The 72089-nt window shown below is 39.4% G+C and overlaps 1 protein-coding gene across 2 annotated transcripts; it reads left to right on the top strand.

Moving 5' to 3' along the window:
* The first annotated feature begins 15554 nt into the window (after positions 1–15554).
* LOC127650762 (teashirt homolog 1) lies at positions 15555–64513 on the top strand. Of its 2 annotated transcripts, XM_052136389.1 has the most exons (3): positions 15555–17192; positions 18944–19512; positions 59863–64513. In XM_052136389.1, exons 2-3 carry the CDS (start codon positions 19473–19475, stop codon positions 63237–63239), a joined length of 3417 nt encoding a protein of 1138 aa, XP_051992349.1. In that variant the 5' UTR covers positions 15555–17192; positions 18944–19472; the 3' UTR covers positions 63240–64513. The 2 variants fall into 2 exon arrangements, with proteins under 2 accessions (XP_051992349.1, XP_051992348.1); XM_052136388.1 differs by lacking the exon at positions 15555–17192 and having other exon boundaries at positions 18553–19512.
* Positions 64514–72089: the final 7576 nt, after the last annotated feature.

Here is a 72089-nt window from a genome sequence, read left to right as displayed (position 1 = left end):
CAACCATTTCTAGGGTTTACAAAGAATGGTGTGAAAAGGGAAAAACATCCAGTATGCGGCAGTCCTGTGGGCGAAAATGCCTTGTTGATGCTAGAGGTCAGAGGAGAATGTGCCGACTGATTCAAGCTGATAGAAGAGCAACTTTGCCTGAAATAACCACTCGTTACAACCAAGGTATGCAGCAAAGCATTTGTGAAGCCACAACACGCACAACCTTGAGGCGGATGGGCTACAACAGCAGAAGACCCCACCGGGTACCACTCATATCCACTACAAATAGGAAAAAGAGGCTACAATTTGCAAGAGCTCACCCAAATTGGACAGTTGAAGACTGGAAAAATGTTGCCTGGTCTGATGAGTCTCGATTTCTGTTGAGACATTCAGATGGTAGAGTCAGGATTTGGCGTAAACAGAATGAGAACATGGATCCATCATGCCTTGTTACCACTGTGCAGGCTGGTGGTGGTGATGTAATGGTGTGGGGGATGTTTTCTTGGCACACTTTAGGACCCTTAGTGCAAATTGGGCATTGTTTAAATGCCACGGCCTACCTGAGCATTGTTTCTGACCATGTCCATCCCTTTATGGCCACCATGTACCCATCCTCTGATGGCTACTTCCAGCAGGATAATGCACCATGTCACAAAGTTCGAATCATTTCAAATTGGTTTCTTGAACATGACAATGAGTTCACTGTACTAAAATGGCCCCCACAGTCACCAGATCTCAACCCAATAGAGCATCTTTGGGATGTGGTGGAACGGGAGCTTCGTGCCCTGGATGTGCATCCCACAAATCTCCATCAACTGCAAGATGCTATCCTATCAATATGGGCCAACATTTCTAAAGAATGCTTTCAGCACCTTGTTGAATCAATGCCACATAGAATTAAGGCAGTTTTGAAGGCGAAAGGGGGTCAAACACAGTATTAGTATGGTGTTCCTAATAATCCTTTAGGTGAGTGTATATGGGGTGAGCATTTTTTTTATTGTGATGGCTCGAGTAAGATCAGGAGAGTCATTACAATGATAAGTAAACATTCAAATGTCTCAAACAGAGTAATGCTAAATTAGGAAGTGTCATTATTGTTTTAGTTGAAATTCAGGGACAATGTCTTATTTTGGCTAATATTTATGCACCTAATGTTGATGATCAGGGTTTTTTTTACAGATCTTGAAGGGATGTTGCAAGTCCCTGGCACCCTCGTGATATAATATTGGGAGGAGACTTTAATGTTTTGATGGACTCAGTCCATCAAAGTGTGCAAACTGCCTGGAGCAACATTGACACTTCACATGATGTATAAAAATCTTTGTATTACAGATATATGGAGATGTATTACAGATATGTACCTCATTTATTCTGTTGTTGTTTGCTCAATTGGAAACATTTTAGTATAAGATCACACCCTGGTGTCCACATACGGAGAATGTAATTGCCGCTATAATGTATCCCTTTTGCAAAACCCTGAATTCCAAGAAATGCTAAAGGCTGAAATCAGTGTCTATATCGAGACCAACTGGTCCTCAGTATCCTCTGTGGATGTGGCTTGGGAGGCACTTAAGGCGGTTCTTAGGAGCCAGATCATACAGTATGCATCCTTCACCAAGAACTTCAAAGCACAAGAACTCGTGAAATTGGAAGGAAATATTAAAAGTGCCGAGGCAGAGCTGAAGCGCCTAATATCATCTAATGGCTTTGTATTGAAATACAGATATAATACCATTTTGTCACAGAAGGTGGAGATTTGACTATTCAAGGCAAGACAAACATACTTTTAGTCGGGGGACAAGGCAGGGAAACCTCTGGCTAGATATATAAAACAGAGAGTGTATTTTCTACTATTCCCTCAGTAAAATCTGCTGGTGATTAAATATTTACCTCAGCCATTGATATTAATAATGCTTTTAAAGAATTCTATTTTTATCTCTATACTTCCATGTCTTCGTCTGCTGATGAAAATATTAGAAACTTTGTGGAACCATTAGAACTTCCTATAATGACGACTGAGCAAAAAAAATATCTTAATTCTGAGATAACCTTGGAGGACATTGGCGAGGTAATTAAGGCCTTGCCTACAAGCAAGGCTCCGGGGCCAGATGGCTTTGAGGCTGACTTTTTCCGATTTTATGCTACAGAACTGGCTCTACTTTTGATAGAAGTTTATATGGAATAATTAAAGAATGGAAAGCTTCTGCCAACCATGACACAAGCCCGGATCACTCCGATTCTTAAAAAGGACAAAGATCCAAGCGAATGTAAGAGTTACCATCCAATTTCTCTGATCCAGCTAGAAGTTAAAATATTGTCTAAAATTTTGGCTAACCGATTAAGTTATGACATCTCTTATACTTCTAGATCAGGTGGGGTTTATTCTGACCGTGGCTCTTCTGATAACATTAGGCGTTTCATTAATATCATGTGATCAGTTGTGAATGATAAGTCTCCAGTCCCTACCATCTCACTTCACGCCGAAAAGGCGTTTGATATGGTAAAATGGGATTATCTTTTTTAAATTTTGGAAATTTAAGGGTTTGGGAGTACCTGTATTGGATGGTTTAAGTTACTTTATATAAACACCCGCTAGCAGCGGTACAACAAATGGATTAATTTCAGTTTATTTTCCTCTGGATAGGGGCACCTGGCAGGGTTGCCCTCTTTCCCCACTATTGTTCAGTCTTGCCCTGGAAAAATAAGCAGCTACAATAAGAAAGGCGGTTGATTTTCCAGCAGTGGTGGCGGGCGGTGTGGCACATAAGCATTTGCTTTACGCAGATAATATTTTATTATTCGTCTCTGACCCTACTAGTTCTATGCCTTACCTACACATAATTATTAATTCCTTTTATAAGTTCTCAGGATACAGTTAATTGGTCTAAATCCAAAGCTTTGGCTCTGACAGCTTACAGCCCGGTAACAGCTTTTCAGCCGGGCGCCTTCCAGTGGCACAAACAGGGCATTAAGTATTTAAGTATTTTATTCCCAGCAAATTTGTGTGATTTATTTAGAGTTCATTTTGACCCTGTAATAAAAAGTTTTTCAAGTGATGTGAGCAGGTGGGCTTCATTACATTTATCTATGATTGGGAAGGTAAATGATATTAAAATTAATTGTATTCCAAAATTCAACTACCTGCTACAATATCTCCTTATAGATGTCCCCCTCTCTTATTTCAAGCAATTTGATTGCATAGAGAAGTCCTTCATTTGGAATGGTAAACGTCCCAGAATATATTTCAGTAAATTGCATAATTGACAATGGTGGGCTAGGACTACGCAAGAATTTGTTTTATTATTATGCATTTGGTCTCAAACATTTGTCTCATTGGTCATTTCTACCTGAGAGTGTCCCTCTATGGTTTTGTATTGAACAGGAAAGCCTTTCTGTCAAGCTAACCCAAGAAGTTAAGTTGCAACCCGTTATCTCACATTTGCATGCGGTATGGACAAAAGTGTTCAGAGTGATTATTTAATGGACAATTATTTAAAAGTTGCTTCAAGCATATAGCTGAACCCAAAGTTATGTATTAATAAGTCCCCTATCTGTTGGATAGAGTGGATTGTGAGGGAGGTTAATACGCTTGGTGACCTAAATGAGAGTGGAGTGTTGAGATCCTTTGAAAATATGGTTCAACATTTTGGGATTCCCAGGTCTCAATTCTTTAGGTATTTACAGCTGGGCCACCTGCTTTGTACTATTTTTGGGAGTAGCATACACCCCCCTAAAGTGGCAGATACTCTGGTAGTGGTGATAACTACTTTTGGAAAAGGTCATGAGGCATCAGTATATTAGTCCTTGCTAATTCGGAGTCTGGGGGATGGAGCTTCAACTTCTCTCAAGAGATTATGGGAGAAAGATTTAAACTTGGTTTTGGAGGAGGGAGTGTGGGCTAGGATTCTAAAAAGTATCAGGCCTACGTCTAGAGATGCAAGGGTGCGCTATATGCGATTTAAGGTTCTACATTGATTCTATTGGACCCCCTCTAGATTGTTGTTTTTTTAATGTTTTTTGGTGGTGTGTTAAGTTCCAATAATTTTGGTTGAGGGTTCAGAGTTTTATGTGTGGTGTATTGGGAACTCAAATTTCATTTTGCCCCAGACTCTGTATTTTAGGTGATGGGGTGTTCATTAATATAGGAGTGAAGCACATATAAAATTGGGTCGTAGCCAGTGTTATGATCGGCAGTCAGGTCATCCTTAGGGGATGGAAGTCGGCTGGAGTGCCCTCATTTCTGAAGTGGTGCGCAGAGATGGACAGGGTGGCGTCATTTGAGGAGGAGTCTAATAGATGACTAGACAACTGAGAGTTGTTCGATAAAAAGTGGGGCATCTATCTGGTGTTTTTAGAGGGCTCTCGGTGAGGGGCAGTGAAGAGGGACTTATAGTTTTAAATGTGTGTTTATTAATCTTTTCTTTTTTTTATTATATACTGTATATATTTATTTATTTTTATTGTATTTTTTATTTTGTTTTATCTGCGTGTGTACTCAGGCTTTGGCCACAGGGATGTTTGTTGGGGGTCGGGATGGGGTTGGGGATTGGGAGGGGGGGAAGGGATATAAAGGGTTTAAGGGGGATAATGTTGACTCTTTACATGAATCTTTTGCATTGTTATGTGTCATGCTTGAGGAGAAACCAATAAAAATCTTAATCTGAAAAAACTTACCCCGAGAGGCATTCACTCCAGCAAAAAAGTGTGACAACCAGACCAAGTCTCCCCTATGAAAAGTATAATCACTGAAAATTGGAGGAAAAGGGGTATAAATGTATAGTTAGGATTAGGTCACCTTAAAAATGGATTGTGAGCCATACTTGGAGTCGTTTCTAGTGTATTTGTCTGTTTCATATCTGATAAGAGTCATATTAATGATATTCGGTGTGGAAACAATGATAGCAGTGATTTGCCTCAGCATTGTCATTTACTGATTGATTATCCTGTGATTTATGTTTTAATATAAAGGGGCTGCACTAGAGCACATAATACAATATCCACAGTTAAAACAACGTAATGAGCTAGAGAGAGAGAGAGAGAGAATTAAATTTATAACGGATAGAACAGCTTATCAGTTATGACCACTCTATATGCTGTACGTGTGTGCATGTGTATGAGCATAAGAGACAGAGAGAGTGTGTTTCTCCTCTATAGACAGTAAGATGATGATGAATTTTTAAACAGATCACACTGATAATTGTATTTCATATCTATCAGTGAGGAAGAGACTGGCCACAGAGATGCTATTTTATGTCAGCACACCTCGCTCGCTACAGCCCTCAATAAAACTCAAATCACGAAGGAGGTTGTTAAGTCTTCCACAAGAATTATTAAATCGAAGGAAAATTTATGGGTGACAATTTATAACAATTAATCAGGCGATGTTGATTAATAAAGTTATCCTCCACCTCCTCCGTTAGCAGCTGAGTCAGGCAGCTGAGCCGTCACTGTCATCACGGGTATGGTTTTGTCAATCTCTCTGATTAATGCAGCCAGAAGAGACGCCTCATTCTTTGCCCACCACACCCCATTGGAGCATTCTCGATTTAAAAAAGCCAGAAAAACTCGTCATGGCAAAAACATTTTCTACCTGTTAACCTTGAGAAATTATTGAAATGAGTGGGGCAAGAGAGATCATGTGGGACATTCTCCAAAATCTAAATGGATACTTGGAGAATGTCACCCAGCCAACCTTGCCAGTATGATTAGGCTACTGTGATTAATTAGTTTAGTAAGATTGAGTAATTAGGTCAGAAATGTAAGTGTGTGTGAGATTGTATTAAAAATACCATAAAATCGCTTGACGAGTGCAGTTTTCTTTCCTATGTTGAGATATTTTTATACTGAAACTAGAAGTTGGGCAGGACATATCAAAGGGCTTGTCCCTTTTGATTTTATTTATTTTTTATTTTATTTAGCAAAGGCACGAGAAGGGGGGATGCTGAAGCACCCCCTAGTGAGCAAGACTGGAAAACGGTCTCAACAAATTTGACATATTTCATTGTATTTATGCAGTATACATAATGCAATTTTCACTTTCAGTATATGACTTATCTTAATAAAAATGGCATCCCATTTCCAAGATAATGCTTGTGGGCAGGGCTCTGCCGAACTGAAGAGAGCCCTTGTGATGGATACTAGTGAACTTTTTATTCTCCCTTTTTTCTTTTATTTGCAAAAAAACTATAAAACGTTAACAATCAAACAGTAATTTTACAATAAATTACAATTAAACGGTGTTATTGTGTCATTATAGTTGTTTAAAAATAAATATTGTAGTGTAATATTACAGTTTATGAATAAAAACAATATTAAGTGTTTTTCTTCAGAAGAATATTGTACTTTACTCTTGTGTAAGCTCATCCTTTGAAATGATAATAATTTAGTCAAAAAAGGGGGTACAGGTTAGAACTTTTGTGTTCTTGTGTCACCCTGCAGAAAGCGCTAAAACCTCAGCTGAGCAAAAACTTCATCTTTTGGAGTTTGTTTGTGTTTAACATAAAATCGTTTGCATATTGAAAATCTCATGAAGATATTAGCAACAACCCTGATTGCAAGGACACATTTGAGGTCTTCAAGAACAGGTAGGACATTTCTTAATAGCTTAATATTGTAGCATATGGGTTCAATTTAATAGCTGTTTTGTCTTAACAATTATATTGTGTTTTATGGTTATTTTTCATTCACACTGATAAGACAACAGTTTTGAATGTGGTAGAATGTAACTAGCATTGGTTGTCTTATTGAATTACTTAATTGTAGGTGAAAGCATTTTGCGTGTGTGTATGTTTACAGAGATTGTGACGGGAGAAAGGTGCCTCTGGTTGTTACTTGCAGGGTTCTCAGCCTTACAGGCTCCATACAGTTAGGATTTCGGTGGGGTTGGGGTTAGGGAAGCTGCTGCCTCCCAGGAATAAAATGAGGCCCCTTTGTACAATGGGCGTACAGTGATATAGAGACATGTGGTTCTCTGATGCCCTCGTTGTGAGTGCATGATGTGTAAATCGTCCACCAAAACCTCAGCACCCCTTGCCAAAAACATTTTCCAACGCCTTTGTGCTTTAGTGACATCACAACCATGAACATTGATTCACTACATGCTAGTCGGTGGTAGGCAGTATAGATCGCCAACGTGATCGTGAACATGAAGTTTGTTTCTAGCAAACATTCTCTTACATTTGCATAGACACAGAAGCGTACAATGCATTTTTAAAAAATGAAGTTGAAATAATGCAGACTAATGGCTTCAGCGGAAGCATATATCATCGTTTAACAACCTCGGAGATCATGGTAGGTCTTTTTTAAAAGTTATTGGTTAAAACTTTATATTAAAGTTCCATTTGTTACCATTAGCTAACAACATTAGTTAATATGAACATAGAATAAACAATACTTTTACATACATTTTAACATGTACTAATACATTTTTTAAATACAAAATAGTCTTTATTAACAGTCATTAATGCACCATGAACTAACAATAAACAATTGTGCTTTTATTCTAGCATTACAAAAGATTAATAAATGCTGTAAAAAATATATATTGTTCATTGTTTGTTTATGATGCCTAATGCATTAACATCTAGGTTACGGATGTAAACTCCGTTCCCTGATGGAGGGAACGAGACGTTGTGTCGAAGAAGCGACACTAGGGGTCTCTCTTGAGAGCCTTTTGCATCTCTGATCTATGAGAAAAGGCCAATGAGAAATTGGCAGACAGAATTCGCATGTCCCGCCCCCAGACATATGGGTATAGAGGGAGGGAAATTCATCTGTTTCATTCAGGATTTTTCTGAGGAGCCGACAATGAGGTTCGGCCGCAACACTGGCTCGGTTCAGCGACGTGGCCGGGAGGACACAACGTCTCTTTCCCTCCATCAGGGAACGGAGGTTACATCCGTAACCTAGACGTTCCCCATCTGTTGCTCACTTCGATGGTGTCAAAGAAGCGACACTAAGGGTCCAATTTATCTTAACGCTATCATACGCAATGGGAAAGGCGATCTTTCCCAGTCTTCCTATTTTTTCAGGGGGGGAAAGACCCTGTGGAGACCACACCTGCCCAGACTGGGGGAGGTAAAGAGTGGTAAAATACATCACAAGGGATCCTACCTCATTGGGAGGGAGGAGTTGCTACAAACACAGTGACCAGGGGTCCGTGAGGACTGCCAAAGGGAGATGCGGCTCTGCTCACAAGGGGACTGTATCGCGGAAAATACACACATGGGGAAAGTCAATGTGGGAGCCCGTCCTGTGGAGCACCTATTCCAGTATAGAGTAAATGGAGTACCCGCATTGGACTTCGTCGGCGAATTCCTCCGCTGAATTCGCGGACCAGAGGGCTATGGAGGAGTCATCCAGGGAACAGAGTTCGTGGGATCTCCTGGGGTAAAAGCACACGGTATTACCTCAGCAGAGGGAAAGGGTGCTAGGTGCAATCGGTCCACCCGGTCAGTTTGTCAGCGTGTTCTACCGGCTCGGACCTAAAAAAACGGGACGAAACCAACTGCTAGGGAGGTGCGTGTGGCCAGTGCCAATGAGGACGCAACACTTCTTGTTGGGTGTGCTCAGACCCGCAGGCTTGGGTGCGATTGGCCAATGTAATAGAGTCCACTACCCAGTGGGAAAGCCTCTGTTTGGAGACAGCGTTCCCTTTCTGCTGTCCACCAAAGCAGACAAAAAGCTGCTCAGAACGTCTAAAGCTCTGCGTGCGGTCCAAGTAGATATGCAAAGCATGTACCGGACACAGCAACGAAGGGGCTGGGCCTGCCTCCTCCTGGGGCAGTGCTTGCAGGTTCACTACCTGGTCCCTGAAGGGAGTGGTAGGAACCTTGGGCACATAGCCCAGTCGCGGTCTTAGGATCACGTGAGTGTCTGCCAGACTGAACTCCAGGCAGGTGTCGCTGACAGAGAACGCTTGAAGGTCCCCGACCTTTTTGATGGAGGCAAGCTCGATCAGGAGGGTCGTCTTCAGGGAGAGGTCCCTGAGTCCGACTGATTCTAGCGGCTCGAAGGGGGGGTCTCTGAAGGCTTGAGAGAACCACTGAGAGATCCCAGGAGGGGAACAGGCTCAGCCGGGAGGGATTTAACCTCCGGGCGCCTCTTAGGAACCTGATAATTAAGTCGTGCTTAACCAAAGACCTGCCGTCTACTGTGTTGTGGTGGGACGCAATAGCAGCTACATATACCTTCAAGGTGTATTTGGAAACAAGTGCACTTCAGGGCATAAAGTTGCCTGGTAGAGGGGGCTCTGGCTTGGTTGATGGTATCTACGACAGCAGGTGGTAGATCAGCTAGATATTCTGCATCCCGTCCAGGGGTCAGGCGTGGAGGTTCCAGAGGTCTGGGTGCGGATGCCAGAGCATTCCCCATCTCTGAGAAAGAAGGTCCTTCCGCAGGGGGATTTGCCAGGGAGGGGCTGTCGCGAGGAGTACGAGATCCAAGAACCAAGTCCGAGTGGGCCAATAGGGAGCCACTAGAATGACTTGCGAGTTGTGACATGTGACAGGAGCATACGCCGCCTTGGTGATATATGTACGCTACCGTGGTGGTGCCGTCTGATCGAATAAAGACGTGTTTGCCCTGGATTAGTTGGAGAAACCTCCGCGGGACAAAAAAATACAGCCAACAACTCTAGGCAGTTGATGTGCCAGCGCAGCGGGTCCCTTTCCAATGGTCCGCGGCTGCGTGCCCATTGCACACGGCAAACCAACCCAATTTGGAGGCGTCTTTGGTGACCAGGACGCGTCGGGACACCTGCTACAAGGGGACTCCTGTCCGTAGAAAGCAGCGGTCTGTCCAGGGTTTGAAAATTTGGTGGCAGGTGGGGGTGATGAACAATAGGTGCGTGCCGACGCGCCATGCTCGTCTTGGGACTTGAGTCTGGAGCCAGTGCTGAAGCGGTCTCATATGCATTAACCCCAGCGGCGAGACCACCGCGGAGGATGCCATATGCCCCAGAAGCCTCTGGAAATGTTTTAAGGGGACTGCCATGCCCGGCCCGAATGTGGTGAGGCATTTCAGCACTGACTGCGCACGCTCGTTGGTGAGGCGCACTAACATTGAGATTGTGTCTAACTTCATGCCGAGAAAAGAGATGCTCTGAACCGGGGTGAGCTTGCTCTTTTCCCAGTTGACTTGAAGCCCTAAATAGCTGAGGTGCCTGAGCACCTTGTCCCTGTGGGCGCATAGTAACCCTCGGGAGCGGGCCAGGATGAGCCAGTCATCGAGGTAGTTGAAAATGCGGACGCCACCTTCCCGAAACAGGGCAAGGCCCTGATCAACATGAACTCGCAAGCCCAAGATCGGCCGTAAGCCGCCACCTTTCTTGGGTACGATGAAGTAAGGGCTGTAGAAACCCTTCTTCATCTCAGTTGGAGGGACAGGCTCTATCGCGTCTTTGAGTAAGAGAGTTGCGATTTCCACGCACAGGGATTTGGCATCTTTGCCGTGTACTGCGGTAAAGCGGACGCCCTTACCTTGCTCCACACACCCGGTGGGGGCGGGTTAGTGACTGAGGAGGAGGTCCTGTGGAGGCGTCCTCTAGACTCGTTTGAACCGGCCGGCCAGGGAACAACAGTCGTGGGGCTGGAAGCGAGAGGTCTGCGTCCAATGTGTCGAGACTAATGAGGTGTGCCGGCGGAGTGCCGTGAGAATGGCATTTGCGGGCCAGATGACCCAGAGACTAAGGGAATTGCTCTTTTATTGAGAATGTGGGTACCGCAGCCAAAAGGGGGTGCGGAAAAGTAAATAAACGTAACTGAATATTCTCCTCCTGGCCCTCCAACGGGGGACGGAGTGGTCTGCTTACCATCTCCGGAGCAAACGTCTTGGTCCCTGGGTCTTCCGTCTCAGGAACGCTTGGGAGCCTTCCAGGTCCTTGAAGGGGTTCGTGAGACGGAGGGCGTGCACCTCCTGCGAAAACACTGGGGCTGAGAACTGGGCCCGGGTTGAGGTGGAGCTGTATGTTTCTCAGGTGCCGCAGGAGGACACAGGCACTGCCAGTGTTGGAGGAGCGGTGGGGCATGATGTGGGATATGGCCTCCATCTGCTTTTTCACCGCTGAGAATTGCTGGGCGAAGTCCTCGACGGTGTAACCGAAAAGGCCGAACTGGGAGACAGGTGCGTCAAGGAAGCGTTTTTTGTCCACTTTGCGCATCTAAACCATGTTCAGCCACAGATGATGTTCCTGAACCATGAGAGTGACCGTGCTGTGACCTTCGTGGCCCTGAGGGCGAGGTCGGTCGGTGAGCGCAGTTCCTGCAGCAAGTCGGGATCAGGACTACCCAAGTGCAGATTTTTAAGAGCCTTGGCATGGTGGAATTGCAGGAGGGCCATGGCATGCAGGGTGGAAGCGGCCTGTCCGGTGGCGCTGTAGGATTTGGAGGTCAGTGAATACGTCATCCTACAGGCCTTGGAGGGGAGCACAGGGCGACCCCGCCAGGTGGCGGCATTCTCGGGGCACAGGTGCATCGCAACCCCTCTGTCCACCTGGGGGACGGCCGTGTAACCGAGGGTTGTCATTCAAGATAGAATTTGATTGGACAAAATCTGTGTGGTGAAAGATGAGTCATCACTATTTTGGATTCATTTTGGAAGAGAAAGACTGTAAATTATTTCTAAAAGGTTATTTTTTACAATGTTTAGGGATATGCTTGCATATATACCTCAAAGCTAACATTGATTAAAAGCACAAACCTCTCATTTTTATTTAATAGTGTAGTGAATGAAAGGAAAATCAATTAAAGAGAGCTCAAAGACAAAATATATATAATAAAATAATTGAAAAAGGAGTGATACGTGTAACGCTGGAGCCGGGCCATATGCGTCTTTGCTGATATAGCCTTGAGGCTGGTGTCATTGGTTGTCCCAGTACCTCGCCTAGCCAGTGCAGCATTGGGGGGGACAGGGGTAGCGTGTAGGCTCCGGTCAGGGTGTGTAAGGACACAGAGGGGCCAGGAAGACTAGCCTGGTTCAACACCCGTATCAAAGGCAATGAGAGTATATAGAAGCCGTTTGTTTGAATCAACCCATTTCTTCCTAAGAGAGTAAAGAGACGTTCAGTATGGACCGAAATGGTGTGTTCGGAGCCTCCTCAGTCTTACATAAACCAAGACCCCTATATAAACACCTCCTGACTTCTGAATTATGTTTTGATAGGTGGTCAAACGTGCTAAAATAAACAGAATGGCAGGTTTGGCTGCGTGATGTGTTTTAGCCAGGCAAGATATTTTAGTTTAACCTTCATGTTCTGTTTGGGGTCTCAGAGACCCTATGCCATTTAAATAGCTTGAAATAAGTACTAATAATTATCACCAGGTTGATACTTCTGGTTGATATAATATCATGTTGATGCTTCATGACACTTTCCCAGTCTTATTTAAATTAAAATTTTAATCTTAAAAATTGGTTAATTTACTTCTTTTATTGTATATTTCTACTATGCGTTTTGCTTGGGTCAGACTAACCCCAAACTGAAATGACATTACCAGAATGGATACCGCTTTTCAGTCATTTCTGAAATGTCCATAGTTTGTGTTAAAACAGAAGGTCATGGGTACAGTAATATCTGCCTATTGGGGTTTGATTAGGTTAGAGGAACTTAATAAAATAATAATAAAAAAGAGAATTTGATTCAGAAATGAATACTATTATTTTTACAAGTACAACATTGCAGTCTCTTAGACCCCAAACATAAAACAGTAAAGTCAATCCCAACTGAGCTTGAGGGTTACATATCAATTACAAAATTGTAAGAATTTTTTTTATGAGTCTACCAAGTCCCAGATCAGTCTTTGCATTAAAACTGCATTCATTAGAATCAACTCAAATGCACAGCGTTATCATATTTTAGCTGGTCAAGGGAGAAAAGAGGAGAATTTTTTTTGTTGTTCTTATTAATGCTTTTAGATCTTTTAAAAAACAAACAATTTTCCACTGAGCATCAGAAGTAGAGCGCTTGGAGTAGCTTTAAGAGGCTGTTTTTCTCTTTGTTGCATCAGTATTGAGAAGATCTCTCTCTCTCTAACTGAAACCCTCAGGCTATGAGTTTGACTGAAGCGGAAAAAAACATCCTATTTTTGTTTCTCTTAAAAACCATACATTATCAAAGGCACTTCATGCATATCTTTGATCTAAAATGGTTACATCTTAATAATTATGGGTTGGAAGTATGAAAGAACCAAGTGCTTTTTTTTTTTTTTTACATTTGTATCGCTTCACCATCTTTCCCTTGCTTTTTACAGTGTGAAAAAGGACCTGGGGAGCAAACAAACAAATAAATAAATAAAAACTGACAGAGCTGTGCTGCTTTATTATTTAATGACAAGATGTGTAAAGAGGGGAAATATCCATTTTAAAAACCGAATATAAATCACGGTATGTAGCTCTCGTGTCTAATCTCGGTCTTTGCGCTCTTTCTTTCACTTTTTATAACAATTCATCCAGTCAATAAAGCGCTGAGAGAGACGTTCCAATAATCCTTTATGCTTAAATATGACTCAAGGAGTTTATGTGCACTGTCTGGCCACACTCTTCAGAGATTCCATGGAAAATGATGTTTTTACAGAACATTTCCCTCTGCAACCAATCAAAGAGGTGCAGTCAGTGGTAATGAAATAAGAAAACATTTCAGCACTCCTCTCTCCTCTTTAATGGCTGAAAAATGCTAATTGGAAGGAGACCGCATGTGTCAAAGAAAACAAAAGTGGTGTGATGGCAGGCAGCGGAGTTCATGTTGGAGGATGGTATTTTCAAATGTGAACTGTGTCACTTAACTCCTGCTCAAATGCGTGGGTTTGGCGGGGAGGATTGAGGAACGGAACCCCCTCCTGAATGTTGGAGGTGCAGCAGAGCAGGAAGAGACGTTTATGAGGTAATAACCAGATTCAAACATGATGAAGTAACCTGAAAAGGTCCTGATAGACATCTAAATACTGATCCAGTCAGTCCCAAAATGCCCTAGTCAAACAACGATACCATGACTTGTTGCATAAATAAAGATACCTAAATAAAAATTTGAGTATTTATGATTAATGTATATTATGCACCTAATCACATATCAATATATTGCCTCAGTAGCATTTAAACTATATTTAAAAAAGCAAATATGCATTTTAAAATACAATCAACTGCACAACAGTATGACTTTAAATCTGTTGTGGCTTACAGTCCATAATAAATCTGCTCCCTAATCATCTAATGTGTACAGCTGATTAAATCACAAATATTTATTTATTCATCATAAATGGTCAAACCATAAGCTTTCTATTATTTGAAGGGATGAAAAATATCACAAAAAATATAGACTGAAAAAGGTTGATTCTATCCCGTGTCAGAGTCTCAATTCATCAAATATGTTTTGCAATCAGCATTTAGCGGAAGTACAGAAGTAATGAGTTATGTAAAGATGTGATGGGCCTCTTTCCTCCAGAAGAATGTGACATTTTAATTATCCTGCCTTATCTGATGGATTTCAAGATTCGTCACAGAAAATGCATTCTCTTTATTATTTCTGTGTTATATATTCTTACTTTTCGTCTGGCAATGACTGCACAAAATACATTTGACCCAGTCACTGATTCAAGATGATATATATATATATATATATATATATATATATATATATATATAAATCAAGAGCTTCACATATATGCACTGTGAGAAGTGTCTCCTGCTTTCATGATAAAGAAAATCCATAATATAAAAGGAATAGTTATGATAAAATAGATATCTGACTTAAGAGACTTGAGTAATATCAAACTTACTTGCACTCTTTTGAGTTGCTGAGATTGTTTTTTTTTTTTTTTCCCTGTATTTTTTTTTAGCACAGTCATATTTAGCAATTAAAATGACAATGTAAAATTTAAAATGCTTGCCACAAATAACTTTGTGAACTCTCCTTTATTTACATGGTTATAAATAACAACAAAATAATTATCAGCCATTTTTTATAAAGCATTAATACGAACATTTAAAGTTAATAAACAGTGAAAAACACAAACTTGTATTAGATTAATACAGTAAAATGTAAAAAAGTTCCATAATTAGCAAAGCCACAAAGGCTTAAGCGTCAGTGGTAAAAACAACAGTTTTTCCAGCGACTGAGGATTGCAATTATGGTTTCAGTATAAAAGTGCTACTAGAGATTATGATAATAATTCTACTAATTTAAGTGGCGCCAAGTAAAATGGATATGACTGTGATTACAAATGTAAGGTTTACACCACAGAGCCGATCTGGAGTATTAACGCTAACTGGGTGGCCGTGCTTAAGTGTACAGTATGATTACAATTTTTGCAGTACTGACATTAATGCCCAAGTGATTATCAGTGGGAACATCTGATGATTTCATGTTCAACTGTGAGAATTGCAAAAAAATCTGCAATTATTTTAAAGTTAGAGAGAAAAATATCCAATTATTATAAATTTTATTTTTGGGGGGTATATTCTCCCCTTTTCTCCACAATTTGGAATGCCCAATTCCCCAAAATCCAATCATTTGAAACAACTAAGTATTGCTGACCTCTGACCTGTTGGTTGCAATATTGTCCTTTTTAGAGAATGGCATCATCACCTAAAAGAGAGGAAAAAACATTTTGGAAACATACAAGGTTAGAGTACTTTTTCACATGATGTACAAAGGAAACCTATTTTGCTTAGAAAAGCTGCTGCATAATTGCAATTTATCTTGCCTAAAAAGATGCTTTACACATTTATGCACTTCACATAAGAGGAGTCTGTAAATTAAATTTTTACGATAAAAGGTATGATTGCTCGTAAATGTTTACTCCATAAAACAAGTACATCCAAACACAGTTCACGATAAGCAAGTGTGTATTTCCAACACACAAGACAACTGTGTGATCATGCCACGTAGCTTGTGAAAATACACAGATTTTAAATTTTATTTATGGCTAAGAAAATATTGTCATTGTGACAGTCTAAAGAGTAACCCCACTCAAAAATACAGTAATGACAGCATGCCATGTTATTGTTTATAAACATTTAGATCTTGCCATACATGTCCGAGGACACATGACAGCATCCCGCCTCGTGTGGCATACAAGCAATTTGAATCATAATTTGTTGATGCAATGTGACATGCTACACCTAAAAAAAATACTTCAAAGCCTATCACCTCAAATCTCCCTCTGTTTACATCTGCAATTCCTTAAGTAGACAGTGTAAAACTGAGACATAAAAAAACTACAACATTTAATGTGCATTTTAACATGCCATGGTATGCTCATTCTGATTCATCTTTTTAATATCTACATTTTGTGGAAATAATGGTGCATACTCATTATTATAGCTGCATGTAAAGTAATTATTTTCATTAATATATGTGTAGCAACATTTAATGTAAAGCTTCATATTTAAAGAGAAAGAGCAACTTCATGACGAAGATACATATCAAACATTATTTCTGTAAGGAACTGGAAGAGCGTTCAGACCAGACCACTAATTTTACTGACATAAACTCAATAAAGAGGCACAATACAGCCTCATTTTCTAACAAACTTACATAAAACAAGTGCAAGAGATTTTCAGTGGGACTGTAATACAATACATACTATTATTATAGTATAGAATATTGTATAGTAATACTGTTACACTCTATTAAAGGATGCACCAGCACTCTCAGTCAGAAACCGTTAAAGTAAGCAACATATATTTGCTCTCAAAATAATAGTAATTATACAATAAAAATACAATTTGGTTGCATAAAGGTTGCAAAGCTGTGGAATGTTAGTGTGTGTATGTATAATTATATATTTGTATGTGTGTGTGTGAACTTTACCGATAGTGCAGCGTCTCTCTCTAAAGCAAGTTTATTTAAATATGACAAGCTAACTATCATTGTACCGTTGCCTCGCACTCAAACAGAGGGAGATCTGAGGTAAACACACACTAATAGCGTAAAGTCGCATCATTTTAAACCCAGCAATACTCCTGCCCTGTAGCGGGAGAAATCTTGGCTTCTTTGAGCCCGATGAGTTTCTGATGGGAGATTGGTGACGTAAGAGCCATCAACAGCGACAGGCTGATCGGGGTAGTCGCGAGGATGGATAGATGGACAGATGTTGGGGCGGAACTTGGACATATTTCCACATTATTAGCCCCTACCGACAGGCGTACGGCATAAATGACCAGTTAGACTGCAACTGGCAATAGCTCAAGGATGCGCAGCGACGTCAAAGGTAAGAAACCCATTTCAACCTAGCGTCCGATTACCATTTGGTGCAGAATTATCAACACTTTGCTGGTTAGGTGTAATATTCTAGCCCGAATTATACGTGCATTTACGCGTTTAGTGTGTCGCGATGTACCAAATGTGTACACTCACCGAGATGCGATACTCAAAGAGTAAAAACCTCTCACGTCGGTCCAAAGGCTATATTATCCGCTCAAATCACAGCAGCATTCCCGTGTTCGCGTGCATGGAGCAGGACGCGTGCGCCGAACCGCCGCGCGAGGAAGAACCTTAAAATCCGTTAGAAACAAGGAACATCGCGCGCTGTTGTCAGGCGACCAGAGCGCGTCAAGGCCACCCTTAAAAAATTCACTCGGGTTTCTCGTGATCCCCTTTCGTGCGCTTTAAAAAGCACACCCACTCACCAACTTACAGAAAGAGTGGACATTGCATCAACGCTGCTATAAAGACAAAAACAAAGTTGATATTCAAGTGTGAATTTAGCGTTTGCCAGGTACACTGGTGTCAACAAAGTGCCGAGGAGAAGAAGTGCGTTGGATTTATCTCGGTTTGTTACCTAATCGGATCTCAAATGTCTAACACCGTAGTCTCGTTATTTAATTTGTGGCTGTTTTGCAATTGATGAATAAGTAATGTGTATGCGTTGTTGAGAGGCTTGTTACGGTCATACTCAACTAGTTCCAGGAGTCCCTCCCCTTCCCGTGCAAAGTGTTCACTTCCTAGTAAGGTGGAACGAATCAATCTGTAACTTCCAACTGTCTTTTTTTTCGGCGATGGAAAAAAGGTTGCAAAGAAATTCCCCATAGCACACGCTCGTCTGGAACATCTGATATATTTCTCGTCATCTTCGTAAAACATCTTTGAAACAAGCAAACAAACTAAAATAATGAAATGACAGTGATATCAAGAATGTACGTTTTTAGTAGCCTAACCCAAGTAGTTGAAGCGGACGCCCCCTATTTATGTTTATTATGCGTGACGTCCCCACAGAGAGGGCAACTTTTTTTATTATAATGATACGACGCTGATCAAGTAATTTCCAATAGCTATACACAAACAGTTAATTATTGGCTAAACTGTAATTTAATAATGCTTTCGCTTTTTTTTTCTTATAAAACTGTAGGCCTATTGATATGTTTTGAATGGACAGTACCGAAACAAGCGATGTCTTCTCTAAAAAGGCAGTTCCTAGTCTCTCAAACGATACTGTTTTGCGGGGAGGGGAAAAACAGAACACTTAAAAAGATTGACAGGTGGGTTTTCACTGTCAGAGTGACGCTCCGGAGGGGTGGAGTAAAGAGAGAGAGGCAGGAAAGGCAACTCGATGTGTCTGTCTATCAGTTGAGACTGTCTGAATTGCTCACGCATCCTGAACGCGCGATACATATTTCAGCGAAGACCCCCGTTTTACTCCCTGGAGTTTTTCATTTTCTATAGACTAATTCGCTCACGTTCATTTTCGCGAGAGAGTGCGTTTTGTTGATATATCGCTTTGTAGTAAACGCGTCACGCTTGGCCAAATCAACTGTCCACATGTTTTCCCTGAGCATGGACGGACAGTGTTGGTGAATATCCGGAGGAGCGCGAGCACAGAGACTCTCCGCTGGCGCGCGCGTTGGGGATTTAATCCGGTGAAAATGCCCACTGAGCGCGAGCCCCGTTTGAGCTTTTTGTGACTGACATTAACTGTCTCCTGTCTGCCTCATTCTCTTCCCTTCGTTTCGTCCCGTTCTTTAGGGTTTCCTGCGAACAGGGGAGCGAGAGGACGGAAATACAGCTGGACGGGCTCTACATAACTGTGGAAGTTTCTTCCGTTTTGTACTGTTTGTTTGTTGATGAACATCTGCTACAAAGTGTTGCCATAATCCGGATGGCAGTAAGGAACAGCTAAGGACGCGTTCTCTTTCTCTCTCTATCTGTGCCGTTAGACTGGACTGGGAGATATATCTTAGCTCTTGGCAATCATGTTATGACTTCTTAGACGTGTCGGCCAGCTACACCTTCACGTGACATTTTATTTTACAGACATTTCTGGTCTGGAAAAAGCAACACCATCTCAAGACCTATTGACCCCTCTTAGACTTTGCATCTTGACTTTTTAAAGAGGTGGAATAAATAAATAAAAATCAGACTCTGGTTGCTTTTGAAGAAAAGAGGAACGCAGTATTACATGTTTTGTAGTACAGTTTTTAAATTGATTCTTTCCCCCCGTAACTGGCATTTTGGTTCTGTATGAGAAGTCAAGTGGAGGGAGTGGGACGACAGCATGCCGCGGAGAAAGCAGCAAGCGCCGAGGCGATCCTCAGGTAAGCGGTGCATGCATGGATCTTTCTAGTGTATGAATAATTTTTAATATAGAACATGCATTTTGAATACAGAGAATACGTCTAACACATCGTTATATGCTTTAAATATACCAAATTAGGTAATTGTATTCAGTATTTTTCTAACTTTATTATTATTACGTGTGTGTGTGCGTACGTGTGTGTATATATATATATATATATATATATATATATATATATTTTTTAAATAAATAGGATCAAAGTATTCTTAAAATGCACCCTATTCAGTTTTCCAAAGAATGCCGCAATAACTTTTTTTGAAGTTGTCGAACTAAAACTTAGCATTCTACCGTGGCCTATATATTCGAGTGAAATTTGAGTTTCAAAGTGCTCCAGTTCTTCTATTTAGATGCGGATTGCCATCCTTGATTTGATGCTTGATTGATCGCCTGTCATGTGGGCGCCTTTGATCTATTCATTCCTGATAAACATCAGTAAATCATTCACCATGGAAACACGCATGCGCCGTGCGGCCACAGCCACTCAAAGGATAACTTTTGCCCCCGTCGTGCTGGAAAATAGAGAAAGGAAGAGGAAACTCTTCGGCGGGGTTATACAGTACTATTTTTTAGTCATTCAAAAAGAGAGGGAGAGAAACAGGGAAAGAGGGATAAGGGATTGCTGGGGCGTGTCGAGAGCACAAAATGTATTGGAAAGAACATCTCTTCCCTGATAGATGTCATTGAGTATGGCCTCAGTACTAAGATATGTTTTCCTCTCTGCTCAATTTATTAATGTGAAATGTACCTGTGCTCTTTGATGTTCAAAAGAGGTCTGATATTTATGTTATTTTATTTTTAAATCTACTATCTAGATGAAAATACTTCATCTCTGATTTGTGACGAACACTGATTGGGTTTCTCATGGATTGATTAAACAAAAACAAAACAAAAAACAGCCATAATATATTTAACCATGGTGTTGTGGTATATTGCACTAAGGGAGTTCCAGTTTTTCCTTTTCAGTTTCTTTTTTTTTCTTGTGTTGCTTTTGTTCCTTTTTTTTTTTTTTTTTTAAATCTCTGTGACTAACAGGCCCATTCTCTCTTTCAAAGTTCAAGCATCAGCAGAGTTTGACAAAATACAGATCTTCAGAATTAGGCCCAGATATTTGAAACATGAGGGAAAAACAGTCATGCCAAACACAAGGCTGATTTATTTTTTTTTTTTTCTAGTTTTCACACCTAACAAGTGCAATTCATACTTCATGTTCCATCTCTGTTTTCCAAAACTTGTTATTCATTCAAATTCACTACCTCTCTGCTAAATTAAGAGAAATAGTATTTTGAAGGAATTATTTTGTCTTTGTCTTTCTCTAAAACTTCCTGGCTCTTTGGGCTGCCGTAGAGAGACTGACATGGGGAGTTCGAAAGCTCAAAGAGGTGAGATGGTGCCTGGTAATCTGACCTGGCAGCTCTTCCACAAAAACAAGCCATCAGCTCCCTCCACCTCAGCTGAATATTGATTTAATTTTCTCTATTCTGACAGGCATGTTCATCATTTGTTTTAATGGTCATTCCAAAGTTGGCAGGCACGTTGTTTCCATAATTCCCAGCGCAAACACATTCCCATCTCCATCAAAACAACAATGTTAGGAACAGAGTGCTTCAAACACATACCAATTATTGATTCAGAAAAACAAAACAAATCCTACTTCTGACAATGAGAATGGGTCAGTATCATCGCTCCAATAATAATACAAATATATATATGTGTTCGAGCGTGAAGGCTAAACACGCATTCTACCTTCCGTTATGCTCCACCTCTTTTAACGGATGGCTTTGCCTCGATTAGGTTGCTATCATTGCCATTGTTTGCTCTTGAGTGATTTACGTGCATCGGCTGTGAGCTTGGCCCCTCGGTTCAGGTCGTTTTGGTGCAGTGGGATCAGAGTGTCCATCTCTGTGTTGGGCTGCTGCAGTCATTTGTATTTATTTGTTGGCTTTTCTCTGAAACTGACATGGGCCTCCCATGTAGAGCACAGACTGTGTCTGTGAGTTTGAGCTCTAGGAGAGAAGAGCCAGGGGAGGACTCAAGCAATGAATGTGGTATATCTCCACTGCTCTAGGTTTCATTTGGTTTTGTGTTTTCACAACCTCCCACACAGATAGACATGCTCGGTTTGCGTCCATTCCATGCACCTCCGGATAGCTGAGGCACAAACGAACAACCAGCCGTAAAGGGGTTTATGATGTTATTGCGGTTTTATTTGAAATATTAGCTTTTTTGTGCTAAATTTAAGGAAAGCAATTAAAATCATATGTTTTTATGAAGTTCACATGCGAGAATAGATTCAGATTCGAAAAAACACAGACAGTCACATTAGAAAGAAGAAAAATAAAATTTGTAAAGGGACGAACCAGCATGAGCAGTCATTAAAACACGCTCAGTCTTCAGCACTAGAGGCTTCTTAATTATCAGACATAAAGGTAAAGGTTCCTTTGCTGGCTTCATTAGGGAGGAACCCTAATTATCTGAGCTCCTGATGGATTTGTGACAGGCTCTAACGATTAAAGCTGACAAATTCAGCGAAGTGTCAGGTCTGCAGCTGCCTTGATGTAATCAAGTTGATATTATACAGTCTCTTTAGCCTGTAGTGCTGAATTAACTCAATTTTCTTGTGCAGGTGACAAATGGACTTTGCTACCTGACTAATCACGTCACCGTGGCAATGCTGCCTAATGACCTCAGTAATCCAGGCTCTTAACCGCACCGCTGGGCCTAGAAAGCATTTGAGGCAGCCAATCAGAATGCCCCTGCATTAGCCAATCAGACCTGGCGTGCGGCAAACACACCATCATACCATCTCCGTGTTGATGGACATACCACTGTTCTGTGTCACTGGTCACACTAGCATTCAAGCTCTGAGTGTACAGACTCACCGCGCTCCTGCTGACAATAATCGCACTAGCACGCTTGTGAAATCTGAAAAAACTGTCAGAAATTGAGGGGTGATGGAATCATGCTTGCCTTATATCTCTATTTTTGGGAGCTGCATTTTCAGATGCTTTAGTATGTGCTTTTATTTATATGCAGTGCTGTTACAGTTAATTCAAGATTTTGTGTGTTTTTGTAACATGAGTAGGAGGTTAACAGCTTTCACGGACTTAGTTTTTCAAAATGCAGATTTATTGAACTGTTAAAAACGTTGAGGTTTGGTTGTAGTCTATTAAATATGCGTAGTGCCTCTAAGCTATACTCTTATGCATTCATTGTCATACCTGGTGAGCTATATAACATATTCAGAATAATCATTTCTCAACTTGGGATGTATTCATTTTCATAGAGATAGGGATTGACAGACACCATTTGTTTTATATGTACAGTACAAATAATGGAAATAAGACTACTGGATACATTTAGATGTTACATACCATGTCTATATGTTTCCTTTTCTTCAACAACCATTATCATGATGGCAAAGAAATTAAAACCTTGCACTATTTCTGAATGATGTTAACAGAAATATGCAGCATGACATTAGGGCTCACCTTGTGTTGCCTTCACTGGAGGGTAGACTCATCCACTTTCATGTCATTAACAGGTGACATTGACCCATTTAGTCAATATTCATGTTGGGACCCACCACTTACTACTAATAGATTAATTTTCACATGGGGATCAAGTCAGTGGCCTATAGGAAATCAAAGAGTATCCAGTTATTCTGAACTCTCGAGCTCGCCGCTCCCCTTTTCCGAGAACGTGGAGGTTGAGTTTGAGTAATGAAAATCGATGACAGGTTTTATGGGAAGAGTGGATCAAAATGAAAATATGTTGCGACTTCGCACGAGCCAAGTGTGTGACGGTACATAGCCCAGAGCCGCCTGCGGTAAACACAGCTCTGTTTAATGAGCTTGTACACATTTGGGAGTTATCTGGTTTCTACCAGTTTTGCAGAGTCTTAAATTAAGAATACTTCCAGGTTTGTTCATTATGTGTGTGTTGTGTGTGTATGCATGAATGTTGTGTGTGAGAAAGCAAGTATGTCCACTGCTATTTACTGAACGCCCAGTTTAAAAAAAAGAGTACACACGGGACCACAAAAAGCTAATGTGTCACCCGAGGAGGTTTGGATTAGAGGTACTGTAGCATTATGGAGACTCAAAACTATCAAAAGGGCCAGCTGTGGTTTTCTTTCTTTCTCTCTCTCTCTCTCTCTCTCTCTCTCTCTCTCTCTCTCTCTCTCTCTCTCTCTCTCCCTGTTTGTTTTGATCCCCAATGTTTCATTTCTCAGCTAATTTAGTCCACAGTGAGTCAGAAAGGGGGGGGGAGACAAAAGAGAGAAAAGCTGCAGTCATGACCCAGCAACAGGAATCTCAAAGCTTGAGGAGTACACAGAGGTCAACATGTACCCAGGGGAGTCCACGTCTGCCTCCTCTGTCCTGCTTCACATTCATCTGTTGCTGCTTTACCTAGTTTTTTTTTTTGTTTTTTTTCCCAGAGGAAGGATGGGGTGTTTTTAGAGGCTGGCCAGAGTTTTCTCATCCCAGTGTGGCATTTTCCTCATGGTGTGCTGTATACATCCTCATCAGATAAAACATAAACGCATGGCTAACAGATCTGCACCGATGTTTATAATGGGCCAGCAGGAGTTTGAGCTTTGATGTTTGTGTTGTACGATCTGAGGAGCGTGCTGCGTCCCGAACAGGATGGTGCTTTTGTGAGAGTTTGTGACATTCTTTGGTGTGCTGATTAGTTTGGTGTTTTTATAGAAACGGGGTTTCTACTTGTTAAACTCGGAAACATCAGTAAAAAAAAATTTAATTGTTATTTCCAGACATCTAAAAGTAAAGGAAAGTTAAGGAAATGTCTATGTGAAAATGGAAATAATTTTCAATAGTTTTACATAGGGATGTCCCGATCAGCATTTTTGGCCCCCGATCCCAATCCGATATTTAAATATTAAATATCTGCCTATACCGAGTCCTGATCCAATAATATTTGCCTAGATAATAGAGCTGCTGACTGTTTTTTTTGTTTGTTTTAAAAAAATAACCAAGTAAACAAAGTAACTAAAAGATGTCTTCATCTTTATGCATTTAACTTAGTGCAGCTAGCATTTTTATAAAACTCACATATAAAATTAACTTCTACTTAGAATGGTGTAATAGCTTATTATAACTTTAATCTTCAGGTACAAAAATAAATCACAATCCACTCCAGTTCTGTATGAATGAATAGATATCTTACATACACTTGGTGTAAACAGCTTGACTTGAATAGTCACAACAAAAAAATAATTCTATAAAAACTAATAAATAATTTCGCAATTCAACTTAAAATTGGCGTAAACAGTTACACTTGAACAGGCCCAAGTTCAACAATAATGAAACGGTTATGAATAGTTCTGTTGTCGATATCAAAATTCCATTGTGACATACTGACAACCAGTAAAAACATGAAAGCTTCACACACCACAGAGATGCATTCAAAAATAACAAGCTCTAAAACTGATCCAGTGAGAAATCATTAATATCTATGGTCTGTGTACTTTTTTTTTAGATTTGCTGTAACACAAATCACTAATTATTAAGGAAACGCATGAAGATGCGGTGTCGTTATTGACGGTTAAACAGTTATATTGATTATTAGTGGTATTGTGACCAACATTAATCTGATTTAAATTGGGATGAGTGACTGATGAGATATTGAGAGCACCTGAAGAGTGCACGTCTTTGACACAGAGCGCTCATTTTAAAGAGAGTAAAGTTATAAGCACTAATGTTTGCTCAAACAGTCTCTATCACTCAACACAATGTGTACTTGTCACAACTCACGTCATGTATCATGTATTTGCATGTTCAGTTGTTGTTTAATTTGTTTTTAAACCTGTTAGCAGCCTCTATATCTTTTTACTGTTCACTGTGCAACGAGTCCGAATAACTACCTTAGCGACTTTAGAAAATGGGCAAATTAATATTCATACACATGTAATTCTTACACATTTTTAAAAACAAACTGGCATATTCATCTCAATTACATCATGTCTGGAAGTTTAAATTTGTGAATGCTTAGAATTGCCAACAACTCACCCTCCATAGTCCATTCTGTCATGCTTCAAGGGCTGAGAAAGCACTCATTCATTAGAGGAGCAGTGTATGTGTGATTGCCTGCAATGTGTGATTGCCGATCACAGATTTAATACGAATATCGACCGGAAAGTTTGACTTTCCATCGCGATGAGTTTTGCGTTCTCTCGCAAATTTTTGGGGGGTTTCTCGCAACAACTTTATCCATTCCAGTTTACCTTGGCTTTACTACAGTTACCATATTTTAACCATAATTATTATTGTACAACCATAGAAATTGTGAAAATAGATCTTTGTTCTAGTTATGCTCAAAAATATTTAAATGGCTAGAAATTGTGTAAAAATCATTTATTAATCACAAGCAACTGAAAAGATTATGGAAACTCATAGACAAAAGGTGTTGGAACACTGTAGATACCCTTGCAAGCATGATATTTTAACGATTGACATTGTTTATCAAAAAAGGCAAGGTGTATTATGGATGATGCAGCCAGGCCGTGCGGTCATGCGTACATCTTGTATTAGCAACATTAATTTTGACAGATTAACATGAAACGAATGGAAGCTCTTTGATGATGTTAAGTAAACACCATAAAGCCCCCTCAAACTCAGAGTAGACACGTCCTGGGACTTTCTTTTCCTCCTCCCTTCAAACCACTGTATTCTCTGGACTCAAAATATCCTGCCTGCCTCAACACAAAAGACCAGCAAAATACAGATGAAAGAAGAAACAACAGTTTTTTTTTCATCCTTTGGTTACTTCGCTTTATTGTCTTAAAGATGCATTCTGTAGTTTGGAGCCAATTTAAAAAGTTTTACACATTAACAAATGAATTTGTGTTTTTGTGAAATTTGATCCAAATAGTGTACACTCACATGAGATAAAGACTGGACTCATAATAGTTTTCTATAAAAAGGGTTTTATTCTACATGGTGCAGGTGTTTTGCTATGTTAAAATCACATGACCCGTGGTCTTTCACTAAACATTGAAGAAGAGAATCCTCCCGCCTGTGTAGATACACTTGGTTTTGCTTAGAACATGTTGTTTGGTGACACAAAGAGAGAAAAATCCGAATGAGCTTTATTGCCAAGTATGCTTACACACAAGAAATTTGTCATGGAGACTGAACACAAGGGAACATACTTATTTATCATGCTTTAACAGTGGATAAAACAGGAGATCCAGTAGCTGTACTGCTGAAGAAGCAAAAAAGGTCTGAAGCAACTTGCTTCAAGCAAGAAGACAGAAAGACTGGCAAAGACAAAAAAAAAAAAACTAGAGTAAACACCAGTAACAGTAAGGCATCTACATCTTCATTCATTTAGTGCAAAGTAGCTTGGTACAGCGATTGTTGTGGATTTTGTGTAAACCATGATGTTGTTTGCTTGGAAATAAAACAAGTTTTTCAAATTTTGTATTTATGGACATGTTAAATTTGAACATCAAAAACAATTATAATCTTTTACCATAGCATTCTGTATCGCTGATAATTTAGGTTTATTTTACGCTAAACAGTTTTCTAATTAATGTAATAACTGTCTTTAGAAATAACGTGAAATGTAGATCGTCTCCAAAGATGGAGTAGTGGCTAAAGCACAGGGCTGTTAATCAGAAGGTCGCTGGTTCGAACCCCACGGCCACCACCATTGTGTCCTTGAGCAAGGCACTTAACTCCAGGTTGTTCCGGGGGGATTGTCCCTGTAATAATTGCACTGTAAATCGCTTTGGATAAAAGCATCTACCAAATGCATAAATGTAAATGTAAAGATTATTGATATGAGGGACAATAATAATCTATCCTTAACAGTAGAAGCATGTTCACTTGATTTCTGATGCTTGTTTTTAGGCAAAGCAATTATATTATAGGGGTAATAAATAACTTTAGAAATGACCTCAATCTCTGACATTTTCCAGATGCAAATGATATTCCAGACCTGATGGGTGCAGCAGAGATGATCATACTGATCCACGTTGAAAGATGGCAGTATAGCATCTAACACCACTGTAACATCGGTACTTAAAGTACACGAAGAAGAGGAATGCTAACACTATCTAGAGAACTACTGAAAGCCCCTTTAAATTGTTTTAATTGTTTTTAAGTATGTTTTCAAACAGGTTTCCTGAGCACTTCCCCCTATCTTCCATTGGTCGGACAAAGAGACGGTCCCAACCTAAACTCTCGACATTGGTTGAGCCAATGAGTGTATTTACATGCACAATAACATGCTTATAACTACCAAAAATCATCTTAATCAAACATTTGTCAACACAAGAAAAACGCCATTTATATGAGACTTGAAATCATCAGATTATTTTCTTTTGATGTCAAAATGTTGTTTTTTTTTCCTATTCAATGAAAGTGAATGCTGACTGAGATTAAATTACTTCTGAATATCATTTAGCAGAGGAAGGGCCTTGGAATCGAGACTAAGAATGGGAGAATGAGGAATTAGTTGAGGAACGGCGATGGACAGAGATGCAGAACATGAGATAAAAAGAGGAAGTGAAAAAATAAAAGGAGAATGAGAGAAGAAAGGAGTGGTGCTCAGAAAGGTATTAGAGCTGACAGATGAACAGAAGTGGGGAGAAATTCTCCCGCAGCAGCTGGGACTGCAGTCATTATCCTGACAGGTGTCAATTAAGAATTACTGCCTGCCTCAGTCCTCTGTGCAGCCCAGCTGTCTACGCAGTAGAGAAATAACACTTTACCCTTGTCACTTTGTTAGTTCCTAGCCATAGCCTCCGAAAATGAGTCGCCCCAACGCTAATCGATAACCAGTGTATTAGCAATTATTTTGCACATTGATTTACGAGGGCCAACGACGACTTCTGTGCTGTTATTAGCGCTTGATTAGATCTGCCCGCACACATGAACACACACACATTCATAGCATGCTGCCCTGTTGCCAGGTGGATATATGTTTCCTCTGGGGCCCCGAGGTCTAGAACAATCTTAGTGCACAGTCTTAGTGGCCCTGTTGGGCCCTCCATCACTTGTGGCCGTTACAGAGACAGGCCCCTCTTAGGTCCTCTCACACAGACCCACACACACAAACATGCACAACACCTTTGTGGGGGTTGAAATACAGCCTAATTTCAGGCAGGTCCTGGATGAATGCTGATAGGGTATGAGTATGTGTAAGAGAGAGAGGGGCTTGTAAAAGGCAAGATTATTAGTGAGGTGTCGTGGTCTGTTTCAGCTAAATTAATGGCTTTGGTGTGGAAGGTGCTCCTGGTTACCGAGAATTATGGCTGACCAGATAGGAGGCTTCTGGGTAATGTCTGTGTGAAGGAATGCTGCACCTTCTCTACAGTTATTTTCAAGCCTGCGGTTATTTAATGCTTAACTTTAAGTCATCATCACTTGCTTTGTGGATGTCTTCATAGTAATGCAACAAGTGTGATGGCACAAGATGGAATACTGCAGAGAACAGATTTTAAAATGTACAGTGTTCTTGTATTTATTAGTTGTCTTACAGTGGCCCCTAAATTATTCGGACACTTCACAATTTAGAATTTCATAGTATAGTTAACAAAATACCAAATCAGAGGGGCAACTGCAAACAAATATTTCTAGCCCTTTTCTCAAAACTAACTTCTCTTAAAACCAACTTGTATGAAGTCAGTTCCCCTTAAGTTCATACAGGTGTCACTGTATGTTGTGTGTTCATTAGCTGAATAAGAACTGGGTTATTGCATCACCTGTGTAAATAAACCATGCATATGTGCTAGGGTGAGGTGACAACAAATTCCCAGTTGAAATCATTTCTTTCCCATGCATTGTGGTGGATTATGTCCTTTTTCGTTCAAGAGAGGGATTCGTGTTTGCTCGAGTGTGACCCTTGCCCTAAGGAACTAAAAAGAGAACCTAATCCCTGAGTTCCCCTGATGTGAGTATGTATGACCAGAGGTCCCTCTCCCTCCATTCTTGATCAGCGGCATTACCATTCTCCTCTATGAGCACTAAGCCACTGGACACACAATGAGTGGATAAAGATAAGCCTCCAGCTTGTGTTGACACTCTCATTGAGCCCTATAATGCACTGCTCCGGATCGCTCTCATAAAGACTTGCCTTCATTTTTACGAGCCACTTTCAAATGGTCGCACAAAACGCCTCGACTTTCTTGTGTTTTTACCCTGACACTTTCATTGCTTGTTTTTGTGCAGTCTTAAAGACCACATTTGCAGTCCATCACCCCTAAAGCTAGGTAAAGAGCTCCGTGTCACCCCCATCTCTTGCAGAGGGTCACTTTTACTAGAGTCATTGATAAAAGCCCGCCAGCACATATAGACAATAGCTACTAGCTCCTAGAAGTAATATTTTTTTTGTCCGGGTGGAGAAATGTTTTATTTAGCTGATAGGAAGATAGAAAGTAATGAATATAATTTTTCTCTTTTTGTCCCCAGTTTTATGGTGCTGATAAGGCATCTAGGGGAAATAAACAGCAAAGTGGCATTGTTTCTTTTTTAGATGGACAACAGGCAGGTCATCTGCTCTTTATTTCTCTCTAACTTTCTCTCTAACACTGTATATCATCGCTGTTTAGGGCTATAGCAAAGTAGATTCAAAATGTTTAATTTAAGAAATGTGTTACATTTTAAACCCAGTAAAAAGCAAGTTAAGAATTTCACACAGGTTTTCACTAATTAAATGCAAAGACAATTTTTAATTTTCCTTAATATGCACCAATTTTACAATAGTTAGTAATAAACAGCAATATTTACCTACATTATTTTACCAAAACATTTTAGTATAAAAAATGCACACAGATACTTCCAAGAATTGTTTTTGAGTCAGTATGTTTTCATGTGCAGTTATTATCTATCTAAAAGTTTTTTTTTTTATTGTTAAGCTACAGTCTTTATCTGTCTGTTCAAAGTAGCCTATACATGACACAAAGCGTAATCAAATATGTGAGGGAAGGATGTCAGTTTAGGAAGGGTTGTGATACACTCCAGTTAACACTGAGGCTGGTTGTGGTCTGGTTATAAATGTGTAAACATACTGGACAAAGTTGAGCTACAGTCACATTATTTGCATATGTGGCTCCGAATGAGTAAAAATCATACCGCTACTATTCAGTTGAACTAAAGCATTTACATGAATTTAAAAAAAATCTAAAATATTTTAGTCCAGAAAATCAAAATTTTATATTTCATTTTAATGGATTGATTATGCAAAAAAACTATTGATGCAGGAGTATTGTATAGATTTATTGAAATGGACTTTCCATTTTAAAATGGAAAAATTAATTTGAACATTTTTGCTATTAAAAATAACATTTATATCGGCAACAGAATGGATAGAAAATATAAATATTTTATATATTTCCCAGCATACTCTCTTTATATACTTCCCATTCTTTGACTTATATATTCAATCTTCTCTCAGAACAATCTCCTAAAATATGAATCCTTACATTTATATTTTAGGCGCTTTGATAAATCCATGCACAGCTGATTTGCATTTTAAAATAACTAATGTGGCTATGAGAATAGCTATAATATTTCTATAATATATTTAGAAAAGTCTGGATATTATTTAATTCATGTACAGAAGCCCTGTGGGGCATGAACTGCAGTAAAATCCTCTTCATATCCGTTAATAGATGGGTGAACATATCTTGACTTGTCTCCCAGACTCAACTTTATAGGTATTTATAGTGATTTGGACACAATCACATTCAAATGCCAAATGCCACATGTTCTGAGAGGCCTAAAGCTTGTTTGGAGACTGACTCGCCCAGACAGTGTCAATCATACCACTAAGCCTTGCACTGAATCTTGTGTCTGAGAAACCAGTGGGGGGGTGTCCTCTTCAGATCTCCCCCACTTCCCCTCCCCTTCCTGTTTTTTTTTTTTTTTTGGCCTTCTTCACTACTGGCCACTACTTTCTTTAATAAAAGGAGAAAAAAAGCCATATGCTTCCCTGTTAGACTTCAACATGTGCACATACACACACACACACACACACACATATATGAGGATCAGCTATTAACCTTGTCCAGCTGACTGAAAGACATGCGGTTGGTGGAACTTTAACCGAGGGAAGCATCATTGATCGCTGACCTGTTCTACTCGGCCTCAAAAGTCTGTGAGCTTGCAAACTACGACTTTAAAGATGTGATGAGCAAATGTGCAGTGCAGAAGATAAGTCAGGTGGCATAAAAAAAGAAATGCAAATATTTACTCTTCCATCAACAGATTTAGGCACTGTAAAAGCAAGACAAACCCTATCAAGCATGTGTTCATGGGGAATAATTAAAGGTATAGTACATACCATTCCAGATCTATATAATTGTATTATTATTTTTTTTTTACATAAAAGGAGAGGTTTAGTTAATTGTTAATGCTCCTTTTCCATACAACGAAAGTGGATGGTGGCGAGGGCCTCAAGTATTAAAAAGGACAGAAAAGCACCATAAAAAGAAGATAGAGTAAGCAACTACTTAATTTTTTCTCACATAATCTCTTGTATGTCTACAGAACACTTATGATGCACAATTTGTATGAGCTACTTTAATGCTACATTTTAGGGTGCTTTTGGTACATTTTGAAGCTTGGCAGCACTTGGACACTTGTCATTCCCAAAAGTGCAGTATGAACATTTTGATTTTGTGTTTCATGGAGGACAGAAATCATGTGTTTGGAGTGATGTGAGAATTTGTATTTTTGGGTGCACTATCCGTTTACATAATCAGTGAGCTAATAGACCCCTTGAATCTCAGACCAGATTGAAAGGCTTGATTGTTATGACATGTGTCTTCACAAGTTCAATATCTCAGTTAGGCCTAAACCGGTTCTAGATCAAAACATTACAATGTGTCAATCATATTTTGCAAAAACATCAGGAATGTGCCAGGGAAGTCTTTAGGAAGCAGGGAAGCGGTTTCAGTGCTTTGCTGAAACCTAGTATTAATGTGTGTGTTGGCATGTTTTTGTGTGTGTGCATATGTGTATGTGTGTGTAGCTCTTCTTCACTACCACACCGTCTCCATGTTAAATTGGTTATGGCAGCACAATCCAGCCCTACTTAGAGCCGTCAGAGCAGCCGCCATGTGATGAGCCTCAGCAAGGACGGGTCATAAATACTTAGGTGTCGTTTCTTTCATGTAAATATACCTCTGTTTCAAGTGTCGTCCATCAGTACTGCACATGGGGGGAGATACCTTGCTGCTTCACGAGGTGAATTCTCTGGAAATCGAAGGAGAAAACTGCAGCTGTTCTTATTATGCCTAACTGATAGACACCTGTTTTTGGGCTGTATTATACACTTTTGTAAAAAAAAAAAAAAAAAAAAAGATTCTTTCCCAATCTTGACTTCTAATATTAGTCAAGGTTTCTTGCACCAAAAAGTCGCAATTTAGTTTTGAAAGAGTTGGTGTTAACTATCACTTTGGAGGCTGAGGGGGAGATATTGTGTGTCAAAATGGCAGTGTTTTATTTTTTTTATTTTTATTTGAATAGAAGTTCTTAGGCTGGGTGTTAGGACACTGCTCTAGGTCAGTGCTTGGGGGGGGGGGGGGGCACTGTCTGAAACAAATCACTCATTGGTTAATGATACTCTTCTCTCGCTTAGCCACACCATTCTCTCCTCCTCTTAACCCATCACAAATCAAACCCGGGGTCATCCACAGTTCACGACCCCAAGGTAGTCAGGAAAGTGCCACCACGCCCTCGAGGGTCCATTTGACAGAGTTTATGTGTATGTTTTTCCCTAAACTATTGTCCAGGTGGTGATTTTTTTCCCCAACTTTATTGCCATCGCTTCACGATTTGCTCTGTTTTTCGTCTTGCCGCCTGTTTGTCTGGTGTCAGTCTCATGGCGTGTGTGCGTGCGAGGTGTTTTTTGAGCCCGGTGGCAGATTTATTGCCTCTGTGCTGTTATTGTTGTTTAAGAGCTGAAAAGTGTCTGTCTGTTCCTGTCACTAAAATATGTCAGCCCTTTTTTTTTTCTTTGTGTGAAGGTGTCTGTTGATTGTAACTAACTGGCTGTATATAGTTCAGGATTGCAGATTTAGACATTTAAAATATTCACACTTTCATATGTTTTGTTGTTTTGAAAAGCCTGCAGAACTTCACTAAAAGCTTTGATGATTTGAATGCTTGTCATTTGCGAAGCTCTACGATGCTCTGTCCGCTTGTGTTGTCGTTTATTTAATATTTTGACTTTGATTACATTTTCAGCAACCAAAAATATTTTAGTACCTTCACCAAATGTGTAACACATTTTAACGCTTTTTACATTTATGCAATTGGCAGTAAGGCTGGGTGTAAGATAATGTTATCGGATATTGATGATATCTTACAAATATCCAGATGACGATTGCGACACTCATTGACAGACAATGATTGACAGTATTGGGAAATGGAAAATCCATGTATCTGGGAAGTCACAAAATGTATTAAACGGTAGCCCATTTTTTTTAAACTAGAACCAGTCACCTGCCAAATGTGACAAGGCTGAATTCAGTTCACAAGCTCCTCGTCTAAATGCAGGTATTTCATTCGCTGGTAATTTCGCTGATCTACCAACTACAAGAGGGGGATCTGGAAGATGTCTCAGAGTGACACATTCCAAGAAATATTGTTAGACACAAAGACATGTGCTTGAGGAAACACCATTTTTATTCTATTTTTAAGAATGGACAAAAGAAAATTTAGAAATGTGTTTTTAGTGTTTCTATAAATGAATAAATTTTTTTATAGAAAAATGAACAAATAAAAAATATTCACAGATTTTTATTTTTTAAAGGCGATTATCGATAAAATATTGTTTACATATCGCCCAGCCCTAATTGGTAGTCCCTTTCATTTAACGTGATTTGCAGTGCAACTTATCAGTTTGCATTTTCCCTGGGAATCAAACCATGGCATTGGCATTGTTAGTGCCTTGCTCTACCAGTTGAGCTACAAGAAACTGTTTAAATCCATTCTGCCGAAATTTACGTATTTTTTCCCCTCAAAAATCTGCAGATTTAGGTCACATCCACACTAATCATTTTCCTAACGTTATGACTTTTCCGAAGTAATGCAGTAATGGAGAGCATTTTCAAACTATGTTTTCGGTAATGAAAACCTTGGCATAATCAATGTGTTTTCAAACAAAAACATATTGGTGTGGACGTGGCCTTTTGAATGTGCAAGAATGTGTTTGTGAATCATCTGAGTGAATGGTTTTTGAGCGACTCAAAAGCCTTTCCTCCATCTTCCCTTTTGCGTTTCCTGCGAACTGTCTACTAACAAAATGCAAAGTTAAAGGACTCTCTCCATCCCTCACTCCCTCTCTCTTCCTTTCCACAGTATCCTCTTTTCTCACACTAAATTTAGGTCACAGCTGTAAAGACAATGAGGCTGATTTGAGTATTTCTGTAGTACTTCCTCTGATGTGTGGTTGTATTCAGCAGAGACACGAATAGACATGAATCGCATCTCTATTTGATGTCTTTAAACAAGAATAGGTGAAGTTCTACAAGCATATTACAGCTCGGTAGATGAGTAGGAGTGTCATTGTGTGTATATTTGTGTTTTTGTTTCCTCTCAGGTAAAGAGAAACCCCAGAGCTGTGGTATTAAAGCTTTTTACCCATAATCCATCTGACCTGCACTTGCTATTCCCCCACCACAAACCTTAAATCAATCTGCAAATTCAGCTCTGTCTCTGCTCATAAAAGGCTCTCCTTTCGCGTTCAAAAAAAGGAGGAGGAGAAAAGAACGAGAAAAAAAGCTGTCGTGTAGGAAAGCAGGGACCTTATATAAAGGGCATGGTCTGCGTCCATGCCAGAAAAGCCTGATTTCCTTTTGCAGTGCGGCCATACATCAGAGGCCCTCCCAGCTGGACTGTCAGACTCTGACAGAATGACATGTGTCATTTATCAAAGGGGCCAGAGCTTGGGAAAACTCATATGACAAAGCCTGGGAGAGTTCATTCCCCCTTATCCACTATATACACACACACACACACACACACACACACACACACACACACACACACACACACACACACACACACACATAATCCATTTCTCTGTTCTCTCTTGCTCTTCCACTCTCTCACTCTTTCTCTCTCTCACACACACAGTTCCCTCCCACTTTTTCACTGCTTGCCTGTTGCCAAAAAATGGGCCTGTAATATTTCTGTCATCTACACAGCAACTTGCTGTATTTTTGTCTCACTCTCTCTTTTTTAAAAAAGACCTACATTTTCCCTCTACTGTTTATTATACTGTTATTTAAAGAGCTGTTTTCAGTTGTTTTGCTGCAGTAACACTTCATTCAAATGATTCCCATGTTAATTATTTTAGAATCAAGTGTATTTGAAGTGATAAACTATAAAGTGCAGCTGAACGTCTCAGATATTTTTTATTGTATGAGCTTTACTCTATTGGAATCCATTCTTCATTTTGATCAAACTTCATTCTTAAATCTACTTGCACCAGCTGAGATAGAGAGAGCGGCAAAGAGAGGGGTCAAATATAGTTCACACCACTGTGTACTTCTCTACAGAGCACATTCACCAATCACTCAAAATGTGATTTCTATCTCTCACTCTGAGGGGCAGGAATAGATGAATTCCACAGACTCTGAACGCTGGGTTCCAGCGATCTGCAGACAACCTTCAACCCTTTAAATGAGTTCTGAATTTGTGGTGTGTAATAATTCTCATGCTCTAAACATTTAATGATGCAAAGAATATCACAGAAATCTTTTCGCTCATCACCCAGAGACAGTGACGGAGAGAAAATCCCACTTGCGCACAATCCGAAAAATTGGTTTGTAATCTATGAATGTCAGATGAGAGTGTGAATCTTTGTTCTTAGTACGAATCTTCATTCCAAGTACAAATGTTTGTTCTGAGATAACATTTTCATTCCATGTGTGAATCTTTGTTCCAAGTTTGATTCTTCCTTCTGAGGGAGTAAGAATATTTGTTCTGAGTCTCTTTCCGAGAGAACGAATAAAGTGTTGGAGCCGGGGCTTGGCGGTTAATGTGCTCTGTCACGTTAGGCCACAGTGCTCATGTGGGTGATGTGAATTTGAATCTGGCTTGCATCATTTGTCAATCTAGTTACTTGCTTTCTCCCCATCATTCTCAACTCCCCATTTTTTCTGAGTACAAATCTTTGTGGCAAAAACAAATCTTTATTCTGAATAGGAATATTTGTTCCAATGAATCCAATGAAATTCTAATTCTATAATTGATAACATCCTTGTTATAAATCGACATCCTTTTAAAAAAATAAGTTTTTTAAATGTGAACAACAATAAAACTAACATGAACTTTTAAAGTCATGGCTTAGCAGTTAATGCACCACCATCCCCATCAGTTCAACGATCCTACGAATCCATATCAACCTTTACACTTGAATATGAATATTTTTTCTGATATTTAATTTGTTGGTTGTTCTGTAGCTCTTGTCCTCAAGTTTTAAAAATGGTAAGGAAGATAAAATTAATTAAAAAAAAAATATTTAATACGTTGTGAGCTAGAGCAAGGTCTTTCCTTTTTAGATGAAAATTTCTCTCCGCAGGTTGCAGATCTTCCTTTCACAAATTCTCTTTTCTCTCTCTCCCTTCCACCTCTCCTCACATTCACCCTCCCTTCATATTTGCCTCCCTCCCTCTCTGTGGTGGGGCAGGGCTTTTCATTTGTCTTCATAAGCCTAATTTATTTTTGAAGCCAGATGTGGGCTGACAGACATCAGTCAGTGGGGCCGCTGGTCCCCCCCACCACCACCACTCTCAGGTCAGCAAAGCAGTCACGTCTCTCCGTTTGACTGAGTCCCCCATCAACATTACACAAGATGGATGTGTCTTTAAAGGCCAGATTGATTGTGGATATCGGAGTTATGGCATCATTTATCATGGTGAATATTATTTAGGTGCAGGGGAAGAACGGGGGCGCTGCTTATTGTTAGAGGGCAATTGGAAGGCTGAGAAAGTTAAATTGTGTGTGCGTGTGTATGCGGAAGGAGAGGTCGTTTATTTCGGGAAGGTTTAGTGAGTTTTGCAATGCTTTTGCTTTTGCCTGGAAATATCATATTGTGTTGAGGGATGAGCTTTTTGCTCATTTTTCCCCCCTCTTTTTCTCTATCTGTCTCTGATGTGTTGTTATTGATTGTGTGTGATGTGGGCCTCTGTGTGATTTAGTGCTTCTCTCAGGACCCTCTATACACTCCTCTCTTCTCTCAACCCACTTTCACGTCCGTCACAGAAGCTTCTGGAAAAAAAAGGAAGAACCTCTTTGTGTGGCTGGGCCCGGAGGTCAGAGGAGGGTGTCTGTTTGGGAGTCGTACCAACAAATTTATCATAAGCTCTTCAGGAGCCTCAGTCTCTCAATGTGTTCAAGGTGAGGTGAGGTTGTTTTTTGAAATGGCAACAACTCAATGCATTTTTTTTCTCTCTACTTTTATTTTGTTAACTTGAATCTCTTTTTAATAAAGTGAGATGTTCTAAAAGGTACAGAAAATCCTTATGAAATGTCAACAACAATGAAAAAACAATGTGTTGGAGCTGCTGACCTAGTAGTTAGTGCAGTAGCTTCAATGCGTTTAGCCACGGTGAATCTAGATTGGAACAAAAAGAAAAACAATATTTGTAATTTAGTAAAAAACTCTTAGTGGTAGAACTGTTATTATTACTTCAAATATTTTCTGGTATTTTCCAATGATATAATAGGCATAAAATCAACATAAAAAAGAATAACTAACAAAACTACAAGATGGTACTAATATGCTTAATGTTAGCATAAATGAATAGGTAAATAAAAGTGCATAGGATGATACAATTCATGTGGTTGAATTGGATGTAGCAAAGGCAAAGTATGACTATTACCTTATGAAAGACAAATAGCTGTTTCTCTGTTAATTAAACATTTTCTGTTTAAACAAATAACTCATTTAATATTTGATACACAGGTTATGCAATCTAAGGAACATTAGATAATCATAAACTGATAGTATACACTAATGCCAAGGTTTCTGGAAAGAGGTTTAGTAGTGATATTTACGTTTTCTTTGATCGATCGATGTGACGGTGATGGTGATGTCTTCCACTGAGGCTCAGGGCCACGTTACAGTGGGGAAGAAGCTGGATTCCGTTTTAACAGACTTGGGCACGGACGAGCAGAGGAATGCTGATCTCCTGGAAGCACCAAGAGGGTTCTTGCAATCTGGAACATGCAGATATACTGCCCTTAAGTCGGTGCATGATCCATCATCTGCAACATGCAGATGCATGAATCTTGAATAGAGGGTTTGCTCACCAGAGCTAAACCTTGTCGCTGTAGATATCTCCTTGGTATAGGTATTCCGAACTTGCTGTTGCAATAGTCTCTTGTAGTGAGACAGGTCGATCTTGGATGGAAACTAAGAACGTTGGATGATCTGTTATCCTCTCTCTCTCTCATGGAGTGAGACTTAGCACGTTGGTTGGTTTGTATTCTGTTACATATCCTACCACTCAGGCCAGAGATTCAGAATGTTCATTATTATTCTGTTATTACCTCTCGTAAAGTGAGACCAGAACAAAGGTATTTTTGACGTGTATCCTGTTAATGACCCTCTGGACAGGGACTCAGGACAAAGGAGTGGTAATTCGAGGATAGTTTTATACCTTCCTGATTAGGAGGAGATTTCAGTTCGGTGCTTCTTGTTTCAGGGTTATGATTGGCTGCTGACATCGGAGGAGGCCCACACAGTGTGGCTCACCCTCCCTTCTCTGTGTGGAACATTTGTACATGGTTAGAACAATGTTTTTAAAGTCTCATCTATGCATTGCTCCTTTTCCAAACATCTTCAAAAATACTCTTGGAATTTTTCTGAAGATATAAAGACCAAACATGAAATTGAAAGATTACATATTATATATGCATTCATTTATACCACCATAGTTCAGTTTGTATGAACTATTGTGCTAAATGAACAACTGCAATTTATATAAACCGTTATGTGAACATAAATGAAGTGGATGTGTTGGTGTCCATGTTAGGAGTAAAAGTTTGTGTGTAAAGATTTGTCTTTGTGGCTTCTTTGTGTCAACTTTTGCCACATGGTAAGTTAATGCTGCTTAGAGAGGTCTTGAAGAATATTTTTGATTTTACTTTCTGAAGTATCTGGTAGTTGTCCAAGCAGCTTATCTGATGGCTGTGCTTGGCATTTGTTTGTGTTGATCCTGTCATGATCCAATCAAAATGGAGCCACTCTTCTTTGCCTTGACATTTAGGGAAGGGCTCTGCCATAAACTGGCTCCTGGAATGTAATCTGGTCCGATTGTTCACCACACAATGTTCCAGCATATGAGGGGATCTCCAGTGAATGGTGGTTGCCCATGTTTGTCTATCCTATAGGATCCATGCCAACAGCTATAGTTTTGTTGTATGTGTATTCGTGTGCATCCGTGGATCTCCAGCAAATGACTGCATCCCATATTTGTCGCTTGCATGTGCAGGATTTCCCAGTCAGGGAAGGGTCGGGCTCTAGGAACGTATGTGTGCGTTAGCTGAGGGGTGGTATGGCGGCACTGGCACATTTGATTGATGTGTAATTGTGCAACCAGACTCCGCTAGACAGAACTGGTGAGGTCACAACCCAGGAGAGGAGGTTCTTTTTGTCCTTCTGCTCTCTCGTTTTTTTCCTGTCCTTCTCAGTGTCATGGACATCTTTGCCATTCTCGGTTTCTCTTTATTACAAACTTGCTTCTGCACCTTTCTCTTTTAATCTTCCCTTTCTTTCTTTCTGACTTTCTTTCTTCCTCTCTGTAGTAAATATTCTGTAGTTGCATGTTGATTATGGCCATTCATCACAAGTGTCCTCTTTCAAGAAACTTTTCGACAGTGCTCTCATTGCAATCACTTTTGTTATGGTTTAGACCTAAATCTATGATCTGCTATCAAATCCTGTTTGTACTTTGCTGCAGTCATATTTTATCCCTCAGAGTTAGGAACTTATTGCCTAGAGCGATTGCTGGACACTCCTCACACTCTCGCAGGCGCTGAACAGGGCCCTGCTGTTTCTCCTCAGATTCACTCCAGATTAGATCACAAACAGCCCATCTCTCAACAAACAGCTGCATTTCAGAGATTTGACAGGAAGTCTTTAACTCGTGATAAATAAGACAACAAACACTGAGTTCATGTATTACATTCCTGCTCAATTTTAAATTAGTTGTAAGGCAATTTTTTTTTTATTGTAGTTTTTTGCCACTTTGATTTATATGGATGTGGAGAGAGAACAGGAAATAATGCGGAATGTCAGAGGCTGGATTCAAACTCGCATTTGTCAGCTTACATGGTCCCAGCCCAAACTAACGCATTGGTTGAGCCAATGTTGCTGTGTTCTGTTGTTGGGAAGCTCACCATAGACCCACAGTATTAAAGTATTTTAGGACACTCCATCTTTAAAAAGCTAACTTATTTTTGTCACTTCAAATTAATCTATGATAACATATTTTAACATTGAAAGACATTACACCCTTCATGCTAAAGATATTTTAGATACTTTGATTTTCTCAATGGAAAAGTAAAGTTGTCTGTTAGCGCTGAAGCCACTTGAGTGGTCTGACAGGTGTGAGGGAAGAAAGGTATGGGGGAAGAGCAGAGGAAGAGTGCAGCGTGTTGATGCGGGTTGCCCAGCGTTAGTATTGCAAGAGCACTGTTTTTTATTTCTGCTCTTTCAGAGTAACCTGATTTATGGTAATTATGCATCTTTAGGACCATCTATCAACTGGTAGTTGCTAGGCAATGAGAGCAGCTGCTCTGTGTGTGTGTGTGTGTGTGTGTGTGTGTGTGTGTTTGGGCTAGCGAGTTCTGTCAGGTACTCTGCTCAGGTGATGGCCTGGTAAAAAAGACTGTGCTGGGGGATTTAAAGTGACGGAAAAAAATTCTTCCCTTCATCCACGTTCTCTCGCTTGTTTCCTTCATTGCTCCCTCCACATGGGGGTTCTCAGTCTATTCAGACATTGTTGTGTCTCGGAGCACCAGGGTGGATGGAGTGTTATCTGTTTCTTGGTGAGAGCATGGTGTAAGGGAGACATGGATGCTACACTATACGAGCTGCTTGTTTGCAGTTGAGCTCAAGATTGAAGGGATAGTTCACACAAAAATGAATATTCTGTCATTTACTCACCTTCATGTTGTTTCTAAATCCATATGACCTTTTTTGCATGAAATTACCATAGTTAGAATGTCCAAGTTGCTCTTTTCCATACAGTGATGGTGTCAAAATAACCATAAAACCATTATAAATGTGGTCCATATGACTTGTACACAGTATTTCAAGTGTTAAGACAATACAATAGCATTTAGTGAGGAACATACATAAATTTAAGCTGTTATTTACTGAAACCGTTTTTCATGTTTAATCGATAATCAGGAGGGTGAGTAAATTATGATATTATTTTCATTTTTTAGTCAACTATCCCTTTTAAGAAGCTCTTGAAACCTGTGTGACATGAACACTTTTTCATCCTGCAACACAACAGCCGAAAGAGTGGTTTCCCCGTAAAGGGCCAGATGGGGACAAGACTGCAGTGCTTAGGATATAATGGCCATTGTCTCACGGCTGGGCTGCTCCTCTATGACAACGGCGAAAGATGATTTATTGACTGTGCCTGACGGCATGACGGCTCACCAACCGCTACAACCAAACCTGTATAGAGTATAAAAAAAGAGTTTGAGAGAGAGAAAGAGATGTAAAAAACAAAAACAAACAAAAAACACTGCAATGCAGGAACAAGTAATGGGAGATTGCAAAAATAAGCAAACAATATGAAGTATTGTTTATTTTACAGCTGAGAAGATTATTCGAGACAGCTTCATAGGTGGTTGGCAAATCACTTATGGAAGTCGCTATTGATCACAATGCACAAGCTCTTTTTTTTTTTTCTTTTTTCCCCTCACACACCAAGATCAAGCAGAACCCCTGAAATTGGGCCTGTTGCATTCTTCTTGCATCTGATTCACAGCATAGCTCTTCACCTGAGTTCATGTGAACCACATGTCCTGCAATAATAATAATAAAAAAAACATTAATTACATATGGTGAGGTTCAAAAGAGTTTACTTTAGGAAATGTTTCTATTTCACATTTTTGTAATTTAACAGTTTTGTTGTTGTTGCTACAATTTATAAAAGCAGGATCTTAAATCATTCTTTTTTGTTTGTTTATTCTTAATTTTATTTCCAGGTTTAAATTGGATATTGAATCCCAGATTTTCAATGTGGAGTTTCGAACCCCCCTGAATAACATGTATTAAGCATAAAACGGAATGATTGTTTACAAACATTAATTTAATTGACCTCAAAATGTCATTAATTTCCAAGTGCAAATTCCAACAAATGTTGTGTGTTGCATGCAAACACTATCAACAACACTAATTACAAGAAGGTAATTATTTATGGAAGTGTTCAGGTGAAGATTGAGGAACCTTCAATTTCTCAGCAATCGCGAGTGCTGTTTAATTAGCTAACATGCACTCGTTTAGCATCTTCTTGTTTACTCGATTCTCTTTGATTCACTGTGAGAAGCTCTCGCAATAACAAAACCGCACAGCTGTTTCAGTCAGCCTGGAAATGTCTTTTTGCTTTTTTAATGACAAATTTCCTACAGAATCTTTTTTTATTTGATTCATGTTTTATAATTTGCAAATGAGTCATTGACATGAATCAGGCTACTTTTGGAAATTTGACATTGTGACTTGCTGTATACATTTAGCTGTTTCTCTTAATTATTTTGCATGCAACTTTTATGACCTCATATTAGCAATTGAGAGACTGCATTGTATGTACTGCAGGACCAATGAATGTGAAAATATTGATTTAAAAATGGTAAAAAAACTTAAGAAATGGAGACCAGTTATAGAACCTAAGATAAACATTTTCCCTAATAAATTCATGTAAATTATAACGCAAAATCTTTCATTAAAAAAAAAAAAGAAATGTCCAACCACCTACATATTGTTGGAGGGATGTATTTTAGTTTTGTATGTTTAGTTATATAATTGGTTTAAAATGTATATGCAATAACGGAGTAACACAATTTTTAGTTTTGCGCACTATTTATCTGGTCTTGCAGCCAAAGGAAAATAGCTCATGTTAAGCATTTTCTAGGCCTGCATAATTTGATCCTATCATGTAAGGTTTAGGCTAAGATAAGGTGTTGAAGTAAAAAATAAACTGTACACTCTTGAAATTGTAATTTTATATATATATATATATATATATATATATATATATATATATATATATATATATATATATATATATATATATATATATATATATATATATATATATATATATATATATATATTAGATGGCTTCATGCTCTATTGATGTAGCAAAGCAAACGATCACACCGCAGTAACGTTTGCTTAAAATATGTCCAGCCTCTACTCTTACAGGGCGGATTACCTAAGTAAATTGCTGTTAATAATCCGTTAATTGAGCCCTTTCATTATTCAACATGCATTTTGATATCAGCGTTTAGTAGTCTTTGGGGACGTGACAGGACGTGAGCGCCTTATTCTGGTTTTGCGTGGCCACAGACCTCCATTCGCCGGCTGCTCTGAATGAGGACATAACGGCGGGCAAAGGAGACAGACCCCGTCTCACTCCCCCGGTGCTACTGTGCCTCCCTATTGTTTGAAGCTAACGTAAAACGCACTGTTTATATGACCCATTTTAGCCGCCTATTAGCATAATTTGGCTGTCGCATGGCCACCGAGTTAATGTACTTGCAAATGACAGGGAAAGTGTGTTATACGACCTTAGGGTTTTTAAAAATTAAATGACAAAGTAGACTGCATTTCGCATAAGTATGGACTTGACATTGGAGCGTACATGAGTGCGTGTTAGTGACTGATATTGCCGTGTCTGTCAGTGCAAGCTGAGGTGAAAGCATTGACACGGTAGTATTTTAGTTCGCTCATCTACTTTGCAATTACTGTTTTATTGTAACATTATTTAAAGATACAGAAGGCATTAGTCAAATTTGAAATTATTTTTTTTTTTCTTATAGACTTGATAAAGAATAGAGTGAAATGTTCGAGGTAATCGGTGAACAACATTTTGAGTAAGCTAATTGTTTGTTTATGTATTTCTAAAATATTAGTTCACAATTTGAGCCATCGTATTCTTCACTTAAAACCTTTAGTACTATTTTAATCTATTTAACTTTTAATATCTTTTCTTTTAAAAGTGAAATAGAAAAAGATTCAGTTCTGCTTTATGTTTGGTTAATGGGCAGGGAATCTAATGTAATTCAAAGTTAATAGAACAAGTCAGCATACATTATATCAGTGAGCTGTCATCACTGTGCAATTATTATCTATTCTTGTTTCCTCCACTCCATTTGATGAAAATCACTGGATTTTTACTGAACAGTCTGCTGCCCTAGTTCTATACCTCAATCCATACTCGACCAGAAGTATCTTAAGTGAAAAGATGAATTTGGAGCGCAGAATGGAATGCCACACCAGTTCTTCGGAGGCCTAAAGCTATTCCGCCATATGGTGGCCTATTCCACATGGAGGATGGGGTGGTTGGAGTGGTGAGGGGGGGTGGGCTGCGCAAGCCTTTTACAAGGGATGCTTAAAGAGGCAAAGCAGATATTAATTCAGAGAGCCTACTCCAGAGTGTCCGCAGGAGCACAAATCACTGTCAGCGGATACGGAGAGGTGGGCAGGGTCCATGTAAAACGCCCGTCTGCACTTCAAAGCCTTCTTTTGTTTAGTCTATTATAAAGTTAGATGTGTCTCACAGAGAAAGGGATGAAAAAAGCCCAGAGACAGAGCACAAAGAAAGTCCTCAGAGAGGACGATTGTGTGCAAGATTGTGAAAAATGTGAAGGCTTTCTACTCTCGTAGGTTCACATTGGGCCAGGGAGAGAGAAAGAGGGTGGGGGTCAGATCTACAAGCCAAACCCCCCCAGAAATCTGTCCATCTCCGCAGTGCCCTCATTACTTTGAAAAGCAACCATCAATCAATGTGCATCCACAGAATGGAAACAACGATCTTTATTCAGTATTCAAAATAAACCGATTGGGGGGAAAGAAGTGCTAAAGAAAAACTCTGCAAACACGTTTACAGGAGGAACCGCCACAGATTGCTACACCTACACAACATATTGTGCTTCTCCCTTTTTGGTAATCTGGGATAATTGTTTTTCTCGTCCAGTTGTTGTGATATGTTGTAATACAGTGATTTCTAACAAGGGGTACATTTACCCCCGGGAAGTGATTGGAAAGATTTTGCTTTTGCTTTGTGGAACCTCTAAAACAGAATGAAAATAATAGATACCGTGAATGATCTGGGCATTTGTTGCATAATGTTGATTACCCCAAAAATATATTTTGACTTGTCCCTCATTTATTTAGAAAAACAATAATAGCCGTTGCAATGAGGCACTTTCAGTGGAAGTGAATGGGGCCACTCCATAAGCATTAAAATATACACCATTTCAAATGTATAGACACAAGACATAAACATTATTAGGGCTGGATATTGATACAGATTTCCAGATTCGATTCCGATTCACAAGCTCTCGATTAAATTCTGATTTCGATTCATATAGGTTTATTTAATTTATAATGTCCCTTTTGTTTGCATATAAAATAAATTATCTCCCAGCTAATGCTGTTAATTATACAGGGGATCTTTTAACTGGGTACATTAGGAAAACATTAATTGTACTAATAATATTTGATACATTTTCCATCATTTTGGTCACATTTTTGCTTTTTAAAAATGAACAAATAAATGTAGTCAATCAATAAATAAGATATTATATTTCATATATTATTTTTGTTACATATTTATTGTTACATTGCTTCATTTGTACTATTTACATTCATTTGTTGAACAGGTGCCAAAACGGTACTGTCTCTTTAACAAAAAAAAAACAGTGTTTCTGTAAACAGTGTCTTTAAATGAGTGCATGTTAACTAGAGAGGACTCGAATGGCTTTAACTCATCTGTGCAATGCATGATTGGAATTAAATGTTTTTTTATTTTTTGGTGGTTTTTGATCAAAACTGATTGTAAAGAACAGAAAGGGTATTAAAAGAGACAAATGGATTGCGTGGATCTCGTCTTGGACACACACATTACATAGAAAAACTTTTACTCTCAACACTCTGTGAAAGTATATCGCTACTGAACACTTCATGGCTAAACTGCACAATTACTGGTGAGTGAAATGTAATTATTTACCAGACAGTTGCCAAATATATTCACTTTATTCGCGTAGAGCAAAATTCGGTTGCATTTGCGAGTGTATTCCTCTCATTGTAGTAGAAGTTTGCGCACTGTGTGAAAGATCGATCTTGGAATTTAAGAAACGATATAGAGATCTTTCAAATGAAGATTGAGATTAATCGGAAAAAATATATTTTTACCCACCCCAAAACATTACACATGCATAACATGATTTCAGTGTGATAAAATTGTTTACTAACCTTATCTGTATATAGTTATATCCAATATTACAACTTTGTTGTCATGACAATGTAATGCCACGTTAACTCTTCTAAACCCATATATCCACTTCCATTGTAAGTCAGCGCAATGGTAACATCCAATGCCTTTTTTAAATAAACCGGGACGAATGCTGTCGATTTGTGCTTGTCTTGTAGTGTACCTCCAACATTCCTAATCTCACCATTTTAATAATTTTACAGTATTAGAAATCAAAATAATTTGTGTAACGTGTGTGTAAGTCTTATAATTTTAAGTAAATGACATTCGTAGCAGAATATATGTGCTGTTTGGTGAGCCTGTTTTCCACCCCCAGTATTAATGTAATTTTAATAATATTAACGACTTTAAAATGACAATACTAAATGATATCCTGTATAAAATAGGATCACATTTCTGTTTTTTGTCAATGAAAGGATACTTCATGTTGGGCTGTGGGGGACATAAGACAAAAAAAGTCGCAAAGAACAATTGTAATACACACACTATATAGTAATTTCTGTTAACGGCACATTTCACGGTGGCGCAGTTGCCATTGCCAGTTCTACAGACAGCCCTGGCAGATTGTAGCAGGCCATAAGTGGACTGGGCCAGACGGCATCATGCCTTGTTTTAACTGCCCTGGAAAAGGGGGAGAGAGAGAGAGACCGAGACCGAGAGAGAGAGAGAGAGAGAGAGAGAGAGAGAGAGAGAGATTGCTGCATTCTCACTGACATGCAGAGCATTACCATAATTGGCTTTTCTACATGATAGGACAGAGGAAATAATAATGTCATTTTATTTACAGCCTTCAGTGTCCTGACCCCCCCACCACCCCTTTTTCTCTCTCCGTCTCTCTTCCTGTCTGCATTCAGCATGCTGCGTAGGTCAAAAGACATGGTTTGATCAACCCTGTCCAAAGGCATCAAAGCTGAGTGGCATGTAATGGAGACCCAGTGACAAAACACAACGGCCAGCCAAATAAGACTTGCCAGTTTTCCCATTAAAATGTCGGGTAAACGGTGCTGCTTTCCCTTGCACACTCCAAAACCACTCTGACCGGCTAAATCAGCAGACTGAGGCATGGCAGAATTGGACATTAGTAGTGCAAATGACTGTAGTGATTGCTCCCTCTCCTCCTCGATAAAATAAATAAAAAAGAGCAAGGAGGTGGCAGGAAAGGGGAGGCGACGGTGGGCCGAGCAATGACAGTTGGGGAAGGGAGAGGCCATCGGCATCTGCAGTCTGTCCATGAGCATTCTCTTCTCTTTCCTCACTTCGAGTTTGAACACTTAGGCCTGACAGTTTTCAAGCCAACCAGCCACAGCAATCAGACAAACCTGATTCTGTCCAGCTGAACATTTAGAAATGGCAAACAAGAACCTGAGATGTGTATGAATGTTTTGGCCAACATGACATTTTTTTGAAGTCTTTATAACTTTGAGAAAGAGTTTGTCATGTAATGTGTATTTTTACATCAGAGCTGTGACTTCGCATTGAACCATGGTTCTCATCTGAAATATCTGGCCCACAACATGACTGATACCATTCCCTCTGTCTCTCCAAAGTTTTTTGTCATTTTTCCACTTTCACTGCCATTTTAAAATAGCAAAAGCCCCAAATAATAAAAATAAAATAAAAGTGTATTTCTGGAAGACTTTTTCTTGCAGAAACCAACTAAGGCCATTAGGCGTCCAGGCTAGTTAACTGTGAACTGTTTGTTAGGCAGCTGTATGCGAATTGCAATGCTCGAGTGCTCCTATGTGGGTGGTGTTTCTAAGAGCTGGCACTGGCTTTGTTTGTGTGTGTGGTGTTATCGGTGTCTATAGCAAGAAGGTTCACTCTGTGGTTGATCCTTTTTGGCGTTTGTGTGTGTGTGTGTGTGTGTGTGTGTGTGTGTGTGTGTGTGTGTGCGCCGCTCATGTCCCGTTGCTGTGTCACCTGTCTAAACTCAGTGAGATCTCAGCAGCCACAGTGACAGCTCCACTCTGGACACAGATGGCCACGCTCTCCTGCACAACACACACCACATACATGTACACAACCACAAGGCCTCTGTGCTCCAGCTGAACGTTTTAGATGTTGGTGGGCACTCAGGAACATACAAACCTTTGTTCTATCTGGCAATATTGGTGTGTTGTGTTTGAAAGAACACATAAAATCACACACAGTGTCTTCTATCTTGCAAGCTTTTTGAAACCAAGAATACAACAAAATATTCAATAGTGGTAGGGAGCAAAGGGAAAGTTTTAAGAATCTGTATACTTTAGAGCTAATCTGAGACCACATCCACACTAATCAGTTTAAGTTTTGAAAATTCTGTTTTCAGTGTCCAAACATCATAATTTTCCAAAGCATGCAGCTATGGAAAGCATTTTCTAAATTCCTTATTTTTAGTGGAGGAAAGTGGCATTCCAGTGTGGATGAGAGGTGTAAATTAGGCATATAATGATACACAAATTTCATGATACGATGCATACCTTCATGATACAATATGATTTGTGCACCCACAAATGTTTCGCTCAAACTTTTTCAAGGATTCAACATAAATGTCTTTTATTTCAGAAATGCCCCAACATTAGGGGCCTGGGAAGCTCTGCATGTAAAGACACTGACTACCACCCTTGGAGTCGCAAGTTTGAATCCAGTCAGGCTTCCTAAGCTTCCAATTGGCCCGGTTGCTATTGTGGGTAGGGTCATATGGGTTAACCTCCTCGTGGTCGCTATTATGTGGTTTTCGCTCTCGGTGGGACGTGTGGTTATTTGTGCGTGGATGCCGCGGAGAATAGCGTGAAGCCTCCGCAGTAATGCGCTCCACAAGCCAAGTGATAAGATGTGCGGATTGATGGTCTCGGACATGGATGCAACTGCGATTCGTCCTCTGCCACCCAGATTGAGGCGAGTCACTATGCCACCATGAGGACCCAGAGTGCATTGGGAATTGGGCATTCCAAAATGGAATATTTTTGATACAAGAAAAAAAAGAAATGCCACAACATTGACATTGACTACAAAAAGCAGAGCTCTATATTAAAGGAACTCAGCACTGCATTTATATTGTTTGATTTGTTTTGAGAAAATGGACATTTAAACTTTACTGGCGTTATTACCAGCTTATGTTTTTTGATAGATTTGCGCATCTCGTTGTTCATGTCACGCTCCATGTCGACTGGGAGAGACCGCTGTTAAACTTAGCGCTGCTGTATTTCTGTATTTCAGTACTTGGCGTTTGCCATTAGCCTTCTCGCCTATGTTGCCTATGTTTGCCTGTGAGTGCCCAGCGCCGCCTCTCAGGGAAGAAATGGTTTCACAGCTCTAAATGTTGCACTGCTTGGTTTTAATTGCATTATAATTTATTTCTTTATATATCATGCAAATCATTGTGTGCATCACATTGTACAAAACAATACAATTCAATATTAGTTTTCACCCCAAGTGTATATGTAGCAATACCTGTCCATTTTAAAACCAAAACGTATTAGCGTAGAATAAACTAGGGATGGGTCAAAATGATCAGCAAGTCGTCCAACAACAGACTAGTCAATTAGTGATGTTGACTTGTTCTATCTAACTATTTATCTGTCTGTCCATCATTCTGTCTGCCCTCTATCTTACTTGAATGGCCCCCAAACATGTCTGATCGGGGTCTGTTAAACCCAAACCAGCCTAAATATACAGGCCTGCCTTAAAATCGATTAGTTTAGTTATTCACGCAAACAACCTCTGGCAAGTCAATTTTAAAAATGTGTAGTTTTGTGCATTTAAATGCCTCTCATTTGGCTACACTCAGTGAATCAAACTTCTCACATCTTTTTTGTTCCCCTCTGTATCAAAAGCATCTTCTTTTTTTAGCAGCTATTGATTTTTTTTAATTGTGTGTATTAACAACTTATTTCTGCCATTTTCTCCCGAAAGTACAATGCAGGCGTATTTTTGACTGACAAAAACAACAAGCCCCTCCCCCTCTCCTCTTATCCTAATCCCTCTCTCATTGTTCGCTGTGATGTTTAAAAGCAGGCCCCCAATAAGAGATGTCACCAGTCAAACTTCTGATTGGGTTATTAAGTGTGAGCTGTCGTTGCATTCATTTTTTTTTTCTTCTTTTGACGCAGATGGCAAAAAATTGCCAAGTGGGGTTTGATGGCTTGATGTGAGGACAGTGACATGCCAACGCGCATGCCTGTCAGAAGCCATGCGGTGTCAGGGGCTGAGAAGACGTGCTCGATTTAGTGTCAGGTTCTGCCCATCTTTCTGCGGGAAAAAGCCCTTTCCCGCTTTCTTCTTCTCTCACTCCCCATCTCACTTTCTTCTCTCTCACTCTTGCTCTGTCTGCTCCTCCATCCAGCGCTCTATCACTCTCTGTAATTATAGCAAAGATGAAACACTTCTCTCTTTGTTTTAACGTGATAAGCTGTCTTAAATGCTGCAGTGACTTGAGGGAATTATCAGGGCTTCAATCCACTGAACCGTGTTGTGGCGTGAACATTTCTTTTAAATTGATATTTGGAAAAGTCATTTATTTGACAGTTTGTAATGTTTATTTCAATCAAATCTTTTTCGCTTTAATACCGCCTACTTGATTTCTCAGAGGAACTGACGGATTGAAATCCATCTTAGAGCGAGATTCAGTCGGCTCAGATGCCGTCCTTTACGAATATCCAAGAGCACATGCAAATAACGTGAACGCTGCACATACACATTCCCAGCTGTTCACGCTCCTACAGCTTCCTCCATGCAGCAGTAAATGGCACCTTACAAACATCAGGTATGGAGTCCGTTCTGATTATGTGTGCTCAGCTGCACGGCGTTTGAAGCTGACAGCACATCTGCTTCAACCACTGAGACGGATCCTGGCATCTCGGACAGACATCTCCTGGTGGCTCGCTGAGATAAAGGAACAACTCTTCAACTGCTGCCTGTCTCTTTTTCTTCTCTTTACTCCCTAAATCTCCTCCTCCTGCTCCCCTCTTTTCCTGCTCTCTTCCTATTACCTTCAAAGTTGTGCAGGCTGTTGTTGTAGCTTTTCTTCTTGTGTTCAAAATGGCTGATAATAACAATACCGCTCTCACAAAGCGTATAGGAGGCTTTTTTATAGCAGGACATGCTGTGAAGATACACACATGTACACACATGAGCACACTCAAAAGAGGTACTTTGATGTCTTTCGATGATGGAGAGCTCATTTTGTTGATCTCTCAGTGCAGATCGAAAGCAGCTGATGAAACAGGAATTTAATCCTACTGCTCCTCATTAAGCACTTGGTCTCATGGACCTTTTATTCTATTTTCATTAAGCGAATTAAACGAGTAGCATTCTCTTCTCTTTCTCTCTCTCTGTGTTTTTGTCTTGCAGCCGTGGGTGCAGACAGTGGGCTATCACTTTGTTTTCTGTCATAGCTTTGTTGGCACACAATAGAGTGAAGGAGCTTTTTTGTGGCTGAAACATGAAACCTTACATTTGTGAACATTATTGTTCTGTTCCTTTCCCCCTGTGTAATGCATCTGACAGTACGTCTTATTACCACTCATTTAGCAGAGGAAAATAAGCATTTTCTGCCTTGTGGCATAGGCAACATTTTCTAGTGTTCTTTTTTTACCCTGAGAAATAATGTTCACCTAGCAATACGCAATGCGAAAAAGCCTGATTTGCACATATAGGCATTAATGTGTATTTCTCTGCTGAAAAGCACACTTCTGTTTTTGCTAAAAATCAATGCGTTAACTGGTTCTTCTCAATCTTTCGGGGCTCTTTTGGTCAAAATGTAGACAAAGACGACATATATGCCAACATCTAGAGGACTGGGTGGGCGATAAATTTCAGCATATAATGCCAAATATATTAATACGTTTTTTTATATATCTATATAAAATACATTTTAATAATTTTATTTTTTTTTAAGAATCACCAAATTTTGGCCTATTTGCAAAAATTGTCAAATAATAATAACAATTTTGTAAGTTGAATTTAATACCGACAACACTGCCTGGCCAAAAAAATAAATTGCATTGCATAATATTTCATTGGACCGCCTTTAGCAACATGCATTTGTCATGGCAGTGTTTCAACAACCTTATGCAACATCACAACATTAATTTACATCCAGAGTTCCATTAATTTTTGGCCGAGATCTTGTATTGAAGATGAGAGAGTCGAACCACTATTTAAGTCATTTTTATTTGTATAGCACTCTTCACAACACACATCGTTTCATAGCAGCTTTGCATAAAATCATGATTTCATTTAAATGAAACCGTAATATCTATAAAGTCTTAGATTCAGCATTGTAAATTGATGTCCCTATCCTGTAAGTTCTCAAATGTATGATTGTAAATTGTTTAAAAATAAATAATTACATGGTTAAAAAATAATTGTATTTAGAACCCCAGTGAGCAAGCCAAAAACGACACAAAATTCCATAAGATGATGTTTAATGGAGAAAAAAAACAGGCTCACTGTGGGGGCCAGTTCCCCTCTGGCAGCATGAATGTAATGCCAACATTAGTTATTTGTGTGCAGTGCAAGTCATGGTTTAAAATTAGTAAACTAAGTAAATGTTAAGGGCCAGTGTTTAAACAAAGATTTTGTATGAACTGTAAGATTAATGATTAACTGCAGAAGTTCACATAGATGCATTGTCCGTTGTTAATTGGCTAATGAAGGCTTTTGTTGGCAATTAATTGATGGTCTATGTATTCCATTTTAAGAGTGTAGTCCATCAATAAATTAAGGTGATGCAGGCAGAGATCAATGAGGTGCATCACAGTTCAACCGGCAGGTCATTTCGGTGAGGTTCAGTGGGGTCCATCCTAAATCCAAGGTTCAGGCAGTGGCATATTAAGTATTCAGTGTCTTCCAGTTGGAATTGGCATCAGTTCATCCTCTAAAGTCCATCGTAAAAGACTGAAGTGATGTCTGGCTAGCTGCTTTCTTGTGAGCATGAGTGTGATTGATCATTGTACCATGGTGTGGGGCTTTTTTCTTTAATTTTCTTAAGTCGAAGGTGGGCGACACTATGAAGAGTGCTAGAGAAGGCTGTATTTATATTTTCTGTTATTACGTCAAGTTTTTCTAGATTTTTTGGCTTACTGAGTATGTGAAACAGTTCTGGAAGATTATTATTAAAGCTATCTTTAGTGGTCGAAAGAATAGTTCTACCTGAAAGATAACGTGGTGTAGATTGAGTGACATTAGTTGATCGCAGCTAACAAGTGACGAGGTAATGATCTGAGATGTCATCGCTCTGTGGTAGAATTTCTATAGTATCAACATCAACTCTATATGACATAATTAAATCAAGTGTATGATTATGGCAATGAGTTGGTCCTGTCACATTTTGTCTGACTCCAAGAGAATTGAGAATATCGATAAATCCCAATGTGTCATTTTCATTATCTATGTGAATGTTGAAGTCACCAACAATTAAAGCTGTATCTACAGTAACTACTAGATCTGATAGAAAATGTGCTAATTCAACAAGGAAATCAGAATAAGGACTGGTTGATCTATATAATGTAGCAATGGCAAAATATTTTGTATTTATATCTTGACAATGTCACATTGAGCATTATTAGTTCAAAAGGCTTAAATGTATATATCCTGTCCTCTGAGTAACACCAAAAACTTCACTGTAAATTGTAGCAACACCTCCTCCTCTACCCTTCAGACGAGGCTCATGTTTATAACAATAACCTGGGGGAGTAGATTCATTTAAACTAATATGTTCATCCGGTTTAAGCCAGCTTTCAGGAAAACAGAGCACTTCCAAACTATGATCTTTTAATCATTTTATTTACAGTTAGTGCTTTGGTTGAAAGATATCTAATGTTTAGTAGCCCTACCTTTTATATGATATTTATCTTACTTTTTTTTTTTTTTCAAGTTTGACTTTAATCAAAAATTTCTAAATCATTTAGTGAGCGGTTTGTGTTTGATAGTTCAGGAAACAGACAGTCTCTATATAATATCTAGAGTCTGTCTCTCTTTAGCAGGTCAGGTCTACCCCAAAAACTCTTGCAACTGTCTGTAAATCCTATGCTATTCTCTGGACACCACTCCGACATCCAGCCATTCAGTGACACTAATCTACCATAAACCTTGTCACCATGACACGCAGGGAGGAGGCCAGAGCATATTACAGTGTCTGACATCATTTTTGCAAGTGCACACACCTATTTAACATTATCTTTAGTAGAGCCCGACCGATATGACATTTTTTAGATGATACTGATTTTAGAGGGAAAATTCACAGATTATAGATATGGTGGCCAATATAGTTACATTTTGAACTGGAATGAAAACGGACCATTTCTATGTGGATTGTTCACTGATTTTGCACAGATATGACTATAAAAATGTACTCAGAAGGCTGCTTTCTTAAACAAATTGATTTGTATCAAAGAAAACTTTGATACAAATGTACACATACATTATTATTATACATTGTCAATATTGGAAAAAGTACAATATTTCCCTCTGAAATGTAGTGAAGTGGAAGTGTAAAGTAATAGAAAATGCCATGGTAATACTCATGTAAAATACAAGTACATCAAAATTGTACTAAAGTACAGTTTTCTTGCTTATCAAAACATCATCAGCAATATTTCACTGTAAATGTATAACAAAACAGTCACAAACAATAACTCCTGGTTAGCTGCCACCCAGTCAAGAGATAAACTGCGGCAGCAGTGTTGCACCATATTCCGGTGGAAAATCAGACTTTTAAATATTACATTGTGATAATGCAATGACTGGAATTGTTCGGTTGAAGGGGGTAACAAACTGCGAATCCTGAACAAAACAGTTTGGTGAATACGTGTTTACACATTAGCTTCTATTCCGCTGACAAGCAATGAAAGTAGCTACGTGTTTAGCTAGTTAGCTATAAGCTCTTTGTCATGGAGAGTAAAAGATGGACGTTGTTTTCATTTTTTAATTTCCAGCATTGCGTTTCACCAACTAGGTAACAACGTAGTGTAAAATCTACACTCAACAGACACAATCCACCACTGCACCATTGTCTGCTGAGCTGCAAAAATATGCTCTGATGTTTACCTTTCAATCTGCTACATTACTGACTGCACTGACAAACTATAGCTGGCTAACAGCAAACAGATGTGATAAATGTGAGTGACATGGTTGTCAGGTTAACATTATATTAGTTATACTGAAAAGGGAAAATGATGGGATCATTGTTTATTAACATTCTAGTATGTTTTACACAAACTAGTTCGCAACTTACCGAGAAGACACCGCTGAACACCGCGCCGCTTAACTCCATCCTGTCTGCAGAGCCACCGTCAGCTCAGCTCTGTAAACAATGGAGTTGGAACACACTCTGCTGGACAAACTGTTATGACACCAATTCAAGCATTGTTTTCTGCATTATACGTTCTGAAATAAAGTTTTCATATCTGCGCATATCGATAAACATATACTTCGATAACCATAGCTGACGATAAATCGGTTGGGCACTACTCCAGAGACTTGTACATTGACTACTATGCATGACAGGTGCATAGCTTCATGTGCTTCCCTTCTTACCCTGACCCACCCATCACGTTGGAATAAGGTAAATCTGGACTCATCAGACCACATGATCTTCCATTTCTCCACATTGCAATCTTTATGCTTCCTAGCAAATTGAAGTAATTTTTTTCTGTTTAGCCTCACTGACAAGTGGCTTTCTTGTGGCCACACAGCTGTTTAGTCCCAATCCTGTAAGTTCTCATTGCTTTGTGCATGTGCAAAATGCTCTTACTTTCACTATTAAACATAGCCGTGAGTTCTACTGTTGATATTTTGCGATGTGACTTCCAAGAGTTTTAGTGATCTCTGAACACGATCATTCAATATTTTTTTCAACCACATTTCTTCCGCGAAGCTGGCAGTTCACCACTATCCTTCCAGGTTTTAATAATACATTGGACAGTTCTTAACCCAATTCCAGTGATTTCAGCAATCTCCTTAGTTGTTTTCTTTGCTTGATGCAGGCCAATAATTTACTCATTCTGAAACATGTAACATATTTTCCACGCCCACGGGATACGTCTTCCAACATGATTGTTTAAGAAATGAGAAGCTACACACTGCATCAGTTAGGGTTAAAAGAATTGTTGCCAGCTGAAGCATATTAATCATTTCAATAATGATCTAATTATAGGCTCTTAAATATCTGCTTATTTAAATCCAAACAGTGACTTTTTATTTATTTTGACCAGGCAGTGTACGTGCATTCTGTTAAGCACTCAATCAGGATTGGTTATTGGTCAAATAAAAACTGCCAAATATTGACTGAATAATTGGCCTAGCCGATATATTGGTCTATTATTAGAATGTACGGCAACTACAGCGTCTTCTTTTTTTTTTATGCTTCCTTCATCTCTATCTCTCTCTTTTTTCCTGTGGCTGCACACACTCCTGACTTCATGGGAGTTAGTACAGCATGGACCATAACAACATGACATTTCCACTTGCATTTTAGCATGATTCGCTGCGAGAACTTCCATCGCCTCTGCCAACAGTGTTGAGGCAAGCTGAACCCCGCGCTGCATCCCTGGCAATAATTCAGATGCAATCTCACACTCAAGAGGAGTCTAGCTTGGCTTGTGGATGGGAGAACTGGATCCAGGGTTTCCCGCAGCACTTTGAAACTAAGGCGGCCGCCTAAGCAACACACGCCTGCCGCCTTAACTACGTCGTCAAATAAATATATATGAGCGATATTCGCCGTGTTACTGTGTCCTGTTTTCTCCCTTTCCATCTTTAAATATGTGATAAGCCTTCGTGTTCGCTTCAGTCTTGTTATCAGCGTGTTCTTCCATGAGCGGCGCGTGTGTGTGTGTGTGTGTGTGTGTGTGTGTGTGTGTTCATCTGAGCCTCATTGGTCTGTCACTGCTCGTCAATGTCAGAATATTTGAGATGACCAATCAAATCAAAGTAGGCGGGCTTTATGTTCACAGCGTGAATTTTAGCAGAGCGACTTCGACAGTAAAGGAGCCGAATCGACGCGCTTCAGTTTACGGTTGGTCAAGTCGCGAGATAAGATGTAAGTTGCTAAACTAAACATTTGCTATTTGACAGTTTTTTAGGTCATAAATGTTAAACGAATCACAAAAATAATCAGGCAAATTAATAAACTTTTGTCTATTTTCGCCATTTTGAACTGAAAATAGACCACTATGTGACGTGACTGATGTAATGTAGCCTAATAATTAATTTACTGTCATTGTGAGGGGACAAGACACATTAACCAGGGTACCCGCAGGATCTTAAAAGCATTGAAAAATAATCTCAAATTAAGGCCTTAAAAGCCTTGGATTTGGTATACTAAAGTCTTGGATTTCGTTACAAAGGTATTATATATTTTTTGCCTTTACTAGGATTAAGTTCATACCATAACAAAATTAACTGTTACTAATGCAGGCTAATTAAAAATTCATGCAACGTTGAGTGCATCCCGCACTCCACGTCATAGCAGAAAGCTGAAGCGTGCGCACCGTTACTATGGTTACTAGGCAAGGGAATTGCAGAACAAGATAGTAGCCAAGCGTAGTTTGTCGTCTGAAGTGGGAACGTTTCAGTTTAATGCCAGAATTCAATAATTTAAACCCCAAATCAGAGCTTTTCTGTTAAAAGAACATGTTTTCTACCCGGTCTTTTCAATAGTATCTGGCAATCATGCGCGCACGCTCTCTAACGCAAGAAGCGCGGATGATCTGAAAACACAGACGAGCTGAAGTTCAGCAATCTTCATTTGAGATTGTCAACTTAAATTGAAGTGTCATTCAGTCGGCCTGTGTTCTGTCACGAGCCGCTTGCGCTGTTTGTGCGAACAAAATGCAGGCTGATATCCCAGCGGTGTTTTCAATGTTGATGCAATGTTTCCCGAATATCCACACGATTTCAAATGTGACATTGATTTTATACAATTTAAACAGTTAAAAAACAAAACAAAAGGGTAACATTAAGTGATTTACTACATTTAAAACAGTATAGTCAGGCTTATTGCAATGAAATCTGTGGCTTTGAATGAATCTTAATTTGTGTCAGGAGTTATGCAATTCCAAATACCCCCCACCACCACCACCTTAACGAACACATTTTCTGCGGGAAACCCTGGGATCAATGTCACACACAGCCTGTGCCCTCTAACTATTGGGAAAAGGAGAGAGAGAGAGAGAGAGAATGAGAAAGTAGTCAATATGGTGTTCATAGTTAATGTTTTGTAAATGAGTCGACTATTTACTAGGATATTTTTTTTATATTACTTGGAAATGAGAGCTTTTGCTTTGATAAAGATACCCTTAGTTATTGTCTGTAATTACCGCCACATAACAATCCTGCTTAAATTCTTTGTGATTGTATGGCCCTTTTCCTGTCGGAGCACAATTCTACTTGTGTAATATTTTGTATGGCATTACTTAAGTGTGTCCTTTAAAAATGTTCCTGTTTTAACCATTTCTTTTTTCTAAATCCCAATTTTCAAAGGAGAACTCTTCACCGCCCTTTTTAACCTTGCTGAGCTGTTACACAGGATAGCTTTGTTAGTCTCAGCAGTGATGAGTGCTATCTATCATAGTCAAGATATGGATGTTTGCCACTTTATAATTGCAAACCTTCGTCCTCTGCCAGGACTATTGACAAAATATCTCTTTAGGATCATTATGTAGGCATGCACACACATGCACTCTTGCAGTGACACACTACAATCTTTTTGGACAAAAAAAAATTATAGTGAATGTACTCATTCAACATCACAATTCATGTTGAACTTGCACATTTTGGGGCTCTTTTGTCGTATCTAATTTCTTTTCATCTGCTTTGTTTTCACAGCCTACATGCCGGAGGACGAGCTTAAGGCAGACAAGATCGATGAGGAACACCTGCAAGATGACGGCCTCTCCTTAGATGGTCAGGATGTAGAATACCTGTGCAACGAAGACGACGATGGCCGTGAACAGCTGAGCTACCAGAACTCCCCACTCAGCAATGGCACCAACCCAGATGCTGGGTATGGCTCACCCCTTAGCGACACCAGCGATCACCTAGCTGACTTCAAAAGCACCTCCTCCAAAGAGGGCCAGGATAAAGAGGAGGTCGAAGAGATGGAGACCGATGCAGGACTGTCCTTGCAGGACAGCCTGGCACAGATGAAAGCTGTCTATGCAAACCTGATTTCAGATGCTTCCTGGTCAAGTATCACAAGAGACATTATGAAAAGCAAGCAGTTTAGTGCTAGCAGCACTACAAGCAGTACTCCAAGCAGCCACAAGGGAAATAACAGCATTGTGAACAGCCATGCAAATAACGTTGCTAGCAGTGGAGCCAGCAGTAGCAGCAATGTTGGTGCTAGCACTAAAACAAATGTGACAGCAAACAGCAATTTGACAAAAACCACCACTTTAAACAATGCCAACAATGGAAATATCAATGGTGCTAATAGTGGGGGTGTTGCATATGACTGGCACCAAGCAGCTCTTGCTAAAACCTTACAGCATACTCCCTACCACCTCATGCCTGAACCGAGTCTCTTCAGCACAGTGCAGCTGTACCGGCAAAACAATAAGCTGTATGGGCCTGTGTTTACAGGTGCCAGCAAGTTCAGATGTAAGGACTGTAGTGCAGCCTACGACACACTAGTTGGTCTCACAGTGCACATGAATGAAACAGGCCATTACCGTGATGACAATAAGGACAAGGAGGAGGACAGGGGCAAGAAGTGGTCCAAGCCACGGAAGCGATCCCTGATGGAGATGGAGGGCAAAGAAGATGCTCAGAAAGTCTTGAAATGCATGTATTGTGGCCACTCATTCGAATCCCTGCAGGACTTGAGTGTCCACATGATCAAAACGAAACACTACCAGAAAGTGCCTCTCAAAGAACCAATGCCAGCTCTTGCCTCAAAGCTGGTGCCCTCCACCAAAAAGCGAGCGTTCCAGGATCTGATGTCTCCATGCTCACCGGAGTCCATCTCAAGCACCCCTGGTATTCCATTGGCAGAAACTGCACCCACCAAAGATCCGAAGATTTCCAACCCATATGTCACGGCTAATAACCGTTATGGTTACCAAAATGGTGCAAGTTATACTTGGCAGTTTGAGGCCCGAAAAGCTCAAATTCTGAAGTGTATGGAGTGCGGGAGCTCCCATGACACTTTGCAACAGTTGACTGCCCATATGATGGTAACTGGACATTTTCTCAAAGTCACAAACTCTGCTTCTAAAAAGGGGAAGCAGTTAGTCTTTGACCCTGTGGTGGAAGAGAAAATCCAATCGATTCCTCTTCCACCCAATACAACACGTCTACCAGCTCCCACTATCAAGTCCCAACCAGATTCACCAATACACCCCTCAACCATGGATGAAAGGATGGAGTTTGAAGATGAGAAAATGGAGGAAAGTGAAGCAATTAAAATCAAGCAAGAGAAGGAAGATCCTTCTGAGAAAATGGAAAAGACAGAGAAGCCTAGCCATTACAAATATCTAAGAGAGGAGGATCTTGAAGAGGCACCTAAAGGCGGACTAGATATTCTTAAGTCATTAGAAAATACAGTCTCCAGTGCAATCAGTAAGGCTCAGACAGGTACACCAACTTGGGGTGGATATCCTAGCATTCATGCTGCCTACCAGCTCCAAGGGTCTTTGAAATCGCTCCCTGCCATTCAGAGTGTCCAGATTCAGCCAACATTCAATGCCAGCAGCTTGAAATCTTTGACCTCTGACTCCAGTGCTCTGATCCATTCCCCAAGTAGCCCATCTCCACCTCCAAACCATAAAAGCAATGTCTTAGCCATGGAGGAGCTGGTGGAGAAAGTAACAGGCAAAATCCCTTCCAAGAAGGACAGGGATGAGAAATCTACTGAACGCAGTTCCAAACATCTGACTGCTGAATTGCCCTCTCCTATCCTGAAAGACAGAAAAGACTTGCCAAGACCAGATGATCTTAGCAAGCCAACAAAGAACGGCACAGCAGATAAAGAGTTGGAGCATGTTTCTCTTCGGGAAGGGGAATATAAGGAAAGCTATGCAGATACTCCTGTTAAGAATGGAATGGATGTCCTCAAAACACCAGTCAGCAATGGTTGCAGTAATTTAGGAATAATCACTGACCACTCACCAGAACAGCCTTTAGTCAACCCCCTCAGTGCATTGCAATCTATTATGAACACTCATTTGGGTAAGGCCTCCAAAACTGTCAGTCCACTCCTGGATCCACTAGCAATGCTGTACAAGATCAGCAACAACATGATAGAGAAACCCATGTATAGTCCAGCTCAGGTCAAGCAATTTGAGTCTATCAACAGATATTATGACAATGACGATGATCAGCCCATGGATTTGACCAAGTCCAAAAGTGGCAATGGGCCCAACAGTAATTGCTCATCTACTGTCAGCAACAGCAGCATCACAAACAGTTCCCGGCCCATCTTATCCACTTTGGCTGAATCAGTCTCATCTCCTCTTCGGGAGAATGCGTTAATGGACATATCTGACATGGTGAAGAACCTCACAGGTCGTTTGACGCCAAAGTCATCAACACCTTCCTCCATATCTGAAAAGTCAGATGCAGATGGCTGTGCATTTGAGGATGGCTTGGAAGATCTTTGCCCTGTTCAGAAGAGGAAAGGCCGGCAGTCAAACTGGAACCCTCAGCATCTGCTCATTCTCCAGGCTCAATTTGCATCCAGCCTTCGAGAAACCCCTGAAGGAAAGTATATCATTACAGACCTAGGTCCTCAGGAGAGAGTACATATTTGCAAGTTTACAGGTCTCTCCATGACCACCATCTCCCACTGGTTGGCAAATGTCAAGTACCAGCTCAGGCGGACAGGTGGGACCAAGTTTCTGAAGAACATAGACTCGGGCCAGCCACTGTTTCTATGTAGTGATTGTGCCTCCCAGTACAGAACTCCCTCCACATACATAAACCACTTAGAATCTCACTTGGGCTTTAGCTTGAAGGACCTGTCCAAGTTATCAATAGACCTCATAAGAGATCAGCAAGCAGTCACAAAAATGTTCACAGACAAGACGTTCAGTGCCCTTGGCTTGACCGAGGAGGACTCTAATTCCACATTTCAATGCAAACTGTGCAATAGGACTTTTGTCAGCAAGCACGCAGTAAAACTGCACCTCAGCAAAACGCATGGAAAGTCACCAGAGGACCACCTGGTCTTTGTTACTGAGCTGGAAAAGTTAGAAAAGGCCTAAAGAAAGCAGGCTGGTGGCAGTGAAGTGACTGGATAGAGAATCATTGCACTACATCACTGTACTGCACTGCGCCTGAAATGAGCCTTCAAATTCAGTCCAACTTATCTTGTGAAACTGCCTGACTGGACCATGATCTGTTTTGATTTATTTTTCAATTTTCCTTTGTTTTTCAGTCTCTTGCTTTGTATTGTATTTATCTAAAATGTGTCGGTTATGTGCATGTTTTTTCCCCCTTTTCTTCTTTTGAGTAATTTCATATTCAAACTGAATTTACAGTTTGTACTCTTTTGAATTGGGAATGAAACAAACATGGTATCCATGGGCATGTTCTAAAACAAAAAGGCAAAAGAACTTATAGAATAGAATTAATTGCATTATGAACACTTACTGTTCATAAAAAAAAGACATCATTAAAGCACTCTGTAGTGTTGAATGTTATGAGAATATGTACAAAATGAGACGGGCCTATTTTGTTAATTTGAGCTCAGAATTTCAGATATTGGCTTGAAACAACTCAACTTTGCAACCCATCGAAGTTAAAACAGTGCATCATAGATTTTGTGGAGTCTTCTAAACCTCGAAGGATATTGAAGATTTTAACTTTTGTCAAAATCTTGAATAGGCAGCTGCCTATAATTATACACTTTGGTTTTTCAAAGGCATTTCTTTATGTTTTTAATAATAATTGTTTTTGTTGTTGTTGTTTTTTGTGTTTTTTTTTTTGTTAAATATAATTTTATACAGTAGCAATTTGAAATGTATGCTTTGTACCACTATTTCTCTTTCTATGGTTTCGCATCAGTTTCGACATGTAAAGACTTTGTAACATTGAAATCTTACATACAGCACATATATTTAAAAGATCAGCAAAGATGTGTACATTTTCATCATCATATCTTGCCAGTTGCCACAGCTCAACATTGTTTGTATGGTGTGCATTCTTTTATATTTTCATTTTATATATAGTAAACAAAAAGGAAATATGTACAGAGATGTATATTCAGTATATGTGCTGTAGAACCACAATTCATCCTTTAGTTTCCAATGAACTAAGTTCTCGGATGTGGTTAATATGAATTGACTGAAGGAGTTGCATCTGTGTTGATGCATGATGTGGTAGGGGGAGCCAAGCAATGCAAAACATGAAATACAGAACATTTCAATGTTTTATCATGCCATTGTGAAAATCCCCACCTATTCCCTAATTTAAAAAAAGAAAAAAAATGTTTTTGTCCATTAATTGTAAAATAAAACCAGAAGCATTTCTTGATTAATGCTGCTCTCCACTTGTTCATTCATGTGTTTTCTCTTTATCCCATAATACTCTGTTTAAAGAAGTCAAACTAACTGAAATCAATGAATTTCGTTCATTTTGCATTTTAATTGTTGAACTTTATACGTCAGCCTTACAAACATGCACTGAATTGCTCATGAATTATTTCAGCTGAGCACTCCTTTGAGTTGAAATATTTATTGTCCATTTTACCTTTGTTAGTCTTTGCTAAAGAATGCAGCTTTACCTCTTCTGTCTTGCATGTAAATGAGAGAGCTGTTTCCAGACCCAAATCCAGCTGGTAAATAGCAAGTGCTCTCAATGTAGCCAAAATGGGCAAAGAAATTATGGATTTAATCCTTTTCCCATAAAGCCTGTATGTCTGGCTTCTCATGACCAATTCTGAAGCATTGATCCAGCCCTTCCACTTTTTTGGAGGATCTTAGTGAAGTCCCTGAACGTAATCTATGTAAATTACACCAATCATGACAACTGCGACATTGTGAGTACCTGCAGAGCAGAGTGAAACATCGGCAGATAGACACAGTTTAAGCAGATTTGCTTTTTTTTTTTCTCACTTGCTCGCACAAGTGCTCTCCGTGCAATTCACAGGGTTTCCAGACAAATGAAAAAATAAAAAGATTTACATTTTTCAGCTCCATTACTGAGTGATTATATGTGTGGACATGGGGCTTGAGGGGAAATTAAACAAGAAGGGGCAAATTATTGAAATGTGTAGTGTTTGCACAATAATCCCAATCAAATTTTTTGGGGAGTTGCAGTATCAAACCCCTTGTTAGTTACCCTATTTGAAAGTATCCTCTCACTCAAATTGGCATATTTTGATTTCCCAGTGGTACATACTGAATATCCTGAGCCTCCATCTGGTAGTTTAGCTTTCCTCAATTACTGCAATATTTTTTTTGGTTTTCCTTTGAAAGACACTGTGGCGGGATAACAGTGCAAACTATCAAAACATTACGGTGTATAAATTGAGAGAAATATGTCATCCAGAGAATTGTTTCATAAATGGGTGGCTAAGATGCAAACTGTAAAGTAGATTTAAAACTATACATTTTTTTCAAGTCACAGTTCTAGCAGAACTTTCCACAAGTTCTCAATATAAATTTAAATTCTCAATATAAAAACATGAAAGCAATATTGTTATTGAAAACACACCTTTAAAGTACTGAGCAGAAAGTGCATTATAAAATTAAGCCTTCCATTTCTTTTCACATCTGGGGTCCTGAAGCACACAGAGATAAAGGGCCAGGTCTCTCTTAAAGTATTGACTTGCCGCCTTCCAGCAGAAATTTTTTACACGTACTGAAACAAAAGGTTGTCAAAGCAATTCACAGGATGCATTTGTTTCTTAAATCTCCAGTTAAATGCAAATGCAAACACAAAGCTTTAAGTGAGACAATGTTAAAGACAGAATAGGTAAACACCTTGCATCTTGCAACTATAAGTGGCAAATACTGTAATTCTTGAGCAGTAAACAAGCAGCATCCCATATTTAATCGGCTTGTATGCATCCCTGCCAAGAACATCCCTTCTATGGACATTAATCGGCATAGAGATAAATTTCTGTTTGTGCATGAATTCATTTGGAATTCAAAACATATTTTCTGAATGCTTACTCGAGTCTAACAAATGTGTTCATTAATCTGCTTCAAGATTTTACGTGTTCATAGACAAATTAAAATACATCAAATACGAAAAGAACGTTTTATTGATTAATCAAAAAATATGTAGTTTAGATGTGAAGATGGATGCCCACTTTTGTTTGCTCTGGCACTGCTCTGAGACATGTCATATTGTGACAGGATGTGGGGTTGGAGGAAAACAGAATTTTGAATAACAAATCTTTTCACAACATGTCAAACATCAATGTCATTACTGATGCAACTCATCACTGTGCATTCATCAGCCTGACCTAGTGTCTCATGTTTTGTTATTTCACTTTAAGCAAACAGGAAATAAATCATCTTGGACTATTTCACTGCCGCTCGACCGCTCAGACAGAGATGGAAGCACAAATATGATGCCACACAAAATAATTGATTGATAGAGGGACTATGATAAATTTTACCTGGAAACAGTTTGCTGTTCTCTAAAGACACATTAGACCGAGAGCCTCAATGTAATTGAACTTTTACCTATTGAAATTACACACTTACTGAGAGAAATCATGTGACATTGAAAATAATGAACAAATCTGGAAAATGGCATGTCATGGTCCATGAATGACAGAATTTCTGAATATACAATAGAATACAGTTAAGAAGGCCAGCAAGTGACATTTATCACATGTCATCAACCCACACATGAACCGCTGAATTGGTCAAAAACATGAAATTCACAATTTGGACACAGTAAACCAGTGGCTCTCATCTTGTTGGGATTCAGGTCTCAGATTTTACATTGGGCATCAAGCTGTGACCCGACGAAGTACCAACATTGCTAATGGTATTAAAGTAAATAAAAATGTTCTCATGCTGAGATACTGAATTATTGCCATTTTTGTAAATATAATGGAAAAAGTGTGATTTATCAGCATTACTAATATAATATAATATAATATATAGATTTACAAGCTTAGGACCATCTGTATTTTCTTTCAACTGTGTAAATGAATAGGAATCAAAATTTCTGATTTTCAAATTTATCAGCCAAGCCAATTGATTTATTAATACCTGGTGAAGGCTTTCAGTTATGCATGTTGCATATGGAAACTTCACGGTGGAAACAGGTTTTGGTTGGTATTATTGTACATCATAAAGACTCACATATATTTGATAAGTTTGATTCTTTTAATGGATACATTTCACATTCATAAATGCAAGTTCTCAGGAAAGAAGCCATGTTTTATAGTGGGGTTGTTGCCTACAATGGGTTTACAAAAAGACTGGTTTAAAATTGGCTGGTTGAGACATTGAGTGTCATGTCATTGAGGTTCTCAAGGCTGTTTACATCGCAATTGTTTTTTAAATGTCAGTTCTCTTTGGTCATCGTGACTCTGTTAATAATCGGCACTATGGAGCCCCATTTTTTATTATTATTATTATTCAAATGTTTTGGTAAATAATACACTACACATTACATTAACATGCACTGATGCGAGTGAAAACAGTGGAGAGTGGTAAACGTGAACAGGCTTCTGTCATGAATCATGGAAAACTTCCACGATTGTGAAAAGCTGGAAATGTTACTGGGGCGTAGAGCTATTTTTTAATGTGCATTTATTGTAAAACCATGTTTAAAGTAACAGCATTCATAGCATTGGCAGATTTGTGGCATAATGTTGATTACCACCAAGTTAATTTCTACCTTTTCTAAAAATCTGGGTTACGGTGAGGCACTTACAGTGGAAGTGAATGGAAACAAAACGTAAACACTGAAATACTCAAGACAAGACAGAAACAATATGCACACTAAAAATGGTTTTATTGTGCCTAAATCACTTATCACTTATATAATACACCAGTTATAATAGAATTAATATAAATGCTTTTAGAAAATTAAATGCTTCACATCTCTGCCTTTAACCCTCTGGGGTCTGAGGGTGTTTTGGGGCCCTGGAGAAGTTTTGACATGCCTTGATATTTGTGCTTTTTTGGTTGCTTAAAAACATATTTATGGCTAAAGTCTGATACCACTGTATTCAGCACAAACTGGGCTACAATAATATATGAGCAACATGTGTGTACATGTTTGTATTGTTGAGAAAATAATGTTTATGCGTGGTTTTTGAAAAAACTAAAAATGTAAGTAATGGAAATAAGGCCATATAACACATACTAAACATTTGACCACAAGCCTTTTGAGAACTGGATCTAGTAGCCTAGAGTTTTTGCTACAAAATGATGTGAATACCATCCTGATCACTCATTCATACAAAACAATATAGTCCTTTAATTTTTATATTACACTGTTATTGTTAGAAAGGTAATATGCGAGGAGGCGTGAACTATCATGAATATACATTGTGATCCACACCTTTTGACAAAAGACCCTCCCCTGGGCCTATCAATGAGGAATGTGACAGAAAGAGAATGAATGTGAGGAGACTTAATGATCAAAATCAAGTATAAGTTAAAATAAGTAATCTGACTATACATTTTCATTACATAAAGACTTTACTTAACATTTTTAGACCTACACTACCAATTAAAAGTTTTAGATGGGTAAGATTTTGTAATATTTGAAAAAAAAAAAAAAAGTCCCTTCTGCTAAGCAAGGCTGCATTTATTTGAAACATGTATTATAATGTTGAAAACAGTGTAAATTTTTCTTCAAGATTCTTTGATTAAATGATTTACACATCAAACAACACAGAGCAGTGGTAAAAAAGACATTCAGGGCAAAAGTGCAAACAGGGACAGTGCAAGATGAAAGAAAAATAATGAGTGTCCAGTGCACATAGGGAAAGACAAGAGTATTACCGAAGGTGGATGTTTGTATGAGCCCACTCATCCACCTATGCGTAGCCTGCTAGCTCACATGGTATTGCACATAAGTATTGTCAACATTGAAGTGAACAGTTCACAGCACACAGATGAGAATACAGCTACATGCCTTCATGCCATTTTTGAAAACAGTTCCTGTTCAACTAAGAGTGAACATCACATGCCTGGCATTTCCAAGGTGTGACCTGCCTTTTACCGTGCTGTACTTTGCAAAGCATGCACTTCCGGCGACCAACAGTGGCAATATCCTTTGCATCTGATATCAGCTCTGCTGTAATGACGAAAATATCCAGCAGGACGCGCCGGCGTGTCCGTCGACCAGTTGAAACGCATCAAAGGAGACTGATGCTGAGGCAATTGTCATTAGAATTTGCATCTTTGTGTCGGACTGACGACTTCTCGTGACAATTTAAATTTGGTTCTGTAGGCTGAACACAGCGTCAAGCACCTCATTGCCCTCCACATGACAAGAGTTGCAGAAAGCTTCACAGAGGGGCGATTTTACGACTTTGCCACACAAAAAAGTGGGAGGTGTGCACCATCCATCCATCCATCGTCAACCGCTTATCCTGTGTACAGGGTCGCGGGGGGCTGGAGCCTATCCCAGCTAACATTGGGCGAAAGGCGGGGGACACCCTGGACTAGTCGCCAGTCCATCGCAGGGCCACACATAGACAGACATACACACACTCACACTCAGGGAGGTGTGCACAATAAATAAAATTACTTGTTTATGTCCAGGTCGAAGCGTCTTATTGAATTAGTTCAATAACTGGGGCTTTGATTTTCGTAAATTATAAGGTAATATTTAATTAAAATAAATTAAACATTCAAAGCCTCTTCAAAATTTGGACAGTTTTTAAATATTTATTGTTGCTTAGTACTCTCAAAGACATTATTTGTGAAGCAAAAACATGTGTGTGAAAAACACTTTGGTGTGGCATCACTTCATATACTTCAATGTAATCTGCAGCGCTGACGCGAGTCACGTGAAAAACCCTTAACGCGTATAAATTTCACTCACTTTTGCACATTAATCATTGCTCTTGACAATCACAAAGTGACCAATTATGGTTTCAAAATGGCGAATTTCTCCATAAAGTGAGGAGTTTGGATAACTGAAATTATTGTAATTTTTTCATGCATTTATTTATATTGTGGAATTTGATAATTTTCCACGGCACACCTGACAATCTTTCATGGCACACTAGTGTGCCACGGCACAGTGGTTGGGAAACACTGGTCTTAATAAGATTCACCCCAAATTATGCTTCCTTGAGTCCTCATCAATAAATTCAAGTTCAAATGCACAGTTCTGAAAACACAGTTTGAAGTGCAACAACAATGACATATAAAGGTGTTCCTCCTTTAAATTTTAAATGTTTTAAGCCTTTAAAAACTAATTTACCACCCGCTGAACTGACTATTTTGAGAGGGGATTTGTTATTCTTAAGCTATCCGCAATCAGGCCTGTGTTCCTGTGAAAGGACAGCTGTCAAACTACAAAGCAGTGTGTAAAATTGAATCGCAGTTGAACACTGAAGGAAAACAAATGGCTGTCAGATAAATGCATGTGGCAGAATAAATTGTGAGTCTGTTTGATTGGCAGCTCAAGGACAAAACATACATTTTGAAGAATAAATATGGCTCAAAACTTTGAGTCCCATCAGGGGATGGACTGTGATATCATTGCATTAACACTTATTTGATGCTTCCTTCCCAATGGATATGTGAAATGTTGGGTATGAGGCATCACAAATGGTTATGTTTCTGTCAAAAGTGAACCGTGTTTGGAGATGGAACATCCCGCTTATTCATCTGCGTGCGGATAGCGGCCTGAAGAATGGAGATGTGACAAAATCGCTTCTTTATAGAATAATGACGGCTGACACTGGGCCTAATGGATGCAGTGTTTTTAATCTCACTGAAGGCTCAGCCCTGTGATAGACTTGGCTGCCAGTTCTACAGGTGAACTGTGACAGCCTGTCTATTCTGTTGCTCATCACTCAAGGAGAGCAGAGAGGACTGGCTATGCTTTAGTCCTATCCACTCATAATGCTATTGCACCAGACATAAAGCAGAAGGGAGGAGTGTCACCACCACAGCCTGGGCTAAAACCTGCCCCCAAGTGCTGGTCTTCTCTGACTTTTTCTTTATACAGAGGTTAAGAGCGTCAACCCCAGTGTTGGATATGTCAAGTTGGGTAGCAGATCAAGAAGCACAAGTTTTAAAGCAGCTTAGGCAGACCAACATCTTATCCATAGGCAAATTGAAGCTGAATGTATGAAGAAAGACACTGAATAAAATGGATCATATTTCATTCTGTGTAGGACTTTCCATAGACATAATGGTTTTTATACTGTATAACTTTATATTCTATCCCCTAACCCTACCCCTAAACCTAACCCTCACAGAAAACTTTCTGTATTTTAAAAAATTTGTAAAAACATAATTTAGTATGATTTATAAGCTGTTTTCCTCATGGGAACCAACAAATTGTCCCCACAACGTCAAAAATGTCAGGTTTTACTATCCTTATGGGGACATTTTGTACCCACAAAGTGAAAAATACGCTCTCTCTCACACACACACACACACACACACACACACACACACACACACACACACACACACACACACACACACACACACACACACACACACACACACACACACACGCACACACAAAAAACAAATAGCAAGAGCTTTCTCAAAGCTGCCAGCTCCAATCTGATTGGCTGGCTGCATCTGTTTCTGGGAGTCAGAGTGCACAGAGTCATAAGGAAACAAATTTGTGCTTGCAAGATTGAAGGCTGCTTCATAGAACACTTACTGTAGAGGAAGGATCAACTCACTGAATTTGTGTTCCAGTTTCTCCCATTCACTTTAATTAATTAAGTGGTCTGTCTCAGCTAAATGGTCTCTGTACAATTTTGATTCACAACATTATATAGTTTCATATCATGTAAGCGTAAAGACGGACAATGTCTGTCTAATTGGTCAGTTTTTAGCCAGAATAAGCTACAAAGTGTATCAGACTTTATGCTTTGTAAGCAGGGGTGAAAATTTCATCAAAATGTTGGGGGGGACAATAAACATAACAATTCT

This window comes from Xyrauchen texanus, chromosome 10 (genome assembly GCF_025860055.1).
Source record: "Xyrauchen texanus isolate HMW12.3.18 chromosome 10, RBS_HiC_50CHRs, whole genome shotgun sequence".
Classification (NCBI taxonomy): Eukaryota; Metazoa; Chordata; class Actinopteri; order Cypriniformes; family Catostomidae; genus Xyrauchen; species Xyrauchen texanus.
This window is presented reverse-complemented; position numbering and strand designations above follow the sequence as displayed.

Coding starts and splice junctions, on each gene's coding strand:
- LOC127650762 (XM_052136389.1), top strand. CDS start 19,473: ATGCCGCGGAGAAAGCAGCAAGCGCCGAGGCGATCCTCAG. Junction 19,513..59,862: donor AGCGCCGAGGCGATCCTCAG/GTAAGCGGTGCA, acceptor TTGTTTTCACAG/CCTACATGCCGGAGGACGAG.